This window comes from Phalacrocorax aristotelis, chromosome 1, assembly GCF_949628215.1.
Source record: "Phalacrocorax aristotelis chromosome 1, bGulAri2.1, whole genome shotgun sequence".
In the NCBI taxonomy this organism is placed as follows: Eukaryota; Metazoa; Chordata; class Aves; order Suliformes; family Phalacrocoracidae; genus Phalacrocorax; species Phalacrocorax aristotelis.
In genome coordinates this window covers 69,728,004-69,788,952 of record NC_134276.1, presented here as the reverse complement: position 1 = coordinate 69,788,952, position 60,949 = coordinate 69,728,004, and the positions used below count along the sequence as shown (strand labels likewise).

At 41.7% G+C, this 60,949-nt stretch overlaps 2 protein-coding genes across 3 annotated transcripts; one reads left to right on the top strand and one right to left on the bottom strand.

The window, feature by feature from the left end:
• Positions 1-1,204: 1,204 nt before the first annotated feature.
• On the top strand, positions 1,205-15,631 carry C1H2orf49 (chromosome 1 C2orf49 homolog). Its single transcript, XM_075092331.1, has 4 exons — positions 1,205-1,384; positions 3,187-3,353; positions 9,010-9,382; positions 12,295-15,631. Exons 1-4 carry the CDS (start codon positions 1,253-1,255, stop codon positions 12,349-12,351), a joined length of 729 nt encoding a protein of 242 aa, XP_074948432.1. The 5' UTR covers positions 1,205-1,252; the 3' UTR covers positions 12,352-15,631.
• On the bottom strand, positions 15,495-59,377 carry FHL2 (four and a half LIM domains 2). Of its 2 annotated transcripts, none has more exons than XM_075092318.1 (6): positions 59,265-59,377; positions 31,150-31,329; positions 23,056-23,230; positions 19,788-19,957; positions 17,886-18,072; positions 15,495-16,372 (listed from the first exon to the last, which is right to left on the bottom strand). In XM_075092318.1, the coding sequence occupies exons 2-6, from the start codon at positions 31,303-31,305 to the stop codon at positions 16,221-16,223; spliced, it is 840 nt and encodes a 279-aa protein (XP_074948419.1). In that variant the 5' UTR covers positions 31,306-31,329; positions 59,265-59,377; the 3' UTR covers positions 15,495-16,220. The 2 variants fall into 2 exon arrangements, with proteins under 2 accessions (XP_074948419.1, XP_074948411.1); XM_075092310.1 differs by lacking the exon at positions 59,265-59,377 and adding an exon at positions 42,719-43,169.
• Positions 59,378-60,949: the final 1,572 nt, after the last annotated feature.

Genomic DNA, 60,949 nt, shown 5'->3' with positions numbered 1-60,949 from the left:
GGAGAGGCGCGGCGAGCGTCAGGGATGGCGCCTAAGGTGTGCATCGACACGGCGGGGGAGCCGACGGCGAGCCGACCCGGCAGCGCGCGCCGGTCGCCAGCTGGGGGGGGCCGGAGAAACTCTCTGTAACCTCCACACGCACGCTGTAGTTCAGTCACAATTAGTAGCTACAGAGCAGGTCCTGCCCCGGCGTATTAAGGATAAAAGTTGGCAGGAAAAGCAGCTGTTCCAAGGCAAACCAAGCAATAGCAGTGGCGGCGGGTGGTTTGGGAGGAGGGCAAGGAAACAAGTTACCTCAACTGCCGGGTGACAAGATTTGAGGACACCGTGTGAAATATGAATTAAAGTTTGCTTGCTTGTACGCTTACGTGATTTTTAAATATTTTAAAATGTTAATTCATATTCTTAGAAGCGCTGCATATACATACCAATAATGTTGCACACAGTCACGTATGTGCGACTTGTGCTATGCGCATTTTGGTACTCGTGTTACATTACTCGTCGCCCATGCCGCTTAATTCTCTAAAATGCATGGAGTACTTCAAATAACATCGCAGTTTCACGTTGCAACGACAGGGTTAATACGCTGAGGTTCTTATTTGCAATTCCCGCTTTTAAACGTGTAAGCAGATGGCTAACTCAAAAGGAGCAGGCAGTTATTTGACTTTGGAATTACAAAGCAACCTTTGTCATTGCGGATGAAGAGGCGTTCGGGGGCAGTCGTTCCTTTTGCGGGCAGGATTTTAGATCTTCGGTTCGGTGGCAAAGCTCCTGCGCGTAGCGCCACAAACATTGTGCACTTTTGCGCGCTGACGGAGCTGTAATAAAGCACGATCTGCCTCCCCTGCCCGGCGGCATCGGCGCGGGGATGACCTCACCTTACCGGCAAGGCGGAACACTCCTCTCCGCCCGCCTGTCGGCGGAGCCGAGCCGAGCCGCCCCGGGAGGGCGCGCGCCCCCTATGCTGCCCCCAGTGAGGCTGCTCACGTCACACACCGCTTCCCGCTCTAGCACACGATACGGAAGCCGCGGTTGAAGCAGCGCGGCTGCCCGGAGAGCCCGTTCCCGGCCCCTCCGTGCCTGCCCGCCTGCGGCCCCTCCGTTCCCTGTCACGCATTTACCAACGGCGACACGAGGACAGCACCTCCCCGACGCGCCATGACGTCACGCGCCCCGCCTCACTCCCCGCGCCAGCCCCCGCCCCGCGCGCGGCATTGTGGGAGGCCGGAGCGGGGGTCGCTGGGGGGAGAAGATGGCGGCGCAGGGAAGGGGCCGGGCAGGCAGCGGCGGCGAGGAGACGCGGGGTTCGGGGCGGCCGGAGACGGAGCTGCTGCTGCACCCGGAGCTGCTGTCGGAGGAGTTCCTGCTGCTCACGCTGGAGCAGGTGCGCCCGGCCGCCGCCGGGGAGAGAGACGGCACCGCCGCGGCGGGCCCTGCGGCGGGGCGGGGCGGAGGGGGGGGCGCCTGCTGGGCCCGCGGCCCTGCTTGCGGTCCTGTCCTGCCGCCCCACCTCACACCCGCCCGGTTTGTTCCTCCACTTTGCTCTGCGGGGGAGCTCCGGCCCCCCGTCACCGAGCCGGGAAGCTCCCTCCATGCCCTCCTGCGGTGCCCAGTCTTTCTGCGGCCCTTAACGGGTGCGCAGGGAGCGTTAGGGTGGAAAAAGTCAACCCCCCAAAAAACCCCAAGTCGGTGCTGTGCAGGCTAGGCACTTGCTTAGAGGAGGCCTGTAGCGTCAGAGACGTCTCCGTGTTTGCAGAGGGTCTGTGTTTGAGCACTGCCGCTCTAGCTGCTGAAGAGTAATCTACCCAAATCAGCACCTCTGTGGGACAGTGCATACAGTGAAATCATCTGTGGAAAGATGATTTTTACTCAGTTATGTTGCCACATTCACACCCGGTGAATTAAGGAAATGCATCCTCCGTAATCAGTCAAGCTGGTGCTTAAGTATCAATAATGGAAAAAAAATTGAGTTTGCAAGTGGGTTATAAACACTTTTGGGCCGTATGAAGCATCAGTTGATGTGATTTGGAATATTTGTCACTGCCTTGCCTGGAAATTTTAGGTGCATGAAACAGTAGTAATCAAAGTTTTAGGTTTTTGTGTGAGCTCAGTGAAGTTTTGTATGCTCTTGTCCATGTAGTTTATGTGGACAAAAATGGACAGGTTTTAGGCATACATCATAAGTCATGAAGTGGTGCCAAAACTAGTAGTGGCAGAGACTTGAACTGCTTTCAGTGACCTCTAGTTTGTAGAAAATTAGTGGGGTTTTTTATTTTTTAGTAAATTTGGCAGGAGATACCAAGAAATTTTGTTCGCACAACCTTCTACATGATTAAAAAGCCTGGTGGTCTGTTATAATTGACACCTACCTGAGATCTCCCTTTGCAACTTACTGTTTGGGAACTGGGGAAGGAAGTGTAGCTCTATGTCTGCAAGTTTGAACTGTGTTATGTTCTAGTTGTCTTTATTTTTAGGAGCCTGAAGAAAAGCTCTGGTATTGTAGTTGGATTCAGGGAAGTGTGTTTTAGGGTGCATGAAAACATCAGTCATCAACAGTATGTCTGTAATAACTTTTTTTTTGGCACTCCCTGTTGGGAAAAATTACAGGGCTTTGAATAGGGAGGGGCTGCAGGGTTGATCTGTGTGGGCAAAAGTGATGAACTGCCCAGTACTGTTTGCAGCTGGATCCATCTGTCTGACAGTCATGAAAACAGCCCATCACACACCAAAATTTCAAGCAGAGCATCTCCTGGTGCCTGTGCTTAAATGCAGTTAGTGAAGAGTGGTAGCCACCAGGGGTAGGAGACACAAAAAGATACCCAGGAAGAGGCACTTGAGATATGTGAAGAGATGCCCTTGCAGGTAGTGGAAGAAGAAACCACTATGCACTGATCCAAACATCCCATAATTCCCGTTGCCTCACTGAAGGGAGGGACCAAGCATAATCCACGTGGAAAACGAGGGAAGTTGACTTTAGGAAGGCAGGAGACTAGGCTGTCTTTGGCACAGGACAGTCCATGGCCTCCCCACACTGATCACCCCTGCAGCTCCCTCACTTCTGAAACCCCGGCATTGATGCCCAATACAGTACCATAAAGTGGCTTTTGAAAAAAGAAATTATGCCAGTAAAATGCGCGTGATTTGAATTTGTCATAATAGTAACAACCTTTTCTCTGTTCCTCACAGAAGAACATACTAGTTGAAAATGCTGTAAAGATGGACAAAGATGGTCTCACTGATCTCTATATTCAACATGCCATTCCCCTCCCTCAGCGTGACTTACCAAAAAGTAGATGGGGGAAAACGATGGAAAAGAAAAGACAGCAAAATGAGTCAAAAAGTGAGAATAAAAGGTAATTTAGCTTCTATTGGGCTAGACTTGGAGAATTTAGGACAATGGATTTAGTTTAATCTTTGTTTGCCTGATTAATGAAACTTGTGCAGCTCTTGGACATTGTTACAGTTTACAGAGAATGCTGTGTCAGGTCTCCTGTGTCAGAAGTGTTAGGTTCTACTACTGCAATAACAGGAAAAAAGGGAAGATAACATTTGCATGACAAAAAAAAGGTTATTAGTGGTATCTAGCTTACAGTGCTTCTTTTCATAGAATCACAGAATGGTTTGGGTTGGAAGGGACCTTTAGAGCTCATCTAGTCCAACCCCCCTGCAGTGAGCAGGGACATCCTCAACTCGACCAGGTTGCTCAGAGCCCCGTCCAGCCTGGCCTTGAATGTTTCCAGGGATGGGGCATCTACCGCCTCTCTGGGCAACCTGTGCCAGTGTTTCACCACCCTCATTGTAAAACATTTTTTCCTTATATCCAGTCTGAATCTACCCTCCTTTAGCTTAAAGCCATTACCTCTGGTCCTGTCACAACAGGCCGTGCTAAAGAGAATCCCCCCATCCTTCCTATAGTCCCCCTTTAAGTACTGAAAGGCCGCAATAAGGTCTCCCCGCAGCCTTCTCTTCTCCAGGCTGAACAGCCCCTACTCTCTCAGCCTGTCCTTGTAGGAGAGAGGCTCCAGCCCTCGGATCGTTTTTGTGGCCTCCTCTGGACCTGCTCCAACAATTCCATGGCCACCTTGTGCCGAGGGCTCCAGAGCTGGATGCAGCACTCCACGTGGGGTCTGACCAGAGCAGAGTAGAGTGGCAGAATCACCTCCCCCAACCTGCTGGCCGTGCTGCTTTTGATGCAGCCCAGGATACGGTTGGCTTTCTGGGCTGCGAGCGCACGTTGCTGGCTCATGTCCAGCTTTTCACCCACTAGTACTGTTATGTCCTTCTTAGCATGGCTGCTCTCAATCCCTTCATCCTCCAGCCTCCATTATTAGTACATTTAAAAATACTTCATAATGAAGAAAAAGTAATTATTTTTTGTTTCACCCTGTAATTGTTAAATAATAATAATAATATTTATAGTGTTTAAGAAAAGGACCAAAAGCATGTTTAATTATGCTTGCTCCCTGGACAGGCTTGGTCTACTCTAGAGTCAGGGCGTATGCTGCAGCAGTTTTGTGTGTCCAATTCAAAACAGCCATCTACTTTGTGAAAGAAACATTCTGCCTTGTTTTTAGAACCTGTTTGTATTTGATTGGAAAGCAAAATCTTCCTCAGGAGTTTATTTTACTGCATCTCTTCTCCTGACCTTCCCCCTGCCCGAGGCTTTGACTTTGACATGTGATGTGCATGGGTGGCATTCTGGTTTAGCTTCAGCAGTAAATATTAAAGGAAAGGTGGATGGAAATTCTAATTTTGCAGTATTACAGCATGTTGATTTCATGAGTCTGTTTTAACTTTACTGAGGTTTCTAACTGGGAAGAGCTAAACAAATTTATCAAGTGATTTTTTTATTTTATTTTGAGAAATTTTTAGTGGCTAGAACGCTGAGTTATCTTGTTATGTCAGGATTTTTTTTTTCCGTGTACGTAATAGCTCATGGTACCTCGATTTGTTTGTAACTTGCAACTTGAAGATGAAAGCATGAGGTTAGTGTTTGAATAATGAGAAACTGTTGGTGTGCTGGAATAGGGAAAAAGGGATTTTTTTATCAAAGAAATAAAGATAGCAGGCTGGATGTTTTTGAGAGAAGGAGGCAATGTTAATTTTTAGATGGGAGAATGACTTGATCGAGAGTTTACATGTAGAATAAGTTTAGGTACTCATATTTTGGTACACTAAAATTCAGTAATGGTTAAAGCTATGTAGTATTTGCTGGGAGAATAGTAAGTAAAAGGAGATATGTTTAATCTACCACTCTGCTTTTCTTTACCAGTTGCTTTCAGTACTTAACATCTAGCATGCTAGGCTTAGTGTTTTGCTCTGTTGTTAGATAGTGTTAAAGTTTTCCAGCATTTACTGTTATTGCTTGTATTACATCTTCCATACTTAACAAATAATGCTGTCTAGAGAAAATAGTGTCTAGAAGAGTTAATCTTTTACTGCTAGTGTTACTAATGACAGTGAAATGGGAGAAATAGACTTTCAGCACTTTCATTAAGTAAAAGTTGCCCAGAGAAAACGTGAGTTTTAGTATATTCACAGAAAGAATCAAGGAAGTTTGATCATCTTTTTGAATGTTGAAATATTACACTTTTCCTCATAGTTGTGTGCACCACTTAAGGAAAACAGGCATGATGCCATTGTGCAGAGGAGGATGTACTACTTGGCATTCTTGTTTTTACAAACAAAAAATTCCTAGGTGTTGTGAGGCTATAAGTTATGTGCAAGTCAGAGATGGGAGCTAAGTGGTGCTGTTAGTTCGGTTTAGAAGTCAGATAAACTGATGATCGTATGAACAACAGGAGTTTTCTGATGAGGTCCTCTGTGGAAAGCACAGCTTTACAACATGTGCTGGAATTAATACGAGGCTTGGAGCCTTGATCAGCACAGCTCAGTGTGTGTTTGCCTGTCTCTGGTAGTTGCAGATAGGAGATAAAAACACACCGAAATTTAAAAGTCAGTGTTGAATATTGTGTTTAATTTTACTGCTGGTGATTGATGGCACGTCCTGAAAGACTTGTGAGCTGCAGTAACATGTTATACCTCAATAATGCAATCAAATATCAGAGGTCACAGATGATGGTTTATACATGTTATTACTGAATATTTGAGCTTGCAGACAGTCATACCAAATAAAAACAAATGCAGTCTATTCAACTTCAGTCACTTCAGAAAGTATTTGTGTTCGGGGGCAGTTAATTTTGTAGATCTGTAAGATCATCTTGCCTGCTGGAAGAAAGGGGATGGTATGAATCTCAAAATGTATGTATAGTTTCTGAAGTGCCATTGAGTCTGAAGACTCTCACCTGCAAACTCTCGGTCTCCAGGAGCACTGTGGCTGTCCATGATCAGAGCTGTGGCCTTGGTAGAGCTATTCATTTCTCCTTAATCACCTGAGAGGCCGCTTCAGCATCCTCTGAGAACTGCTAATGTGCTGCTAATATTCAGTTCAGTGTGAAACATGGTACTTCTCACCAGTTTCAGACATTCAGAGAAGAGGTGATCACCTGCCTGTTTTGGTAACAGGTGAATATTTAGGATAATGAGGGGGTGGGAGCTAAAACCTACACTCTTCTCCATTTTTAGGGTGCTACCTTAAGTACCAAGGAGCATTTTTCATTAAATTGTCGTCATAATCAGGAGTTGCTCAGACGCCATCCTGACTATATGAGTAATTGTGTGAAACAGTGGAAACCAGATTGCTCATGTAGAGAAGCTTTTGCTTCCTCTAGTAAATCTTGTATTTGTTACCATGTGCTACAAAGTAAACAGCAGGTTTAGAGCACACCTTCCATCCAGCCCAGCCTAAAGCGTGGCTAGAACATTCCTCTGGGATGTAGGAGATGCGCACTGAGATCTAGGTTTCCCAGAGAGTGTCCTGCAGGAGGGGACACGATCCCAAAATGGTTCATTCCAGCTGTTAGCTAGCATCAGTGTCCTCCCTCAGAAGAGTGCTGGCTAACCTGAGTCCTGTTCTGAAGCTTTTAGGCTGCCTTTACTTTATATAAAGAAAGTGAATGTCACACCCAAGGTTCTGTGTTCTTCTGTGAGCCATGTATCTAAAAATTAAATGTGACAGTTCTTGATGGTACGGCATCCAAGTTTCTTTTGGAACTTTCCCAAAGTGTTTCACTGGGAACATTACTGCATTATATTGTGTGGTCATTTGTACAAATGCTACAGTTCTAAAATTCAGTTTAGAGTACATAACAGTCCTCGTAGAATTGCAGTTATTTCCTGACTTACCAGTACTAACCAAGATGAATTAAAAAAAAGAAAAAAATCTCCATAGGAAAAACAGATTTCTTATGTTAAGGAAGGTGACTGAAAAAAGGTATAAAATTTTTTCTTTCACATAGTTTGTAAACTGTCTTTTCAAAAAGGCTGCTGGGGAATGTGTTCCTTTTCAGGAGTGTTGAATAAACTCTCAGACAAAGCCAAAATGAGCAAAAAATATCATGTGTTATTTCTGAAGTGTGTGTCAGCTTTTTAGACTTATCAAGTGAAATTATACCCCTTAGTTTAAAGGATGTGTTAAATACTGCTGTTGTTTCAGTAGTATTTAACTGAAACAACATGCCTGTGTGAATATTGCTGGTCTTGGAAGCTAATCTCATTTTGTAGAAGCTCTCCTAGGAACGGCAGCTACTGTAGAAATATGCCAAAGAGTTGTGTCTGATCTCTTGACAAACAAGTCCCAAATGAATTGAAGGTCTTTCATTGTCTCTGTTAGTTCCGGGAACCCAATGAACAGAAAAAGAGGAGGATTAAGTGATACGCGTTGTTGTGAGCAGATAGTAATGTAGAAGCAAATCTGAACAGGAGCTGAACCTTCTCTTGCTCTATGAGCTCTTAAATTCTGACTCTTTTTTTTTTTTTTTAAAGAAACACATAGTCTGGACAGAAATTGTGCAAGTGCTATGTAATTTCTTAATATGTGAGATTTATCAGCAGTTACTAATCTAATGTTGTTCCAAGTCAAACAAATGGAGTCTCTGCTTGTGGCCTATTTTGAAGTCTGTTGAGATACTTATCATCAATATTGTAAAATCCATTAATTACAAATTAATTAATATATTTCATTGTTGAAAACACTATAGTTGAACTTTTAATCATCTGTTTAATATGAAATGATTAAGCAGTGTGGACTGAAGATTGAAGTTTCTAAACAGGAATATTATATAACTTGATGGTGGTTTGGTTTTTCTATTGGCTAAATCTGTGCTTTCCAAACACTTTCTCTTTGTCATTCTTGAGCAATGCTTTTTTAAAACTCTAAATGTAGAGTAAATTATGATAACTTTGTGCTTTATTTTTTGGCAATCAGGATGTTTTCTGATACTACTGTTTTGATATTAGCTTGATAGTATTCCTTTTTGATAAATGAGTTGCTACTAAATTGTCCAGCCCTGACTACACGTGGGCTTAAAGGCACAAACTATTAAAAACAATAGTCATTAAATCAGCTTAGGATTCCTGTTCAAAGAAAGCTTATTTGAAAAACAGGCTAAATGTTTTCATTCCTTGTCTTACAGTCTTTTGGACTATCTTAACATGATTTTGAGTAAGAGGGGTAACAGGGAGGTTTAGAAGCATCAGAATATTAGATGCTGTCTAGTAGGTAAGGTGGCACATGTTTTCAAAAGGTAAATATTTGAGAAATATTTAGCAGCTATTATCTCTTTAGTTGCTCTGGAAGAGCCACAGTGGTATAAGCGCACAGTCTTTGGTTGTACAGCTTTAGTTGTCTGCCTAGAAAGTTCCTCACACAACCTTCTTTCCTGAGGAACACTGTTCCTCACACAGTCCCCTGCCCCCTTCCCCCCTTTATACTTTGGAGGCAATTTCTGTTGTCTATGTTGGGAGCAGCTAAGAGCTTAAGGTTAGTATTTTGGGATATATTTTTACTTTAGGCAAGACTAAATTAATTTTTACTACTCATGTCTTGGATACGCTATTTTTGGACCACCTAGCTTGTGTTTCTGAGAATTTTACAATTTGTATTTTCAGTGTTACAACGGTGGAAGGTTTACGGAAGCGGCCATTAATTGTATTTGATGGCAATTCAACAAGCACAAGCATAAAGGTGAGGAAGACAGAGAACGGAGCTGCCGATCGCCTAAAACCTCCTCCAGCTGGAAGCACCACCAACACTGTTAGAAGATTATCAGTTCCTTCAAATGCCTCCACATACATTTCAGCCTCCAGTTTATCAGAGGACGCTAAGCTGGGAATGAGGAATAATGAGGCTAAGCAGAACAATATTTCAAAGACTAACAGCAGTGTGTTGGATAGTCTCAAGGTGTACCCTTTGTCTCCGGTAGCAGGAACTACTGTTGTGAAGTTAAAGAGGGCTGTTCCAAAAGAAGAATCTGATTTGCCGGTATGTACGTTCAGTATCTTGTTTTGCAGCTGGTGTGTTTTTTAATTGAAACTTGCAGGAGCCAAAGGTAGGCCCTTGTAAGAGTTTTCAGGATTATTTTATTTTGGAGTAATAGAGTCTTTTTTTTAGAAGCAGGCAAAAGAGTAGCTGGTTTAGGAAAGATTAGAAGGAAAGAAATCAAGTACTTCATGCTCGTCCATGGGAAACTTATGTGTGAGAGAGGCAGCTTTGCAGAAAACATGTATGTGATTTTAAAATGAATAAGTAGGTAGTGCTTAACGTGGTGCTGGTAGCAGTCAAATAAAATACAAACAAAATAATCCTACTGGTAGGTCTGAGAGAAAGAACAGGTATTACAGAACAACATGAACAGCCTTAAAGGGAGGACAAGTGGTCTGTTTTCTGTAGTAGGGAAGAAAAAAATGGTAACATTTGTAACAATTACACTTGAATGGTTGAGCAGGTCAAGCTTTCGTTTGTCAAAGTGAAGGAAGAGATATTACGGGAACTGAAGTGGGATGCTGAGAGCTGTAGAATATATCCTTAGTGGAAGAACGCCATCTGGTTTAAATCTCACATAGGAATTGGCAAGCTAGAGGAAGGAACTGGATGTCAGAATCTGTAGAGCTGCCTAGCTGGTGGGTCTGAATGAAAAGCCATAACAACAAACCATACTAGTTGAAGTGAGAGGCCAAAGGTTGAGTGCTCATTTTGAGCCATGGTGATCCTAATTGGGTACCTAGGCTTCTATATGATGCTGAGAAAGACATGCTGAGATCTTGAACAGAAGGGTGCTGCTCTCAAGTAGAAGACTGATGACTGAGCTGCTAACCATAAAGGTATGTAGTTATCTTCTACATACAGTTAGATTCAGCTGCAAACAAATTTTCTGTAGAGAAAAGAACTATACTACAGATGGGGGCAGAACGAGGCTGACGAGCTGAAGTGATGAGAGAAGAGCTAAGGCAGGATATATGAATCTAGGAGGGCGTATCTTTGAAGCATAGGTAATGGTGCTGAATGTAGCTGCCAGCTGGGGAGATAGATAGAACAGTGGTTATTTTTGACAAAGGTGTGACTAATCTTTAAGGGCTTGTCAGTGAGCGAGGAGCAATGGGTCATCTCCTTTATAAAATGTGCTGTGACGTAAGGATGAGTCTTACATTTGTGTTGTATTCCTGCATAATACAAATCAAGGAAACTTCACATTGCCACTGGAATACAGGAATATCTGGATTAAGTCTGGGCTTCAAAGGAAGAAATAGAAATATCTGCCTTCAGTTGAACTGCAGGGGGAACTTTAGATATGCAGTGTGCAATTACATTGACTACCATTTTCCCAGCACACTAGACCTAACTTCTGTTTTCTAAATATTGCTTCATGAAATGCTTTCTGTTTGTTTCTTTTTTAAAAAATCCTTTCATGAAAGAATGCAGGTAATATCCTTGCTGCATGGATTGGTAGGTTCCGTCAGACTTCTATTAAACGTGTGCACCTATATGTGTGGGTGTTCCGAAAGACAGCTTTGGCACCTTTTCTGAGAATCATGGCTGAGGCCCTGAAGCAGATTTATGGTGGAGATGTGTGTTTCCTACTACCAGTATCACTGATTTATTTTAGTATTTAGAACTCTTCTAAGTACTGGTCAGATCTGAACCTACAGAGCTTTTGAAACTTGCTTAGCATACACCTCACAGCTTCTTTATATAGAATTTAAATGTTCTGTAGACATGATGATGAACACTTAAGTGACGCTGTGTAACCGACACTTGGAATCTATGACTTCTGACGCTTGACTTTCTATCTTAGCCACAATTTACATTGTTCAAGTTAACACCAGTAAGTACAGTCACGCCTTGGTTGATGTTGGTCAGACACATTTGAAGTTAGGCAGGTGTGTTGTATGTATGTTACTTCATGGTCTGAAATTAAAGAACGTGGTATTGAATAATACGTGTTGCAGCCAGGAAGAATCATTACGCTTGGCAGATGGCTGTAGAGTGTAAAGCCTGATGGATTTTCAGTATGACAGTAATGACAGTTTCAAGCAAGTGATTGGTCTTTGCCTTTCAAGAAAAGCTGATCTTTGGGCCTAATACCCTTCAGCCTTTCAGTGGTTGCAATCCACAGGATTGCTGTAAAGAAACTAACATTTAAACTCTTAGGGAAAGAGAGATCTTTGGATTGTGTTCCCCAGGCCAGTGAGTTGCACGATGTTCTCGAGAATTCATATACCTGTCTTTACTCTGCTTGTGTAAACTGTTAAAGCTCTAATTTCTCAGATTTTTTTCTTATTTTAGATGGTGAAAAGTAATTATTTCACTGCTTCAATGTCTGTTGTTTGACTTGGGGCTTTCTTGATTATTTCTTGGGGCAGGGCTTGAAAGATGAGTTCATCTGAGGCTTTGGCAATTATTTAGCTTTTTTTTATACAGGTCATTACAAAGGAAGACCTACTTTTCCTTCTTCATCTAACGTTTTTACTATTTGACAAAAATAAATTGGTTTCCTAGTTATATGTTTATTTTTTCTTACACAATCCCACTTTAACAAGTGTTTTAAGAAGGAAATGTGAAATAACTTTAGAAGCATCTTTTGAAATTTCAGTATGTACCTGTTTCTAAGCTGCATAATTGAAAGATATTTTTTGCATAACTAGCTGTAGGATTAAGAAAAAACAAAAGACATATATGATTTGCAAGTAGTTAAATTCAGTGGCTGTATTTTTATCTTCTCTAGAGAAGTTCTGTCATATTTCGTTTTCTCCACAAGGTGGCAATATAAAGCTGTTGTAGTAACATATAGCTGAGAACAGCAATAGTCGGTACTAGATTTGAACATGGCAGGTTAATTACTAACTTGTACTTGTGCAGTGTATCTAAGAATACTTATATATTTGCTTGTATTTCAGAGTGACCTAAAGCCTACGGAAGCAAAGAAGAAAATCCAGCATGTTACATGGCCATGAAGTAGCTAATGGTGCTTGAAACATACATGTAACTTCCATATTTTCAAACAGATAAGTCATATTTAAACAGTTTAAGTACAGTTCTTTTTAAATCTTACAGGGATTCAGATTGCTGTGAAGTTTTAACAAGTTTAAAAGTTCCCTATTGTAAAGCTGGAGTCATTATCACCAGTCACCTTAAGAGTGTCTACTCTCGTCCACCAAGTAGTTCATTACTTCTTTAAAAGGTGGTAATATTACAATGTACCAACCCCTCCACTTTTAGTTTTCAAGATTATTATAGTTCATCTCCTGCATGTGACTACGATTCACACATACAAATATTTATTTCAGTAAGATTCAGTTTTGTTCTGTTTCTGGTTAAATAGTTAAAATAGCTATTGAGATTCATAGTGATCCCAAGAGCCTTCTTGGCTTCCAAAAGATAATTTGTTTAGATGAGAAAACTGACCATTTTGCTGATAAGATAGTCTGAGACAAATTTTTTTTTTTCCTTTTTGTTGCATGGAACAGGAGCGTAGAATTTACAGTGAAGTTCGGTTGGTAATAAGAGATGAACTATTGAACAGCATTACTTCAAATTGAAGTTTCTCTTATTGACATAAGACAAGAAATGCACAGATGGAAGTATGTTTAGTTAGACTGTTTGATATGAATCTTTGAGAGGAAGTAGTGAATGAATTAGTGCCATGTTCTCTTAAATACACAGGCATATTTTATACGTGCATAAGTGTAAAAATGTGCCAATGTAGCAAATTTGCTTCTTTTCCTCATTACAGTCAGGCTTATAAAATATGGGCAAAACCTGTGGAATGCAGGTCAGTTCTTTGTCAACTTAGTAACAGCTGGAGGGGGACAGGGATAGGAAGACAAAGAATTCCCTTGAGAGCACTAGCATATATAGTTGTACTCAAAAAAACCCCAACGCCCAACCTGTTTTCCCTTCCTTTGACAATTTAAGATAGATGTTGGTTTTCTGTAAAACTTGGTGTTTCCTCTGGATTATTGGTAGTGCCTTAGAAGGCAGAAATCCAGTTAAGTTGATGGAAACATTTTTACTGAATCTCAGTGGCTCAGGGTGAAGCCAGTTTAGATCCATTTTAGATATGGATGGTAAATAATAATGCTCCCAGACTTAGTAAAACAGAAACAAACAAATCAACTTCTGAATCCACTTAGTTAACCCTCTAAAAGAAGCTGTCAGTAGTGATCTGAAAGCTTGTTTACATTTTTAACATTCGTTAATATTGAAACCAAAACTGTAACTTAATTCATTACTGACAGAAGTTCTCCATTCACTGCTATGATATAAAAGGCACTTCTTGAATGCTGTAAAATGGTAAGAATGTGCGTGTTTTGAAATATTGTGTGCTGTTTCCCTTTTACTAAACACTTGTGCAGTTTTTGTACCTGAGTACAGCAAACTTTAACGTAACGTACATTTTGTATGTAAAAAGTTGTCTTTTAAGTAGCCTTATCCTATTTAAATAAATACAATTAAAAGCAAACAAAGTAGTGCTGACTTGTTTTTGTGATGTAATTAAGCTTGTTCTTGTTATACAGTTATATTTCAGTGGACTTGAAGTGATTAGAGCTTAAGAAGAAGCTTAGAGGGTAAAAGGCTCAGTAGCTGCTTTGGAGTTTTAGCAGCAGTTAGTATCATGTGAAGTGCTGGTCCTTGCACTAGTGTAACAGTCTGGTAGGAATTCTGTTTTGTGGGTGGCTTCTTGGCAGTGGTTTAGAGTCTAGGCTATATTTTGTTGTAGTTCCAGTTGCTAGGAGCACGTGTGTTTGGTACACGTTAAGGAGTGATTTGCAGAATTCTACTGGAATAATAGCGTGATGCTACTATTGCGTGGTAACAGTCTTGTTTTCAGGCTGGTGTGCTCCAGCCTTGCCATGTTTCACCTACCTTTCCCTAAAGCTGGGACCGTTTTGCTTTCTGTTGTAGGACTTCGGGGGGGGGGGGGGGGGGGGCGCAAGGTGCAAACCATGCTGCTCTTGGTACCTTCCACTACCCCCTGAGCTAATAGTAATCCTTCTTCTCTCAGCAAAGTATTAGAGCAGAGCTGCAGTGTGCTAGGTGATTGCCAGACCCCAGAGGAGAGAGTAAGTGAGGTGCTTCCACTCCTTTGGGAGATGTGGATATAAGAAGGATTTTCATGGCTCTTCTTTACTATAGCCTTCATCATAGAATGAAGTCACCAAAGGATAGAATTTAGTTGTTCAGTGATACCAGATTAGGGCAGTGTGCACTTCAGAAATGTCAGCCAGCCAAGTTCTTCAAATGGTGTACAGTAAACCAAATCTAATCTGATGCATCTACTGAGCTTGTTGAACTATTGAGAGGAATGACCTGTGAGCACTTTAAACCTGGTACAAAAAGGGACAAATTCAGGAGTGGTGGCAGGAAGTAGGAATGAACCTTCCCTACACAGGTACACACAGAGTAAGTATATTCCTAATTCTTTCCCTCTCTGAAGGTTCCTGTTGTAAGGGTGACATATTACTTTCCTCCTTTTGCTGGATACAAATGAATTCCATCTGGAAGGTGTGCCAGGATCATACATTGCATAACATGGCCATATTTCCTGAAGTTTGCTTCGGGAAGAGAGCTATCTTCCTCTGGATTGTTTCCTCCTGATTTTATTGTCCTGCCAGCATGCTGTTGCTAACAGTTGCCTTTGCAGCATACATGGAGCAGAAATGATGCTAGAGCAAAGGGTATTACGTGTTGCAATACAGAACAAAATAAAGGCATGCCCTAGTATAGAAGTTAAACTTCTGACTTTTGCAGAGATTCAAAGTCTTTTGAGTTGTTTTGACCCCCTTGCTTGCTGGGAACAATAATATTTTGGTTTTGAGTTTAGATCTTATGAACACATTTTTATCAGCTGCAGTTGATTCGGTATTTTCATGCAGCTGTTCAGTTTTGCTGATAATTTTCCCACTGATCTCAGTTAGTAGAAGACTCTGTTGTATCAGCAGGGCCCCTGTGAGGATTGTCCAAACTCCACAGTTTCGTAATGACTGGGTGCAAAAAGGGTTCTGTTTGTATGGCTCTTACATGGAGTTTCTTCGGGCTGTGAAAGCATTTTATTAGTAAATATCTGAGATGTAATACAATTAAAGCACAGTCACAATTTTGTTTTAAACGATTTTATTTTGAAAAATACAATGTGCAGTGTAATGTCAACTAACTGTAATACTGACACTGTCAATCAGAACTTGTACTTCACACAACGATCAGCTAGTCATGCAATAAAAGATGTACCTGTTATGAAGCGCTCCCACTTCAACTCTTTTATCATTATCTCTTTATAGCACGGCACAAATCCTCGTACACTGAAACACCCTCTACGTTCGCAGTCTTTCTACATGCTTGACAGCACACACTTGTCGCATAGCTCAGGAACACTGAGGCGAGACCACAGCCTTATTGAAATTGAATGGTGTTTGCCATTGATTTCGGTGGGCTGAGGGTTTCACCCTGAATGAATTCCATCTATGAATGTATTATGCGTGGCCACTGTAATCCTTGAACTATAACACTTGCTTGTAACTGGAATATTTAGTGGAAGGAAAAAGTAAAAACCAAAAAAGAGTATGTTATGTCAGTAACACCCAAATGGTTTTATATTTCAGGTTTTGCATTAGTTATCATTAGCTGTAGGAATCTTAAAACACCAACACTGCTACTAGAGATTTTGTTTTTCCCTCCAGATTTGGAGAGTTTGAAGAAAAAGATTAGGTAATGTTAATAGTACAGCGAAACAGAGTGGCAAAGCTAGTTCCGAACATCTGTGTATTTCAGACTGTATATTGCAAGCACGGCTTCACCCCTCTCTCCCCACCTCTTAATTTGAGCTTTAAATATCCTTCCCACATTCAGGGCAAAGGATGTCATCCCTTTCCGTGAGGAAGCCGCGACCCACTAACGAGAGAGAGCACTTCTTACAGTTAAAGCAATCATTATGCCACTGCCGTTCTTCAAAGGAGATGTACTTGGTTCCTCCGAGTCCTGTTTGAAAACCAAAAGCATTTTGTTACAAGAAAAGAATAGCACATCAGCCATCAAGTGATTCAGGCTATTTCAGATTCCCCTCATGGATTGCTATGGAGATCGGACATGTAGTAGTGAAAAAATGCCATTGTAACAAATCTGTTTGTTGCTGTGCTGACTTTGCTGCCGACATTCAGTAGCAAGTAATATTTTCATCCTCAAATAGTTATGTTGCTTTTCAGCTAAGTTAGTGAACTAGACTTGTATCACTGGTGATAGACGAGGGCAGAAATGAACTTTCAAGGGAAGGCACTACGATACACAGCAGAAGAAAAGGAAAGCAACTGCCCCTGAACAAAAGTCTGATAGTTCTTTATAGAATGTTTTATGGCATCTGAGTAAATTAATTTTGTTTTGTAAAAATATTGATTCTTAGCTTTGAAAGAGGAGTGCCTTAAGAAAAGAAGCAGGTTAGTAAACGACAAAAAACATTCAAGAGTTTGAGGGTATGGAGGTTATCGTAAGGGGCGTTGAAGTTGTACAGGAAAAAAGAGAAAAGGGACAAATGTCTCTTAGTACTAATTACCTCTTGCTTAACCTCAGAAATGACAAACAATTTAGATATGATGCATTGGAATGACTAGCTGGCAGTTAGTGAAAAGATTTAGTTGGGCATATCTCTTACCTGATGAGAGGGGGGTTTTGTTTTGTTTTGCCTTCAGTAGCAACATTTTGAAAAAACAGTATATGATAGAAAGGACTGTGATACTCAAAAGAGAAATACCTCTTTCACACAGACAGAAAACAGTGCCAGTGGTGTTATGCACTGACTTTTCCAGGAGCTATGCAATCAAGCACGTGTTAGTGAGGGGCAGGAGCAAGGTCAGAGCAATAACAAGAGAGAAAATGGTGCAGATATAATTCAGATTTGCAGTCTTGGACTGTATGGACCATGCTGTTAAATGCTGGTTATTTCATAGAGGACGTTATATTTTTATGCTATGTGTTTTATAGTAAAGCTCTAGGCAGTTGCTCTTTTAAGTACTTTTGTACTTAAAGCAGTATCTAAAAGCCTTGTCATTTCTAAGTTGCTGTCCTGAAAAGTCAGGGAAGAAAGGCGCCATGCTACAGCCCAAGGTGCAGGCCAGTGAGACGCTTTCTGCTGGCAGAGGGACCGTTGCTGAGGTCAGCGATGCCTCTAACGAGTGCAAGCGGAATGACGTACGGAGCATGCAAATCCCGCTACGTGCGTAGGTCTGTTACTGCGTGTCCACCATGTTCCGTGAAAATCAGATGGGACGGAGGAAACTTCAGTTTAAGGACCTCTTCCATTTCTTTTTGTTAGGCACTTGAAAGGCATCATTAGTATTTAATTTTCACACATCTTGAATTCTGTAATGTCTTGAGTCTCCCAAGTTATTTGGAATGAATACTGAACCATTTTTAATGTTAGAAGCATTTCACTAAAGAAAAAAAAAAAAACAACCAAACCCCCCCTGAAATTTAAAGGCACTGGCCATGAGAGACCTACCGCTGATTGGGTTTGTGCATCCAGCACACTTCTTGGCGTAGAGGTTGCAGAAGCAGCTCAGGCAATATGCGAACTCATCCCTGGAGGTAAAGCGTTGTCCAGACAACTGCTTCTTGCATCCAGTACAAACGAAGCACTCCTTATGCCACGGCTGCTCCCGGTAAGTAACGCCTCCTGTAGTGATAGCCTGTTTTACGGAAAGTAGGACAGAAGGTGATTTCTTGAGGATGGCAGGTTTGTATCTTGATTTAGTAGAGAGGAAGTGCGGTGAGTTTTTTGTGTGTGTGGTAGGCGGGAAAGAAGGCTTAACAGCAGCAAAATCATCATTTCGGCTGGAGTTGACCTTGAGAAAAGCATGCAAGTGTTTTATTATAATTTCCTAATTTGTACAAAGAAGCCCCATACTAAAAGTACTTTATTCTCCGTATATTATATAATCTCACTCTGAATTCTCCTCTCTGTTTTTAAAGCTAGTCTCTGTATGTCGCTTTTCATATGCATGTGCCTATTCCTCTCATCTCTGTTCCTGCACCTGTCCCATTCTTCATGGTGAAGGAGCTACCTTATGGGTTTCAACTTCCCTGTTACTTTCCTTGACAAAGACTGTTTTATTTCAAATTTTAGCTGAAGTCTTTGCTTTTTGCTTCTCTGGACTTTGTCTAGGGTTTTTCTCTTATAACAAGTTGTTGCCTACAAACACAGCTCCCCTGATGTTAGGCAAACTGAACTTTTTTTGATCCTTTGAGTATTCCTAAGAAGGCTGTGAAATTGGACAGTGTAATTTCTCTTCCTTTCTTCCCTGGGAATCAGGCTTGTATTTGATCATGCTACCTAGTATGTATAGTCATCCATGTCTTTGCCTCTTTCTCAAGTATTTTTGAGCCTGTTCTCAAATGTACTTGAAATTGGGCACTGTACAGAGATTTTAAGAGCTCCTAGAATCTTCAGAAAATTGGCGGATGGATAGGAGGTAGTAAAGGCCATTAGGTATACTTCAGGTCAAAGGCTGAAAGAAAAGATTAGCCTTTACCTATTTTGTTTTGCCTGTGCAGCAGCAAAGATGCAGTCGTTTCTGGCCAGCCATACGTCTGACCAGGCTGCAGCTTTGCTTGGCTGGAAGGGCGAATAAGCAGGTAGCACACACAGAAGAAAGTCTGGGTATGGTGGGCACGAGTGGTGGCTGGAAGTAAGAGGGTAAAAGGGAGACAAAGAGGAAGCAGTGCCAGTGGGAAAGGGAATTTACTGTGGATATAGCCCTAGTTTTGGTTGTCTTTGCCCAGGCGTATATCCACAGGAAGCTGGGATTTGTTAGTTCCATAAGCGGTGAGATGATTCTTTTCAGGAAAGAATTCTAAAATTCTTATCAGTTTCTGTGTATAGAATTTAGGAAATTCACAAATAAAAGCCTAGAAAGTTGTACTCCTGAGCATATTGAGTTTACGAGTGTTTATTTCAGGAACAGCATTTGCTCTGTGTAAGGCTTATCTTTCTGTCTTGAACTTCATTAGAATATTAAAAAATGGTCAGCGTTCTCTTCCTTCCAGTTGAAATGTTTAGGTATATGCTATATGATGGGTTGTATTGGAATGAGGTTGTTGCACTGCAGAGTTTTAATTTTATTTTGGTTTGTTTGTTTAGGGTTTTTTTTTGGTTTTGTTTCTTTGTTTTTAAATGCATTCTCTGTACGCTTTCTATTCAAAGGGATCTTTGACACGGAGTGAGAGAATTCTCATTGTAGTAAATGCTGTGCCTGGTGCAGGATGGGAACTGAAATTATCTCTTAAAATCGGATGATTCTGAATCTTTTAACACACAGAAGAATAAAACATTCTAGCTACTTGGACGTGAAATGGGATGGACTTCAATCCCTTAGGTTTTAGGTAAGTAAAATAAGAGCACTACCTTCTTGCACTGGACGCACTGCATGGCAAACTGCTTTTCATAGCAGGGTACGCAAAAGTTTTGATTGTCCTTAGGGATGAAACTCTTTGTCCCAATGGGCTGTTGGCAGCGGTAGCAGATAAAGCAGGTCTCGTGCCAGCTGTTGCCCTTGTATTCCATCTTCCGGGTACCTGTAATGAGACCAGAGCATGAACCGAACAACTTCTGGCTGAGACAGATGCAGTTTGTAGCTCTCGTTTGCCTGACGGCCGGCTGTCAGGCAATAAGCAGTGCAGCTATAGAAATAGCTAGAGGCTACTTCATGTTCCTACCAGCTTTGCATGGTATTGGGAACCATTCTAATTTTTTGGAGAGTGAGTGGTGGCTCTCCTCCTATAAAGAAGAGAAACATTTACTGCTAATAATGAAGGCATAGGACACCTTTTCGTGGTATTATTAGAGTTATTCTAACGCACAGAGAGGTTCTGGGGCATTAGCAAGACACCTATAAAAGCTGCTGTTACTGCTAAGTGAAGGTAAGGCCATTCCTCATCAAAGTTTGACTTCGTTCATTCCAAGTCCCTTTTGTTTCTTTTGCAGACAGCTGCAAGGTACCTGGTTAATTCCTGGCAAGCTTCTTGCCTCCTTTCCCAATGAAGTATAGTCGCTGTCTGAGACAAAGGATTAATTAATATCTGTTCTGGGGCCTTGTTCCTGTCCTTGTTGAGGTCCACTATAAATTTGCCATAGTTTCCGGCCCTGAAACAGCTATCCTAAAAGTTTTCCTGTCTCTTGAAACTTTCAGTAAGAAAAAAATTTTCTCTGTCTTCAGTTGTATTTAATCCATAGTTGCAATATGAAAGGAAGAAAAAAATCTTTAAATAATCTTTTACTGAAAAGCAGAAAAGTGCTGTAGTAGTTAGGAGCTAAATGTACTTGTCTAGAGTGAAGTTTTAGGGTACAGATACTGTACTTTGCAGATTCAGTCCATTGTATGACAGCGCTTCCAGGAAATTGGAGATGCCCTATTACATGGACAAATTTCTTTACACACTATATCATTTCCTATGTATCAGCTTGAGTCAAAATATTTGATACGGGCCAGAAGGGAAAACAAACAAATGATGCACCTACAGTTCTGCATTACTCTTGAGGCCTGTAGCAACAAACATGATGTCAAGTGCTTGGAAGAGTGACAAGCGGATCGTGTTGGCTAATGATGAAGAGCCACACTAACTCCTTTGATGCCAACTCTCCCCACCCCCGTTGCTGCAGGGTGGAGTTCTATCATTTTTCCCTTCTCAAGCATTAATTTATCTTTGTTTACGAGGTGTGTATTTTTCTTCTTTTTCTTTTTTGGTCTCATTAAATTCTGCCCTGAGGCATACTTCAGGATTTTTTTTTTTAAGAATTGACTTGCAGGAGTGTAGTAAGTGAACTGTTAATTATCTTTCTCGCCGATGCTTACACGCTTGAATATTTGTGATCCATTTTATTAATGGACACCTTTTAAGAATTATGCCCTCTCAGTGCTGAAAACTTTCTATAGTATACCAAGGAGCAAATAAATCAGTCCCTGAAGGAACAATATTCTGGAAAATGGATATGTGGATAATTTTTTAAAATAGTCTATAATTTCATTTTCACATTTTTAGCTGTTCTCTCTTTGGAATTGTGTTGTGAGTGAAACTCAAGGCAGGGGGAGCACTATTTGTTAGCTGCTAGACTGAAGTGACTGGGAGTTTAGTTTGCAGGAGGACTGAAGGATCAAGCTTGTAATTACTTTAGTATTGGGCATGTCGTGATAATGCTTTATTAAATCTAAATTGTACATTTAGTGGAGCAAAGCAAAGGGCAAGTGTAGCGTTAACAGTCTCTATAAAGGCTGTCCGACCACTTGCTGGTTCTTTCAAAATGAATTATGCTTCACTTGGTGATCATAGTGCTCTGGTGTAGCTCCTGTGCTAACATCGTGTGCTGTGTAAGTAAAAAATACATGCTGGATGTACTGCTCTCCGAACGTGGTGACATCGTGGCTATCTTGAGTAAGACCAGTTGATGGTTGTAAAGCTTCATAAAAATTGATTTCTTCTGTTTCAGATTATAAGAGAAGAAAGGATTCTCTGGGTCACTAAATCCAGCCTCCATTACTACTTTTCAAACTGTAGCTGGCATAATCCGCAAAAAGAGATCCATTTGGTAAATAAGCTCACTGATCATGGGGGTGAATTTGATGAACAGTCTTAAAAATATATATGTGCTATATACATATATGTAGTTCCAGCTTTAAAACCAGCACTGGCTGTTCCCAAACATGTCAGTTGTTGGTGCTGTATCGGTAAAAACAGGTGCGCATGGAATAATAGAAGGAGATGCCTGAACTCAGTCATGAATGGATAGGGGCATCTGCTTTTAAATATCTTTATTGTTTCTACTTATACATCCTGTTTCATCATCAAGCCCTCGTTTTTACACTTTAGGTGCACAATGTTGTGGTTTTCAGCTTTTGTCTAAGATGATTGATGTCAGAGCCAGCCAAGGAAAAATTTTACTGGAAAAAGTAACTAGTAATCATTATGGAGCATGTATGTGGATTCTTCAAATTGCCTTTTAATATTTTATTTCTGGACCAATATTCCTTCCACTTTAAGCCCTCAAATCATCACAGAATGCTATAGGATTGACATGAGCAGATGAGGTTTTAGCAATCTATTACTGTAAGCTCATGTTTCATGTTGAAAAAGAAAACAGAGCTTTCCTGTTTCTTCATATCTTTCTGCTCAGGAAAGACCTTAGAAGCACTGGGACCAATTCTTAATTTTTATGGGAGAAGCTAAATTTACAGTAATTACATAAAAAGCTAAATAATTAATTAAGCAAGCTGTTAAATACACAAGCTGCTTCTGATCTTCAAGCAGTGGAAACCAATCAAGATAGTACAAAGTTGGGATTGGACAGAAAGATCAATTTTAGTTATCCAGTCATCAGAAGGCTTTTAATCAATACTGCTGTACAAAATTATAAATTCCATTAATGAAAATACTAAATGAAATGCTAATTTTCAAGGGTAATCTGCTTCATGTGAATAAGAGTTCTATCATGATCCATTATGAAAATTACATGTTCTGGTCATGGAAATGACTTGGAATGCACCATCAACTGTATTTTACAAATTTCACCATCACTTAGCAGAGATAGTGAAGGAAAGACATTTGTCACAAATGTTGCTGAGTTTGGGCTTGCTATTTAGCCTAATCTTTTCTTAGTCCAAAAAAGTGAGCATCCTAACCTGGCATAATAGTCTTCTTGCATTCATTACATTTGGAAGAGTATTCGTTGGAGTAGCAATCAGTACAAAGTAGGTGCTCCTCTTTTGCAGCAAATGGTTTGTCCACCAATGAATTCTTGCACTGAAAGCAGTGGAAGCAGGTTTCATGCCAGTGGCGGTCCTTGTAAGACAGATCCTGTAGAAATCCAAAACCACAGAGTAAGCAGAATGAATAGTTTATACAACTGGAAGCTCAGAGAATGCAAACACATCCAAATCTGAACCACAGCCAGGAGCTGAGGCTAATTTGCACAGCTCAAGAAAACGTTCTGGTGAAGGTGAACTTATTTTGCTCTGATAACCAAGGACAGCTCGTGACAACTATCGACCCTTTTGCAGTTCGAGGTAACCTTCATTTTTTGTATGTGGCAGAGGAACAACTATTTTCATTCAGGTATTTCCTCTGAGATTAAAGCCCCATTTCTGAGTCAGATTAAAACTTGTTAACCTTATAGGTAGGGTAGATTTCCCCTATTTGTCTCAGCTATTGCTGATTTTTAGGTCATTTCATAGCTGTTCATTGCTGGACAGAAATCCTTTTCCCAATTACTTGCTAGTATTTATTCAGTTCAACAGATTTACACCAAAGGTGGAATTGGTCTCATCTCTGGGGTTTGTTTGTTTGTTTGTTTTTCACTGCAACTAATTTTTACCAACTCTTGTGTTTTGGTTTACCTATGTTTTAAATGTGGATCAGACCGAAAGATGAGAGATCACATCATACCTGCAGCCAGTCATCCAGAACACTCTGGCCAAGGGGTTAGCATGGACACCTAAGTATTTAAAAAACTCCTTGCAGTGGTACTTCTATTATTTAAAACAAAAGTCCTTCTAAAAATTGTGACCTAAAGGGATGGATTGTGCCATTGAAAATTTAAATTAAGGTGGACGAATCATGTAACACTTGAACAGTGTCTTTGGACTTCAAACAAAATGAAGCTTAGCTCATTACAAGAAAGGGCTTCTACCCCCAAATATATAGGCTTCAGTTCAAGGTAGGAGTGTGAGAGGCTAGTATTGTCATGAATGGGGGTTATAAAAGTTTAGCAGAAATAACTTCTAGGTTCTAGCTCAAGATTCACTATGTATTAATTACAAGCACTGAATTAATCTGGTTAACTGAAGGAAAAGAATGAGTTGTAGAATATCAGATTTTTTGACTGTGTAAATGGAAGCATCACAGTGTGTTCAAACATAATCTGGCCTAAGCTGCTCTGTGTCAGTCAGCACAGTCACAGGTAACTCCAAAAGTGCAATCTTAGCCCAGAGAAAACAAAAGATTCTGTGGATTTAGGTTAACCTAAAATAACCACGTTATGTCTGCAGGAGCCTTGTTCTCATAAATAGCTAACAGAAAACATCGGAAATAATTTTGCTGAGCTCAGCTGATGTGTGGTAGCTTGTTAAACTACACTAACTTCAGTCAGAATTTGATGATCCAATAAAGACTTTGTTTGGACAACTGTGCTGCTCACCTAAATTTCTTAAATCTCTGTGAGTAACAAATGGTACCCAATGTGTCTTTCATCTCAGAGGTTGCACTCTGCAGCAGAATATCTAAGCCTCCTACTTTGCAGCTTTCAGACAGTTGTTTTTGCAGCTTGTCTATTCATTTCAGCTAACTTCTTTTGAAACAACCCAGATTTCTGACTGTAAGATTTTAATCTTTTCTAATAGCAAAATGAAAAACTTATTTGGGATTTATTTACATTTGCTTGCTCTTTAAATGAAGCTGAATAGCCTGAATGCGATCTCAGAGGGGAATAATATTTTCAACAGAAAAACACAACATACAGCCAACAGAGTTTTCCAAAATGTGAAATTTGCCTGCTAGAAAACAGAATCACAACAGATCTGTTTTTCTTTCTCTTGTCTCTTTCCCACTTGATGCCTTTCTCCATTCTGCAAGCTATTTTTTATCTGCAAAATTCATATGCTGTTGTCTGCTTTGGTTTTGCCTTGTTTTATTAATAAAACTATACCTTGGAGAAGGTGTGTGCCTTTTAGTAGAGGAGTAATGAAGACAAGGATTAGGTGTCAATGGTTAGGTGTCAAACTGACTCAAGGTTTGGTCCCTGAGTCAGTTATGACAGCAGCTTGTACAGACACTAGCTGGGTAGGTGAAAGTAGCTGATATTTCATCGTGGCAAAGCAGTGAAGCGCAACTACAACCCAAAGCACCCAAGATACAGACTGACTTGAATAATCTTTAGCTACCTTGGATGATTATAACAGATATTGTCATCGAATGTAGAGGGAGTCTAAGATGTCTGGCTTTGACATGCCTGCAGCAGAATAGTAGACTGATGAAATGGGTATTGCTTTCTCTCGCTGAATCTGTCACATCCAAAGCAAGGAAGTCGAAGGTACTGATGAAACCGTTCCTGCATCATGATTGTTCTTAGGTCAGTGTAACAAAGTCACCAGAAATCAGGTTTGGCCTACTGTATCTGTATCTAGCTGGAGCCCTTGGCTCATACATGAGCTGTGGATGTCTTGGTCTGGAACAGATTCTACACTGGAGAAGTTGCATGTGCAAAACTGTTCCAGCTCGTCTGATTGTTAGGCTGGTCCTCAGTTAAGCTGAAAGAGCATTAGGTTTACTCGAGGCGTGTGAGCTCTAGGTTACGCTAGCTGACTGTAACCCAAATAAATCTGTTCCAGCAGAAGGTACAAGTGATATACAACTAATTCCTGTTTATTGCATGGATTTCCAGGAAGAACTAATAAAGAAAATTATTATTGTGGACTCAGACCTGGAGTATATCCTTAAAATATTGATGAGCATGACTTCTCAGCCGCTTTATGCAGCCTGAGGGAATTGAGTCCCTGGTGCGTGCTACATATTTTAACTGTAGTTTTAAATACAGCTTCCTATGTTGTCTAAAAGAAATATGGCAAATGACCCTTTTTGCGGTCGATCTGTGCGTCTATGAAAATTGACAGCCACGTGTTCTTGTTAGATAAAGCACACAGGAACACAGAGAAGAGACTGAAGAATTGCCATAGATTGAAATTTGAGAAGTGGAACAGTGTTTACATATACAGAGACACAAGCACACAGTTGCTCATGGACATGGTCTGTCCTGTACAAGTGTTTTGTAGCTGAAGCGCAGAGAGCACCAGACCAGTTCCAGATGTGCTACTAGTGAGAAGAGAAGGGGAGGAGGGCAATGCCTGTCTCTGCAGAGCAGTGATAAATCCTGCAGAAAAATTTGCAGGGAGAGATATTTAATGTTTCATTCAGTTACATTTCTTTTGAACATGAAGAATAATCCTTCCCTTGTCTGGTTTCATTTGAAGATAAAAAGTAACCAGATTAACAAAACCTGAAGCTACTCAGATTTGAACAGGTGCTTTTCTCAGCCTGATCTGAGCATCAGCCTCAGCTGAAAGTTTCAGCTCAGTGTTCCTTGGAACAACCAAATGAATGGTGGATGTTTCTCAAACAGATGTCAGAGTGTGGGCCAAGTGGAGGTCCTTTGTACACGTATTCAGATGACTATAAGAATACGATGTAAGCAAAACTTAATGCAGATCCTATTTCTATCCAAAAATTTACAGTCATCCCCAAACCCAAATGGGTTTGAAACTTATGTTTTTGAAAAGCCAGTGCTTTTTAAACAATTTTATTTTCACTTATTTTCATGATGTCATCCCCAAAGAAAACTTTGTAAAGAAAACTGTTTTCAACATTGGCAAAATCACATTTTATAGCTCCTCAGTCGTTCTGTGCAGTTTTGATCCAGCATGGTTTACTTGGCCTCTAGGATGGGGCTGCTCGTGACGACTTTTGTTTTTCAAGTAGAAGAGCCCCAAGACTAGAGTTACCAGGTAAGTGGGTTAAGCATAGGCTCCTCATATCCTGCAACTGTATTGTCTTCTACTCTGGCTTTATATGTCTAAGTAAACTTAAGCCATTATGTATTACTTTTTCTCCTGAACTGGCTTTCAACAGGGACCCAACAGGAAGAGGGAGATTAGAGAGATTACCAGAAGAGTAACTGCATATTTTTGCTCATGAATGAAGACTACATTGGACTTTTTTGCTTGCCACAATGCTCTTTTCAGAAGGTTGAGCAGAGTAAATGGGGTATGACAACAAAATGCTGTACAGATTTTAGCCATGTATACCCTGTAGCAAAAAAAAAAAAACAAACCCAAAAAAGTTAGCCTGGCACTTCCCTATTAAAAGCATGTTTAGAAAAGGTAAAAATAAATGATATGCCGAACCCAGCACCTTAAGGGTATGAGAAGAAATGAAGGTACCTGCCTCTTCTACCATTCCACTTCACAACACCTAGTCTGATGTTCAGCAATGCACTGAAAATATGTTGCAACTTGGTATAAAGTTTAAACTTCAGAAATTTGAAAACCAAATATTTTCTTCTTTTCCTGACCCACGTTACTAGAGGCCTTATTTTTGTTTTGTTTAGTTTGAGTGTAAGACCGACCCTTTTGATTAATTTTTGGTCCGCGTGCTTGCACAGTAGCTTTATCTCACAATCCGCTTTTTATTTCATTCTCACATTTTGCGGAGAGTTTTCACCCCCTCCTGCCTGCCAAGGCCAACTTGTGGGCTGCGTTAAACACTGGATTACGGTAGGTATTTCCTGTATTTATGATGGTTTCTGTGCCATAGGCCCCGCAAGGAAACTATGAAAAAAGCCAAAATCAGCCAAAAGTCACACTTCAGCAGTTAAGTAAATGAGAACATGATGGATGGATTTCCAGAAAGAAAAGTGAAACTGTAGGTGTGGTGAGCGTTCACCAGGGATGTAGGTGATGAAATGCCAGTTCTTTTTAGAAAGAGTAAATTTCTATTAGAACCCGTTGGCATATGGATAATGTGTAGTAGCTGCGAGAGAAACATAATCATGTTTTTCCACTGCCTGCCAGTGCCTCCTACTTCTCAGTATATGACGCTTTTAATCTGTCCGTGAAAGTTTCATAAACATCAGCTAGAATTGCTTACAGCTGACAAAATGGCCTAAGTCCAGGGGTGTCATTCAGATACATGTTGTCATTCAGGGTGGTTTTTTAACGCAAAAAAAAGTGTTTAAAATAAAGAACAAATTAGCTGTTACTCAGTTACGTTCACAGTTACCCATAAATTGCCATAGGAAGATTGAAAGATAGTGAAGCAAATTCTCTCCTGATCTGAATTCAGAGAAAGCTTGTCTTCAGGATAGTTGTCTTATGGGGTCTCTGTGCCATAGCTAAAACACAAGGTGAAAATCTGGCATCGGTTTGGCCCTCTCAGAGCCCAGTGCTGTCAACGTTGGAGTATTACTAGTGTCTAAGCAGGCTTAAGTTCAGCTCAGGTGAAACAATGCTATGCACCAGTGCTGATACAGTAGTGTCAGAGGCAGAGAGCTGGCTGTGCCCTTGTCAACACCTCCTTTACTCTGGTGTACTTTGTTTGTTTTTGTACAGTAATTTTCACCCAGAAAAATAAGCATTTAAGATGCCATCAAAGCTAATTCTTGCTTTGCACTCTTAAGGAATTAGGGGCTCCAAATCTCAATCCTAGTCTTTAGTTTCATGCTTTGCAAGTCGTAAGAAACATCCATAGACTAACTACATAGCCGTCCTCAGGAAGGAAGTTCTTCGCAGGGTGAAAACAGGAACATCTCAACTGCATTTGGGTTTTCAGTTCAGCATTTCTCTGTGTAGAGAAACAGCAGTGGCCAAGAAGCGACTTGCAAAGGAGGATCTGAAGTGAAAACTACATGGAGTTTTTCAGGTTGTAATGTGGATGTGAGTGAGGGTGGGTGCCCCTGCTGGATACAGAGGCCTGGTTGTGACCCTTTCTGATAACACCGTCACTCCATTAAGTTTTAGTTCCAAATTTTACAGCTGTATAAAGGCTATGTCGGAACACACAAATAAACACGGGGTCCATTTTGTACATGCAGTAAACATACTGGTTTTATTCCCAAACACAGTACATTTTATCTTCTTTCCTCAGGGGAAAATGCAAATGCAATGTGTGAAAAGATACCTATAAAAATACACACATATATGTCTTGTGTTTGCATATATGTGTGTATTCCTTATGTGTTTATATATCTATGTATATGTACAGTTTAATGAGGAGCAGAAGCATGAGTTTTTGTGGCTTTGTGTTTCATGGCTGAGTTATGCTCAGTCAGAGTGCACAAGCTTCAGCTGAAACTTATCTTGTGGCTGAGGCACTTATAAGGGCTCTCTGAAATATGTTCTCTAGCATCTATTACTGTCATTGAAAAACCTACTCTAGTTTTCCTCTCAGTGGGAACATTAATAGGATCTCTTTTTCTAACCAACCACATGCTTTTTTTTCAGAAAACTTGCAGGAATTTAAGTTTGCAACCTTTTTTCCATCTGTCAGAATTTGGTTAAAATTGGTCAATAGGTTCAGAAGCTGCAGCATAAAGCACGGACAGGCACAAACAACAGTCACAGAAACAAAAAAAGGCCACATTTGTTTCTGGTGGACTTTATAGCTCTTTAAGAAATCTTTATTTACTATCTTATAGTTGTGTTTTCCACATATAGTTCTGGTTCTTTACGTACATAAAATATTGTTATATTGCAGACAATTAGGGGCTTTTTTTTCTTCTGTCTGCTATTAGAGTGTCTCTTGCTTAAAAGTACAGAAGAGCAGTATATCGGATTACACCCACACTCCCTAAATCCATAAATCTGGGTTGAAAAGTTCAGCCTGATTAATTTCTGAATACTTTGTCGGAGATTTGTTGAAGCCGGTCCAAGTTTTTAAATTCTTGAACATCAACACATGGAAATATCTTCTCAAGGGCTTAGAAAGAGACCTTAAAACAAAAGCACATTCTGGAATGGGGCAGAAATATTTTGCTTTTTCAGGTCAGGCCAGCTGTATCTCTTCTCTAATCTGAATATTTATGAGCTGGAGGAAAGCTGGCAGTTTTATACCCTCTTACAGATTACTGCCAGTTCCCTGTCATGACAGTAAAACATTCTCACCTTTTTAAGGCTTCTGAAAGGGACTTTCCTACTGGTTTGGTTGGGATAGATCAGTTTGGAAGAGATGAGATTTATTTTTCCCAATCTGAGTAGGCATATATTTTTATATCTCTGAACTAGTGATAGAGTGGTAGTATCAGTAATAGGGACTAATAGGTGCTTCTAGAGGTATGGACCAGCAATATAGGAAATCAAACATCAGATGTCCTCGTACCAGTCAAGAATCCCATGGCCATGCAATGCAAATTGCTGTTCTAGTGCAAACTCACTCTGTCAGTGAAACTCTTGGCCAACTTTGAACAGGTCAATTTTGTGCAAGGAGGATGTATATTGGGTGAAGTCTGTCTGTAGCAGTCCAACAGACACCTCACTGGATGACTCAAATATCATCTGTCTTCATTCAGTCAGAGTAAAACTGGCATAAACTCCAGTTGTTTTGGTTAATTTAAAAGAAATGCAGGTGGTCATGCCTTATTTGTACCAGGTAGGTGTTTCCAGGTGATGCAGCAGTGCACAGCTCAAGCAAGGCCTCTGCTCTGTGCTTTCCAGTCTTCAGTTGTCTCCACTGTCATAATTCTCTATTTAAAAGGTTAATTATTCTGTGTTCTGACTGACTTATTACTTGGGTCAGCATTGGCCGGATTCTTGTGGTCCATGAGTTGGCAAAATTGTGGTCACTGCAAAGCCAGCAGTAGCTTAGCTCCCTGTGACCCAAAGGTAGCAAAATCAGCTTCTGCCACCTTTCCAGATCCCAGCTGGCCCCAAAGACTGTTGGAGTCTCCTAATGAGTTAGAGATGCTTTCTAACATCAGATCATCAGATCATCCTATGCCTTACAGGAAGAAAGGGGTGTTCTTCCATTTCTATTAACATGCCTGGTAAAGAAGGGTTTGCCAAGCAAAGTGGTGAAAAGCAGATACAGGGGTCCAGAAAGCATGCTCTCCCACCAAAAGAAGCTCCTAGGTAGCTGTTAAGCTGGATCCTTCCAGGTGATAGCACCATGACTGAGAGCTATGTATACAGGCTACTCTGTCAAGATTTCTGTAACAAGACTCAAATCTGGCATACCTTGCAGTCAGCGCCAATAGGTTTTTTGCATTCCTCGCAGGTGTTGGAATAAAGGTTTTCGTAGCATTTCACGCAGTAGGGGCTGTCCTCCCTCAAGATGTACTTCTTGCCAAACAGGGACTCCTTGCAGTAGTGGCAGTCAAAGCGTTCAGTCATGGTGGTGTCTGGGGTCCAACTATCCTGTTGCAAAGACAGAAATAGGCACTGGTCAGACTGAGCTACACGTGACCCAATCCCCCAAGAAAGGTTTACCAATTCCGGTTTATCACATTGTACCTCAATTTTAATTCAACTTTCAGTCAGATAAATGAACACAATAGGAAGAAACCGCACCATAAATTTTGCAGTACTGGGTAATAACAATAACACATCTACTTCAGCTTTCCACTGAACCATCTTTGACCAGAGCCAGTGTTAGAGATGAGAGAGAGGAATAAAACCCAAGTTTGTAAATTTGTGAATGGGATTTGACCAACAGGTCCAAAGCAAGAAGCTATCTCTGTAGGGGATGGAGGGAGCCAAGTACATTAAGAGGATGAGCCAGCTAATCTTCAGAAGGAGCAACATCTTCTCCATAAGGCAAGACAAAGGTTTGCATTGCTGGTAGACTTTAGTCATGCACAGGCTATTGGACACCACTGTTCCGTGCTTCTGCTCCTTCCTTCCCTACACTCTGGCGGTCATTGCCTTGCAGTGAGACACCAACCCTCCTTCTCTGCTCATGCATGGGACTATGGGCACAGTTAACAGCAGGAGATGTGTGGTCAGTGATTGTATATCTGATTCTCCTCTGATGCAGCTGAATGACTTCTTCAACAGCTGTAGCGTACGGGGACTCAAATGGGAGCTAGCTGCCCTGGTTCAGACAAATGTCAAACAATGATTGCAGAAGGGGACAAGCAAGTAGAAGAAACTGCAAATGAGGTACCAGCTTGTCTGAATTAGGGACAACTGCTGTTTGCTCCTCAGGTCTTGTTATGTCTCCAGCGTTTTCTGGATGCACACAGAATCAACGATGACACAAATGCCTTTGATTACTTGCATGAATGTTCATTATTGGCTGGGACAATTTATTTGGGGTTTCATTGGGTTCCTCAGCTTCTTTCTTAACCTGAGGCTTGCAGTGTGTGTGGCACCTGAAATGTGTTTGGAGGTTACAGCCGGAGCAGGGCATAGCTGCCTGCTTAGGAAGGGGAATTTCCCAGGCAGAAAGCACATTCCACCTGGACTGCACAATCTTCACTGCCTGCCAGGCCTCATCTCCTCTTTAAGCCACATTTGATCTATAAAACCTTAAATGTTTTGGGTACTAATGGCTTAAGTGGCTACCTCTGTCTTTCACACACAGGTGACATTTACAGCTGCAGTCCTTTCGCCAACTTCAGCTCTCAGTTTTAAACAAAACGTTGTTACTTGCTTAGTGTTCTTGGCACAAGGTTGCTCAATTCTGGAGTCTGTCCTCTCCTTCTGGCAGTGGGAGTCACCCTTAGGGCATTCTGAAATCCTGAGTTCTCCTCCAGGATTTCAGTTATTATTATCTTTTATTCCCCATAGCTGGGGTTTGATTAAGGTTTTAGGGCAGTCTGAATGGGCAAAGTTTGTTTTGAAGTCAGGAAAGCTTTTTATTTTTTTAAATGCTTGGTCAACTGCTGAATTGTGTGGTGACCAGTGCAGACTAAGGGGTGAGCACTTTTATATGTGTGAAGTATGTAATTGATGGCTCAGCTGCTCAGAAGTCTTTTGAACTCCAAGTAACTACTAAAGCAGGAAGAGAGACAAACAATGAAACCCCAAAGTGTGCTTGGAATTAAAATCCTGACAGCTGGTCGTCCGTGCTACTGACAGCCCAGAAGGAGTACCAGTCCAACTGCTCTGACCCTACAGCTGCTCTAGGAACTAATTAACTTTCTTATCCCAAAGGCGAGCTAGGAGTATGTTAGGTGCTCTTCACCCTTAAGGAGTAGAGAGGATCACAGGGACTGCTAACAAAAAGACGGAAAGTAAGGAGACTTATGCTGGAGAGAGAAGTGCAATGACTACCCAAGGTTCCCCTCCAGCCCGTCCCCAGCAGCAGTGGCTAGCAATCAGCGTGTAAGGGAAGAGAACAAGGTCGGTACAGAGCGACCTTTCCGTAATAACTGCTTCCAGCAAGTTACTCTCTTCTTGAAGCAGTCGCAGTCTTCATCACAACATTTAAAAGGTGATGGTGGATTTATTTTCCCCTCCTTTTTGAGCCTGTTTACACCCCCAGCTGACATAACACATTTGTACTTCCCCATTAAAAAACTCGAGAGGACTTAATTTCCTTCAGGGAGTAATTTCAGCAAAATCAATGGAGTCAGAGCAGTATAAACTGGTGTGTGTATGTATGACTGAATCTGAGAGGAGTGATAGTTTTGTCCAAACAGTCTGTATTTAGGGCAGAAATTTGTACTTTTTACCAGACTTTATTAGATTTTATTTCCAAATGATAGGATTTGGTGCACAGTTAATTTGCATTATTACTAAGTTAAAGTGTGAGCAGAAACCATTTATGAACTTGCATTTTTCACCTTTCTTCAGAATTAGTTCTTTCTAGCCCTGAATTAGAAGTAGATGTGTGAAACTGAAGAGTGAAAAAATTTCTCTGCAGTCAAGCTGTGTAAAAGTGAAAAACATAAAGTGTGATTCCCCTACAGGTTTATATCATTTCTGTCCTTCACCCAAAGCTGCTAAATGTAAAATATGGAAGTGCTTTGTGATTGGAAGAAGGTCTCAGAGGTGAGTGTTCCCGTCTCTTGATCACAGGAGGTTTCTTCTTGAGTGCTGTATTATTTTCTGGGTGCTTTTCACAGGAGCAGATGCAAACATTATTTAATAGAATAGTCACTGCCACTGTTTTAGGAAATACCTGGGCATTTTCCTCCCTATCCTGAAAGGGATCTAGTTTTGTTAAATGTGCTTTAAGATTGTCACAGCGGATTGCCCCTCTTGCCCTGAGCAGGGAGAGGTAGACCTGGTTTCTATGTCCCAAACAGATTTAGGGGTGAACTCTGCTCTGTGAAGACACTGAAGGGGCAGCTCTGGATGGGTTCAAAGCACAACTCCAGAGATCTGAGAAATTAAAAGACAAGAAAGGAAAGTTTCCAAGATATGGATTTTGGGTTTAGTTGTATTAATCTCTTAATGGATCTGGCACTAATTTCAGATCCAATATCTCTTAAAGTTAGGAATTCAGGTTCATGTGGTTTCATTCAGAAAGCTGCAATTCAGGGTGAAGCATCCCAGATTCCAGGCTGTTTAGATCTGGGCCTTGGATTGGATCTCACGATCTACTCTGTGATGTCCTGAGGATATTTGACAGTTTTTTTCTTCTCTGGAGAAAAGAAATTAAATGCAAAGTAATCACAGGACCCATCTACTTAAGAATTAGCAGGAATGTCAAACAAATAATTTCATTGTTGTCTTACAAATAAGAAACGCGAAATCATACTGAACAATGTTTTTGCCTGTCACTTGATGTACACGGTCCTCTACATCACCAGTCTGTCAGTTCCTGTCATATACAAAAATCATGCTTAGCTTAGCGCAGGTTTTATGCACTGCTTTGGGCTGTAAGAAAAAAGACCAAAAGACTTTTACAGTTGTGGATGGACAAAAATTGCAATTCAACCTCCTTGCCATTGATCTATTTCTTCCTCTTGTGTTTGATACTTATTGACTGTAAAGCTTTGTGGGCCAGAAACTCATGTTTATTTTACCTCTTTGCAGTACAACAAGGTCTTCAGATTTTATCGCGGTAGTCATTTTATACTTATGCTTTTTCAGATTGCTCTCAATATTATCATGAAGGAGAAATTGATTCTTCTGCCATACAGTCTCCCTCCTACAACATTAGACATAACAAGTACATCTCCAAAAGGAAAAGAGCTTTCCACTGCATACCCAGAAGAGAAGTTGCAGCGTATGCCAAATGTTAGCACTACCCACGTTGTGTCTTCCAGGAAGTAAGAACTGGCATGAAAATTACCAGAAAGTTAGTAGGATGACTTAAAAACTATGCTTCTATCCTCTTCTTCCCCCGTTTTCTGAGTCTTATTCTACTAGGAATAATTGACGAAGTTATCATATTACCTCATAAAAATTAGGGCTCATAATGTCATAAAGAAATTCCCTGGTGTTCCCCCGTCCTATGACACTGTTGACTACTGGAAAAGGGGACAAGCTGCCCCAGACCTTGCCTGCTTTTTCAACTATATCTGCAAGCCTAATAAGAGATGCTTTGTGCATCTCTTATTTCAACCCGTCTTAGGGAGTGTTGAACACTGGGAGGTGCAGATGCACACACACGAGAGAGAAAGAAGCCAAGGGAAACTGTCTGAGAAATGTAGGAGTTGTTTAGGTTATTCACTGAAGTGAAGCTCTGATCTCTTGTTGTAACAGTATCTGGAGACACAGAATTAAGTCCCTGTAGAAGCTGAAGGGGGACGTGCTATTGACCTCAGTTAGGTCAATAAGGCTGGGGCTCTACCTGTGCCCCTGGAGCAGGATGTTCTGTTAACCGCCTGTGCAGGAAATAAAAGGTCTTCGAAGACACCCATCTTCCTCCAAGATGTACACACATTTCTCCCACCTGACTTTTTTTCCAAAAGAACTATGCACACAGAGAATTTTCTGTTTATTTTTGTTCCCCTGAGAAAGGAAGATTTGTGTCTGGCAACTCTAGTGACATAAGCCATGCAGGTCTAGAGCATTTGGAAACAATTTATGTTAGTGTTCCAAAGGCTAAAATGCAAAGATTTATGATAACCTTTGCAACTATGAACTAGCAGTTCAAACTATGCTGGTCTTTCTGGCAAGAGGAGATTATTTCCCTGTAACTTAGCAGCAATTGCCACATTCGTTATCTATCATCTCGTTGCAGCAACTGCAAGCCACTCTTTTAAGAGCTAATCATTTTCCCAAACCAGGCCATAATGCCGTGCAAGTGGTGAGGGGGAGAAAGCTAATTTTATTTCTTTTAAATTTACTTTAGGAAAAGCAGAAACAACCATTGGCCAGTAGAACCGACAAAAAGAAAAAAGAAGTAACATACCATCAGAGTCCACCTGAACTTCGGAAGTTCCTGGAGTAGATGTGCAAGTAGATGTGCACCACACACACCCAAAGCATACACCCTGTGTGTTTAGATTTACTAAAACACATTAAGAGGCAGTAGCCCGCTTTCTTTGTCTGGGCATGTATAGCTTATATTTTTCTTCATGGGATGAGTGCCCACAGATACCATGACAGAGCAGAGGGAAAGCAAAGGGAGCCTGAGTGCTTGGAGGTCTAGCTGACCGTAAGGCAGGTGTTGCTTGGATCCCTGACCCTCCAGCAGTGGGCTCCTGGCCATGGGGAGCCAAGCCAGCTGATGCAGAACAGCCAATTCTCCCTCCAAGGGCCACGGAAGGACATTTGCTTCCTTACGCTAAAGATGGCCAATGCAAAAGCTAACCAGGTGCTGAGAGGTAGGCGATGCACAGTTCACCCTGCAGGAGCTTCAGCCAACCATGCTTCTTCTTCCATAGGCCCTCTGTCCCTGACAGTGGCTACTGGGTTACTGCTGCGTGAAGGTGCATTTCTTGATTAAAGAGAAGAAAAGGAAAATAATTTTGCAAGGTTACTGAGACACTGAAGCTTATTACTGTGACTGTTGTTCATAACATCATCTTTGTGTAGGTCCTTAAAAAGAGGAGTCACGATTACTGTAGGGAACAAGTTGCTGCGTATCCCTGTATCCCATGATCTGGGGGTTTATGCTAAGCTTGTAAATAAGACAAGGATGCTTAGGCAGATGTGGTTGTCTAAGCTGTAATCTTTTAAGCTGAGAAGAAAGTGGAAGCCTTTTTCTCTTGCTGCTGTCATGGAAGAACAATCCTGTAGTAAGCCCGTCAAAAGAATTCGGCACCCTGTCTTCAAGAAATCAAAGCCTTATAACATAATATGTCATTGTTATCTCAGAACAGCCCTGTTAACGAGCCCAGACTGCTTTGCCAGTGTCGGCATTAAGGTTATGATGTTAGAAGTATCTAATTACAGAGGTGTTCATTGCTGCTTCTGAAGGTTTTAGGCACAGAGTAAATATTCACAAGTCTCCTAGAAGTTCCCCAACAAAAGCCAGGAAAGTTTGGTTTGATATTTGAACATAATATTACTAATAGAAAACAATAAAAATCAAACCCAAGTAAAGAAACCTCTTCCTAAATATCCTACTCAGGCCTTTCTATATACATGCTAAATATTAAAAGCTATTAAAAATGTTTAATTTTTAATGGAATTTTTAAAGTGACGTTAAAACATTCTTCAGAATCACAGTTTTTCCAGCAACTCAGCTTCCTTGTACATGGCTGAGTTATTTTGCCTATGGTATAACATTCCAATGTCTCTTTTTAAATACTTTAGAGCAATTTTCTGAGCAGACAGACTGCATTAACGTGTGCAGATAACCAAAGCATACCTGGTTCCTGTCTGGATTGCACAGTCAGCCTATCATGAATTGGAAAGTGGATAGCCTGCTTTTTAAAATTGTTTTCCTTAACATAATAGTAATAATAATTAAAAAACCCCAGAAAATGTTTCTCCTGTGGTAAGGTTCCTCATGTGCCTGGCTAAAGTAATCCCAGTTATAGCAGTGGAGAGGGAACACTCCAGTTGTGGTTTCTGTGTGGTTTGTTGTGTTTGGCAATCAATAAGGATCTGCTCCAGTTTAGAGCCACTCCAGTGGTGGTAGAGCAAGCACCAGCGGTAGTAACGACAGAGGCCACAGAAGAACTGAGCGCTGACACTTTGAAAGTGTACCCCACTATATTTACACTATGATTAGCTGAGGTTGATATTGAAATGACTGGAGGATGTACGGTCTTACCAACATTCCTGAATACATTTCAATTACAAAAGGATCCTATTGCAATAACATGGAGCATGACTCTTAAACCTACCATAGCAAGGAAGAGCACAGTTCAAGCAGAAAGGCTTGCTCTATTTTCTGTTTTAAAGCCTTTTGAAACTGCTGTCTTCCTCCTTTCTCTTGCAGAATAAGCAAAGGCTTACTCAAAGAGAAAAATCAAATACTTGGTATTACTTAAGCATAGAAATTCAGATTTCTAATAAAAGCATTTAAGTGGATAACAGAAAATGACAGAGGAGGAAAATAGTAGAAGATTAATAAAACCAATTGTTATCTCTGGCCCTACCCTACGGAAATAATGTATAAGCTAAATGATTGCAGACACTAAACTCCAATGGAGGCTTGTTTTGCCAGAAGAAAATTGCTTTCTCTTATTGACAGGAACACTGGTAATCCCAGAGAAATTAGACCCTAAAATAAAAACAACCAGAAAATACCACGTGCAACAATGCAATGACATTTCTGAATTCTCCTATATTTTTGAAATCCTGCATAATACAACCCAGGGCACAAAACCAGAACAATGTCCCAGATATTCTGTTTCCTTCTTTCTAGAAAGAAGCAAAACTGGGAGGACCCTGTGAAGGAAGAATGCTTTGTTATTTGTCCTGGCATCTAGCAGAACAGCTCTGGGTCTCTCTGTGTGGTTCTGTTTACAGAGGCAAGACCACAAAGCCCCTTTCTGTCTAAGATAATTGGCATGTGTGGTGATTTGGAGGATCAGTTAATGTACGTCTTTCAGCTACCGTATAAAACTACTGCAGCAGTGAATGCCTCGGGGCTGTGAGGCATCCATACTTCTCCGCTCAGCTGCTGTGCCGTTTGCTTTCCAAAACATGGCAAAGGAGGCTATGTAAACCTTAGAGGTACCCATTCAGCTGGGCATATCTTAGCAAAATAGATTGATCACACCTGGGTGAAACCAGTTGGTTTCAATTTGTTTGCTGGGGTTTGGTGCTTGAGACTGGACATGGAGAGCAAAGAGATCAGCTGCTAATGATAAGTCAGAGTACCTGTGGTGCATGAGAGACGCAGGGGCAAGCACAGAAAGATACAGAGATCCTGGGGACATGGACATAGGCAGTCTCTTTGTGGGTGAGATATTTTCTAACTGAAGAAGGAAGATGTTGGGTCTACCATGAAGAGGTGCATGGCATAGTATGGAGGAGGAGGAATTAATCAGAGGTGGGGTTCTGGTCGTTGAAGATACTTTTGGTCTAAATCTCAAGAATGCTTCAGAGCAATGACAAAACAGGGGTAGGGAAATGCTTACAGAGATTTTACAGTTTTATGCAATCCGCTACTTTTATGATGCAAGATGAAATAAAGAGTAGTGGGTTTTGAGCCCTTGTGCCTGTGCTTGCCAAGGGTCTAGAACTACTTCCCACCACCAAAAGTGCAACCTTAGGGCGTGCTCTGCTGTGGTTGATTTGCAAGTTGAAAATTTGCTATGAAAGGGAGAGGTGAATATTCTTATATCAGTGTTACGCTTACCTACATTCCTCTTACAGCGTATTGCTATATGTACAGTGGGCAATTAGCATCCTCGTTAATATTATCCAATTTAATACAGATGGGTATGTGAAAAGGAACAAAATGAGGACTGTAACTTTTTCACCTGGCATGAGTGCTATGGTGTTCAGCCTTAAAAGAAGCCTCTAGTGGTTTTTAATCAAACTGTCTCTCTATATATAACTAATTTGTATTGTTGAAATGTTAATGCTTCAGTGGCTGTCAGTGTATCCAAGATTTATTTCCATGAAACCTGTCATTACCCTGCCATTTCACACTCTCACTTGGGGTGAATCTGCATCACAAATAACTGTGCATATGTAAATGAAACATTAAAATTACACAATTAGAATTAATTAGTCTAAAAACGCAAATTATGAGATCCCCAATCTCTGAAGCAGTACCCAAGTGAGGGAAGGTACCTGCCTACAACGCTACACCATCCAGAGTTTCTCTGAAGATGCTCAGGACGAATTTATCCATCAGAGAAGCATGAACGAGCCTCAGACCTGCTTGTAACTAGTCTGTGGGGACCTTAAAAGAGTGGCAGTGTGCTGGCCAGCAGCAACAGGCACTATTTCAGCTTTCAGCCTGATTTTCATGGAGAAGAAGCCATTTCCTCTGGGTGATGGTGTTAACGTTTATCTGACCCTCCCTTAATTCTGAATGTCCCAACCCCTGTGAGGCAAGGCAAGAAAGGAGGTGAGGACAACAGCAGGTAAGACTTGGCTCTTGGGCTCAGGGCTCAATGCCCTGGACAACTGAGCCAGGAATCATTCATGTGAATATAGGTCTTTACAGCCCTCCTCATCCCTTTCTTTTGAGGTGAAAGCTTGAATTTGCAGTGCACTGCAGCAGAAACTCTTGCCAGCAGGAGCTGTACTTTGTCACCACGCTTTTTGGCTTTTTTGGCTCCTGATGTTTATTTAAGCCATGATGGGATCCTGTAGGACTGTGTTGTGTGCGATTGAAGGAGTTGTCTAATTTTTTTTTCTGATGCAAAGTGTGCCACCTGGGAATCCTGATATCTGTCTGTATGGATAGGAGAGATGTGATTTCAGGGAAAGGGCTTTGCTAGACTTCCTTAAGAAACTGTGTAATCATAGGTAGGAAACAGGGCCTTACCTGTATCCTAGTACTTTAGCTGGGAATCACCATTACGTGCTTTTCATGGCAGGAGTTTGCATATATAAACAATGTCTGACACAGCATAGAAACTATTGTGTGATAACAGTGATCTCACAAAAATTAGTAATATTTTTCTATAAAACCCAACCACCTGGAAGTGACTACTTGGTGTTCACATGTGTAGCCCTGCTGATTCCCTTGGGAGCACATTCAGCAGAATGGTGGGCCAAAAAATAAGTATATTCTACCCCAGAACTTCTGCCATCTTGGGATCCTCTAAGGTTTCTCAAAAGACCTCAAGAACTGGTCCACCCCCCAGCCTCAGGCCTGCTAGTCAGATGGAGATGTCAGGTGCGAACCCAAGGTAACTTTCACAAATATGATTTCTCAGCAACAGTGGTTTGTGTCCTTTCAGCTGCCCTGCTCATCTCAACCACGTGTTGGCTCAGAAGCCAAAGATCATTATCCATGTTATAGCTAGGGTAAAAGACAGTTTTATTGGTGCTCTGGTCAGATTTTGGGTACAGTAGTGGCACTATGGCAGTATTTGGAACAGAGTTTTCAACAAATATAGTACCTCATATAAGTTTTTTTCATTTTGTCCAAATGTGGTCAAGAATATACGTAAGCTCTATTAACAGAGCAGCCTTTGAAGTGTATCCTTTCCAAGTTATATGCACAGGAGCAGAAACCAATCAGAAATTTTTATGAAAAACAAAACAAAACAAAACAACCAAACTGTTTTTCTCCCGTCCACAGCCACATGCCTAAAGCAATCATTTTCAAAGTTTACCATCTGGCTGATAAAAGGCATAGAAGATTTTAGCCAGAAAGCAGGGAGTCCCATAAATGTATGAACTGATGAAAATAGGGTTTGTAACAGAAACCGAATGGCAGCCTTAGTTATAGCGTTCCTTCACATTCAGACGCATGTGAGTATCTAACAACACATACCCTTCTGTTGGTCCCTTCTGGGACAATTCCTATTTAAGACAGCATACAAATATGTACAGCCAACAATAAATGTTATAGCTACTGACCGTGGTGATCTCAGTGTCAATCAGCCATTTGAGTTAATATACCTCTAGATAGGAGTCAGGGGAGCAAAAATAACAGACTTACTGCTGCTGGTATATAGATTTTATAAGGTTTGCTTTCTTGTGACTATGTGAGTGTCTCTGTACACAGCAAAGCTGAAATATGCAGGTACCCGGTGAACTAAATAAAAGCCATATCCCTTTAGGGAAGCAGAAAGTTTAGAGCAGTCATTAATGCAGGCGATGAAAGTTAGTATTTCCTTTATTATGTACACAGAGAAATCCATGATAGACGGCATACATTAAGGACCTGAGTTATTGTGGCTGCACATACATGCATGCAGAGAGAAGCATGGAAGGAAGAAATTCAGAGCTATTAATTGGGATTTGCATTTTAATTTATTCTCTCCACATAAAAAGAAGAAATACGATGCTGATGGCTCCCCATTTTTCCCATACACAATCTGCTACAGAGTTTGCCTGCAAAGAGGAAAGGCTACCTTTGTTTCATGTGCATCTGCTCTTGCTACAGTGCAAAAATGCTCCTTTGTTGAGCTCGGCAGCAGGAGTGTGCACAGAGGTGTAAGGAATCTAAGATCTCAGCTTCTACTTTTTATCACCTCCCCAGTGGATTACACACGCAGCACAATACAGTCATTAAAAATAGTTGCACATGAAATGACCCAGCATCTCATCAGCTCGCTGATGTGTCACTATATGGACGGACATGCAGCAGTAATTGCTCTGATAAGAGATTTGTCTTTTCTCCTCTTCACACCCCTCGCCGTGTGCTCAGGAGAAGGGGGGACTGGCAATCTCTGTCCTCGCAGTCTTACCCAACAACCCACTGGGGCATTAAACAACCCTTTCGTCCTCTCTGCACCCTTTGTTTAAAGCGACACCTTCAAAGATATAGTCTGTGGGTAGTGGGGAGGGAGGGGGGAAAAAAGGGATATTTACTTACAGAGCAGTAGCGGGCAGTTAATGTCACCTCCTGGACCAGGGACAGGGGGTCACATCCATTAACAAATGTGTAAAGAGCACACCGGCCTGCTTGCAGAGGAGAGCTGCACAGCTAGCCGGGGCTTTCTACTGCCTGCGAAGAGTGGCTCTTCCGATTTCAGCTCTGCAGTCAGTGTTGTGTGGAAAGAGGCTGCTGCCTTCCCCAGCCTAGTGAAACCCCTCTCTATCATTTTACCATATAAGGAGACAAAAGCATCGGAGACACTCATTCTTTTAGGCTCTCTGCAGCTGGCATTCGACACTTTCTCTATTCCAAGGGTGTCGATACTTCCCCCTCCTAAAGATCTTGTCTTTCTTGGCCCCCTTCCTAAAATAAGGCTCCCCTTCCCCTCCTCCACCCTTTGTTTCTCTAAACCCCTGATGCTTATTAATAACGTAGCTTTGCTAAATCCAAGGGATCGCGCTGTACAGGAGGAAAGGTTTTACAGCAACTCAACCCCAAACAATTGTAAGGCTCTTCACCTGGGTGAAAGAATAAAGCATTTGGTTAAAATTGGTATGAGGCTTTATTTGCTTTGGCTGTTTTGCCTGCTGTGACTTAGTGCTTTGCCCAGAGAAGAGTGAAACAAGCTGTTTCTCATCTCCTTCGTGGAGAGGTGCACATTTTTCTGAGGAGCAAGTGTGCAGGCATTTCTTTATGAGCATTCAGAGCCCATTCTTGTTTCTCTCCACCCTTCTTTCTTTCCAAGTTCCCCCATAGTGAGAAGGAAAAAGAAGAAAAGCAGGGGAAATTACTGAAACCAAAAAAACCCCTTGTGTAACAGAAAGCCAAAGGAACAGATTGTCTCAGCACATGCTCAGGACCCAGCGGAGAGCCCTGCCAGTGGGCAAATGTTAAGGTGAGGGGGAACCATTAATCCTCCTATAACCAGGAACTAATTTTTTTGCTACAAAATCCAATTTCATCTATCAAGCATTCTAGCAGAAACACATTCTGTTAATCAAAACAGTGAGGGTCCTGGGAAACCTCCCAGAGGGAAGAATTTGGATCAGAAGCACACGGGAGATGTCTGCTCTCTGCCATTTGAGGGGCAGGGTTGGGAGGCAATTCAGGGTAACACTTCAGTAATGACTGGTGCTTGCCGAAGGGAGGTGCTTTAATCGGAATGCTTTCAACCTTAAGAGAAACCAGAAGGATGAAAATGTAAAGCCAATTAGCCCTGGACAGAATAGCTAGTGTTTTGCATTGAGATGACGCAAGGTAGTCAGTCCAATGTCCTTTTGCGTTGGACACTGGGGTGGTGGTGTTTGGGCGGTGGTGCAGGTGTGCATCTTGGCTAAGTGTTTCTTCTGCAAAACAAACTTATGCCAGAACCCTGACCTGTACTTACTGTCCTCTTGTGCACCCAAATGGTAGTCATATTTGGAATGGGAATGAAATGTCAGGCTCAGCTCTACTCAAAATCTACAAAAGCACAGACAGAATAAAATGGTGGGAAAGGGCCATTCCTAGTTCTTTTAAAAGGAGCAAAACCTTCTTTACAGATGTGAGTTATTTTGATGACCAGCAATGCCCATGGGTTGATCTGTCTCTTACTTCAGCCTTTGCAGTTGCGTTTTCAAAACACAGGCGTTGTGCCCTGGAGGACTGGCCATGGACGTATGGGATTAAGGAGTTTGACTCTATGGCAATTAAAGCTTATTTAAATCAAAGCTGTTACACTCCTCAGCCACATGTCCCTGGCTCCTTCCTTGCACTTGGACTGGCACTGGAAGATGAGTTAAACCAGACGTAAGCAATTTTCAGTGAGCCCTTGAGCTACCATGGAATATGTCCCTATGTCTTGGGACAGCTGCTCATTGGGTTTCCTGCCCCATCACTGGCTTGCTGGATGCCCTTGGACAAGACATTACATCCTTCTGTTCTTTAGTTTCACTGTCTGTAAATATAGAGCTCAGGACAGCCAAACTCTTGTGTGAGCTGTTAGCAAATTTACAAATGACTAATTAGTGCAGAATAATAACAATAGCAACAACAACAACATAATAATAATGATTCTTTCTTTGAGATTAAACTATTTCACGGGACAACAATAATCATTAGTTTCCATCTTAGTTGCAGTTCTTTGATCAGCTCTGATTTAGAAGTGCATGTAAAGAAAAAAAATGGGCCCTGAAGCTGATTAGATTTGGGCTGAGTCAGCTTATTTCCAAACCTTTCTAAAACAAATTAAATATTCCAAATGTGCTATTTGATTTTTTCAATTTCCATTATATTTTCATTTCCCTATCTATCCATTGACAGCCACTGCAGCAACTCTGCCAGAGATCTTCTGATGTGACCTGCTGGAATACAAGTGTTTTCCACAATTACAAGTTAAAATACACACTGGCTCCAGCTGAAATGGTTTAGTTTAACTGTTGCAGGACATGGGTTGACTTTAGGAAGGTGAGATAATTTTTGTCTGATTTAACCTAACATCTCTGAGTCCTTGAAGGCAGAAGAGCCTCTGCCAATTTAAAACCCAAGGATCTGTGGGTTCCCTATGGGACTTGACACTCTGCAGCCACATCAAGACTGCATGAGGCTGCGAAGGGGATGAGGGAGAGCTACCAGGCAGCTCCTTCCCTCATCCTGTGATGTGGTGTATGCACTCCATCAAACACTACTAGGCATGGCATGGGCAACCTCTGACCACTTATCCTTCTTCAGTTGGTCCACCCCTGCTCACTTCACCTCTTTATCTGACAAGTAAATATTCATCAGTAATTGGCAAAACCCCCCTGCACCCTCTTTCCCACCAGCATCAAATACAGTGAGGGGAATAAAAACAATTTTCCTTAATGATAATTAAGGAAAGGGCGATAGAGAGGAAGGAGCAAGGACTTTTTCACTAGCAAATGTAAAGTTAAAGTGACCCAATTTTTTTTTCATTGATAATCTGATTAGCCCAGCACAGACGAGCCATCTTCAAGGCTTCAGAGGAGACAATGCAATGAAAACAGGGGCAATCTTTCTAATAGGGTGCCTACATTTAAGGTTGAAAATGCAAGCACCATTCAGTGCCATCCTGTGATTCAGAAACATACCCTATGGGTTATATATTTCTTACCTATGTAGTATTTATGTAGCATATATTCCTTGTTCTTCAGTGGCCTGTGTGCTTTAACAGGTTTAATTTTAATGTGGAGAAGGGCACACCTCACATATGGGAAACAAGATGGAAAAAGTATCATTTTCATAGCAGGACTTCTCAATGATTTTAATAATCCTTCAGAAATCTCACTTCAGCTACTGGGTTGATGCTGGAATAACTACCATTTCAGCACTTATCTCCTTCTCTGTATGACAAGAATGAACAAAGAGAAACAGTGGAAAGAGACAGATGGAAGTGGAATATTTCTATTTCCCCCAGTTTGAGTCACAGAGAAATCTAGTCTCTGAGAGGGCAGGGGAGGTAGAAAGCTACACTTTAAGGTTTGAAAATGGCTAAGATACTGACTGATTCCTTCCACCACTATTTTACCCTGGAAACTGTTTGGTTACTTTATCAGAATTCAGCATTTCTGATGCTAGAACCTGTATAGTACAAGCTTCCATTGAATATGAGAGGCTGCATTTAGGAGAACTGCTATTTTTGGCACTACTGCTTAGGAAGTAGCATAGACTCATGCAGATGTTGCATTTTAGTTCCTTAAACCTAAAATAACAGCCAGGCAATACGAAATTTTTCTGAAATTTCATCCTTATAAGATGTTCTCAGATATGTAGTTTTTACCGAGCGTATGAGGAATATGCAAAAGGTAAACAGATTTTTTTTAGTGTCTGTTTTCTCTCCCCATTCTGTCTCCCAGTCACAAGGCTTTTTGCAACATTCTGATCTTCCTTTCTTCCCCTAGGTGTCTGGGTCCTCAAGTAGAAATACTTATCAAGTAAGAAGTATCAGAGTTTCACAGACTTTGATGAAGAAATTACAGATATCTTTGGACAATCCATTAAAACCCCTGCAGCCAAGGCAGATAGGGAACTTTATATGAAATGAAAGCCCGTCTTGCTCTGGGTTGATGCAAGACTTACATCTTTTGTTTCTGGGAGGGTGTTTAGCCTAAATCAATGTGAAAAGCTTAGTGTTTCAGAAACTTTAATCTAATCTGGAAAAATTGTTTCCATGTTTGCTTTCTTAACATGTTTGAATAGTTTTCATATACAGCCTTAAACTATTTTCTTCAGTGAATTTAGAGAAAGGTGCCATGGCTCAGTTGCACTGAATAACTTCTGGTTTTGTTTAGGAAAAGTTATCTTTAGAAGGATAAGACAGATGATACTGACTCAAATTCAAGGCTGTTTCTGCAATAGCATGATCTGGGATGGAGCTGAAAGCAGTTTAGACCCTTATGGTCAGTTTGGACAATGATTTTGTTCGGGTTTTAGAGTTAGTCAGGACCTCCTTTCTAGCCAGTTAGCCCCAGTTTCACTCAGAGAAATCTACCTCCTGAAAAAGATGTCTCAAAGGGAATGTGGCAGTGAGACACTGGTCAACATGTGGTCTGCCACTGTCTATGTAATTGCACCTATGCCCCTTCCTCCGTGGACAATTGAGATGTTGAGATGGTTTGAAATGGATGACCCAGGCAGAAAGACAGCTGTGTCCCTGCCCCTCCTGCTTTCCTCTATCTCAGCTCTGCTGCCAAACAGCTCTTGATGCTGCTGAGGGGTGGGACACGAATTGAGGGGATCACAGGGGAGAAGAGTAGCGGTTCTTGAGGAAGGAGGGGACAGAGCACACCAGAGGAAGTTCTGAGGAGCAAGCCAGGGTTTTAAGGAACTGGTATCTGCTAAGGAGAATCCCTCTTGGTAATGGCTGAGTTTTCAACAGCTTGGAAAGCTGAGGCACTGCATTACAGGACTGACAGGTCCTTCACTGGCCAAGTAGCATTGTCAGAAGAGACATCCCAGGTCCTCATGGATAAAAAGAAGCCATAAAAGCCATCACAGGATAAAGGAAGCCAGTTAAACATTTCCTCAAGCAGCAGGTGTCTGTGCCATGTGGGCCAGCCACCCTGGAGAGAACTCACCAGCCTGCTGACCGAGTGAAGAAGAAATCATGAAGAGTTGTAATGAAGCGAGTGGAAAGCAACAGTTCTTGTTGTTGAATATTGTCTTCTCCTTCCCTACTTTCCCAACCGTTCTTTCTCTTTCTTTCCTCCACTAGAGAACAGATAGTGCCTCTACTTTTAAGGAAACCGAAGTGAAACACTATCATCTGTCCCATCCTCATACCTCTTTGGACACCAAGCTTTCCCTAAACCCCTCGGCTCCACAGTTTGTTCATCTGTGAACAGGAATAGGGAGCCTGGTGGCATGTCTTTGGAAGTGCTTTTGGCCCCAGAGACAATCTCTGACAAGAGGTGAGTGGTCTTAGGAAACAGTGACTCTAAATGATGGCAGTGCAGAGACCTATGTGGAGGAGCTGTTGCTTCTTTCCTTTCCTCTGGATTCAACTTGATTGCCATGTGGGGCCCTGAGTATGACAGATGGGAAGAGGCTTTTGCGTTTCTTACCCCTGTGGGTGGAACCTGGGATGTCAAATTACTACAGAGTTTGCAGTAATTGCTGGTCTTCTGAACTGGCAAATACTACCCCTTAATTTAGGATTTATTCATTTTAGTATAATCATGATTTACGGTTCCCTGTTTCAAACACATGAAACAAGCATACTGTGATTGTTCCAAAAACCTAATCGCTCTGTGTTTTTGATAGCACAAGAGACATGCAATTCTGTACAAAATAGCTGACATGCCTATTATTCCCTGCAGTGTTCCCAGCGCACTCCAGTGCTTTTGAGTATTCCCCTTTCCAGAATCCTCCCCCTCCCACTGCTCCACTGCTCATGGTTTCTTCTCTAAAACCATGCTTCCGTGTGAATAATTTCCTTCTGCTCCCCTTAACGCTTTTTCTGCCTGCATCCCTGACATCTTTTATGAATCTCTAGAAATAGTCAACAACAATATTTGTAACTGCCATTTCCCCTTACCAGCCAACCAGAGGCCCAGGGAGCTTCTGAGCAAAGAGACGTTTGTAAAATTGAGCAGTTGGCAGAAACCTCAGGAACATATCTCACTCATTTCCAAGGCAGGAATGACAACATCTAACTTGTTCCTGGCAGATCTTTGTCTACTCTACCCTTAAGGATTAACATTAGGACTCCACAACCTCTAAAGTCAAATGAGCATAAGTTTTGTCAGTCCAACACAAATGGCAGAAAGAAAAAGACATTCAGACTAGAGTTTTCACTCTAACATGAGTGCTTGTAAATGATGACTAGTGTCAGGCAGAACCTGTAATTTGTAGGTATTCAGATCATGCCATAGCAATACGAGAATCATTGAGCAGAAGGGCTCCTCCAGTTTGTTACCGTCTTCTAGGGGTCTAAGAAGAGACTTGGGAAGAAAATGAAAATAATCTGTAGTGATACCTCCTCATAAAACTCTCCCAGACTCCAACAACTTCTGGCTTTACCTGAGGCTTTTCAAACTGGAGACAGTATCCATACTGAATATCACTTCCGGAAACTTGCACAGTTCCCTCTTGATCCCATGAAAGGAAAGTCACAGTTTCCTGTAACAGGTAGCTCTATTTTCTGTTGTTGAAGAACCATCTCCTTGTGTTCATTTTGAACATATTACCCACTAGCTTCATCTGATACCTCCTAGGTCTTGCACTTGGAGAAATAATGAGCAACTGACCTTTATTCACGTTACATGTGTTTGTCAACCTTTATCATAGCTCCCCTCAGCCATCTCTCTCCCAGACTGGAGAGTTTAAGCCTATCTATTCACTCTGTATGAAAGTTACTCCCCATGTTTTATCATCCTTCCTCAAACTTTTTCCAATATGACAATTTACTTTTTCAGATCAAGTGGGCAGAACTTTAACATTCAATATGCTTTTTGGCTGCTTTTGAGCACTGAGCAGGTTTTTGGTGTTGGGTTTTTTTGGTGGTTTTGTTTTTTTTATTTGTAAACCTATACAACCCCCAAATTTCACACCCAGGTGGTCAGCTCAGAACTGTTACTTTAAAGCCGAAGTTATATTTTTCCCCATGTGCACTGCTTTATGCTCATCTATATTCAGTTTAAGATGCTGTTCTAGTGCCCACTCCTCCTGTTGCCAAAGAGCTTTCTGTTTCTTAGTCTTAGTAGAATTTCTGCTATTAATCTCCTATTAATCTCCTTCTACTGCAAGAGCTGCCTGTTTATCTTTCAACCAATTTTATGCAATCCATGCAAAGATCTTCCCTCTTATCCTGTGGCTGCTTTCATGTTTTCAAGGGTGTTTAGTCAGGACCCCTGTTGAATAAATAGGCAGATGCTGCCAACCAAAGATCTCCCATACCTGTGTGCTTCTTATCATCTTACAGGAACCCAACAGATTTGTAGAGCATGATTTTCCTTTACAAAGCTGTATTGAATTTCTCCCAGTGTAATGTATTTATCCATCTTCTCTACCCTGCATAGCAATTTCTACTACATTTATCAAGCTTACTAGGCTCTAATTCCCAAAGTTTCTCTTGGAACTATTTAAAAAAGGCTGGCACCATATTAGCTACTTTCAGGTGCTCAGTTCTAAGCCTGTTTTAAATAAAAGGCCATGCACTACTGTTATTTCAGCTAATTCATCCCCGAGTCCCTTTAGATTTCTTGGGTGAACACCATCTGGTTCTAATATTTTCTTCCTATTCATTTTGTTTATTTGTTCCATAGCTCTTCTACAGACACTTCAGCTTGAAATAGATCCTCTGACAATCCCCATAAGGAAGTGTTTTGCTGTAGGAAGCTCTCCAAGTTCCTCACAGTGAACACAGGAGCAAAAAAATAATTCATTTATTTTTTTTCTGTTACAGCCATCTCTTCCCTGAGGACTGCTTTTGTATGCTGGTTATGTATTGGCCCTATCGTTCCCCAAACCATTCAAATTGCCTTGAATTCAAAAGAAACATACAGTTGCAAATCACTTTCCAGATTATTCAGACTCCTAATATTTTGATGTAAGTGGAAATAGTCACCCTCTCTGATCTGAATATGTTTGGGGACATCCTGTGTTGCAGAAAGATCCTTCTGTATGGCCACAGTTATTTTTCTGCTCAACCACTGTTCGTATATACTACATATAAACTGAGAGGGTCTGAGACATAGGCTCAGACATATATTATGATTGAAAATATGAGCTTAGATTGTGCACTTTGAAGTAGAGTCCTTGCTGTTGATCCTTTTAGGTCTGTGCTTACTTTGAACACTGTAAGTGCTCAGGCCCTTTAAATAATAGGATTAAACCAATCTTTTAGCTGCTGATGTGAATTTCATGTCTAACACTTCACATAGCGCTGAAAAAATATACCATCTATTGTCAGCCTGATAGACATATAGATTCTGTTTGTTCCTGCTAAGTTTATATTCACATGGCTGTCTAGTGGACTTGCTGTCTTAATGTGAATGAAATTAAAATGTTGTGAGTAAAAGGAAATAAAGGCTTGTAACAATAGCTTGTCTTGAAGGTAATGTGTCTCGTGCTGGAAGATAAGTAATTTTTTTTTAATCATTAGAGGGGAGTCAGAAATCACATTATAAAGCATTGGTAGTCCTTTCATTTATCCCTAATGGCTAACCATAAAGTCTAGTGAGTCCTTGCTGGATTGCTACAATACAAATGCCTTACATGACTGAGCACTGCCTGCCTGGTTGGCTGCTCCCCAAAGAGCACCTGATCCACAGTGACACTGGCTTTTCCTTATATCCAGAAGGATTTTCAGGAATCCAGCCCCCTCATTTGCAAGGAAGAGTTCCTAACACTTGGATGTCCAGAAAAACATGCGGAGAAGGGGCTGGCTTGTCTGGCAGCGGACACAGCACCGGCAGGCAGCAGAAACCTGACCTTCAGGACAGAGCAGAGGATGACCTGGGAGAAAGCAGGCTGCTCTGCTTGGGTGCCCACAGGTGATCTACAGCCGTGCTCACGCTGCTTCTCCTGCCGACTTTCCATGTGAGCATGCCTCAGACCCAGAGCTGTTTCCTTCAGTAAGCTGCGTAGCCACCTGACATTTGTGTTTCTAAGGACAGGGGGAAAAGGCAGAAAGGAAGCACATATCTGTAGGTACTTAGACAGGAATCCAGGCCAAGAGTCTGGTCACAAATCCCAGCAACTGGCACAACCACCTGCGTAAAAAAATCCCAACCTGTTCCAGGCATGATGAGTTGGATGTGCACGTGCCCTTCATGCGCTAGGTCTCTGCTAACTCAGCCACTCTCATTCAACAAATGAGGAAACCATTACCAAAAGCAGGCAACTGGGAGGAGTGGCAGACTCCAGCAGGAAGCAATGATAATGGGGTGGGGGGTGGGGAATGGTTAAGACAAAGGGAAGACCATGCATGGACCCAAATGATCCCCAGCACGCAAGCTGGGTGCACCTGATCATTGTGGTGGGAGAGAGTGGCCCAGTCACGCCTCCTCTGTGTGTGCATTTTGCCACTGGAAGCAAAGCGAGGGCTGCTGAGCAGAAAAGGATGGATAAACAGATTGCCCTCGCATACTGCAACCTCCTTGCGACCTCCTTGTGCCAATGACAGGGAGATCTTCTCAGGGTGATAGCATCGCCCATTCCTCTGGCCCTGCTACCTTCCCCGCCTGCGTCTATACCAGTAGCTTATGTTGGCCCAAACACAGCAGAGGATGGTCCACACTGTTTAAATATAAGTACATCCCCTGGTCCAGTTGAGCCCAAAGTCCCCGTCGCTCTCCCAAGGGGTGTCTGGCACAGCCCAAAGGCTGGCCTGCCCAGAGGACTGCTCTTAACAGGAAGGTGGACGCGTCTATCTCATTTTGCCTGGTGAGACAGTATAACTGTATGGACACCAGCTGTGCCATGCTAGGTGGCCTCAGGGCCAATATTTTGTTATAAACCAAAATGTTTCTAACTGAGACAAAACTAGCTAAAAGAGAAACATGACAGTAAATCAGATCCACCTATTTTCCACAAGGATGTCCTTACGAAACCAGCTCCTGAGATTTCTGTGGTTTGGTTGATGTAGTCTGTTCCTCTATCTCATGCACCATTTGCTCTGCAGGGTCACAAGCCCACTTCAGTCCTTCTTTCTTGAATTCTTTGCTGCTTGTAGTTCTGTGGTCCCTTCGTCTTTAGACCTGGAGGAGCGTGGATGTAAGACCCTTGAAACAGACAATTTTGCTGGTTGTTTTTCAAGTGTGTGCTGGGGTGCCAACATCTGCAACCGCTATCTCCCTCACTTCTGTCTGCCTAAAGATTTTCTTAAGCAGAACAATACGTCTTTTTACTGTGCACATCATATATTATGTTCGTGTAATCAAGCCCATATAATTATACCTTCTGCTTAGCCACCAGTATTCCACAGCAACAAATAATTGTATCCTAAGACACTAATTGCACTAATAAATCTAGATCCTCCTTAGGTTATGAATCTGCAAGTTACTGAACTGCAAGACTTAAGTAAGATAACAGTACAAATAATATCATGGCTTTATTTAAGGTTGTGGTCTACAAAGAAATGTGAATATTATTACCATTTATGAATGTTTCTGCAGCCAGTCTTGGAAGCCTCAGAGTAAAACTCTTACTGAATTTGACGAGATGATGGGTGAAGCAGTTTACAAATGAATGACCTTATCAGTCCTGATAAGAAGTTCCAACTGTATTTTCTAATAGGTTATTTATAATGATTGAATATTTTCCCATTGATTGCCTGGCTAACAAACTTACATAAGCACTTTCCACTATTAGAAAAAATTCTGTTCTGTTTCTTATTTTAAATGGTCAGTCTAAAAAGAGAGACAAGCTGTGTCCTAGCTTGCTGACTGTCATTGTTACCACAGTCACAATGTTTTTCAGCAGCAGGAATTAGGAATACAAGTCTAACTCATAGCATCAGATCAGGAAAGTGCCAATCTCATGCAAAAGCTCTTCTTTCCATTCAAGGTTTATACAGAAGACTGTTAACGTTTCCATTACAATTTCTAATTTTTCAGAGATGTTCAACTTTCGACAAAAAAGGTACGTTGGATCGAAACTTCCTCAGATAATGCTGGCTGAAAAGACTATTGCCACTACCAATTTTTTAATAGGTTTGTGTCATTTTCTCCCTGCAGATGAGAATGGGTGGTTTAGAAAATCATCACCGTTCAGTCCCTCCTCCTAAGTTTCTACACTCTTTCATAACCCTTCACTTCTGAATAAACTCTCTCACACCCTTTTGTTTGAGAGGCAAAGTCATTCTGTAGACTATTGCTGTCTCTTACAGCCCCACCAAGAAAGGAAAAATTCATAACACAATATTTCCACTTCCTATATATGTTCTTCTTTCCACCAGAAGCACTTTCCCTTCATCTGATGCGCTCCTTTGGTGCTCTGGGTCCCAATTTGCTCCTGGAAGCAGAGTTCAAGAGTTCCTACCTCACCAGGATAGCCTCCAAAGAATGCCCCAGAACACATCAATACACAGGAAAACCAATACAAAAGGTAAAAATGATAAAGGAGAAGATGAGAAGTAAGCACGACCCTGTTCTTATTACAAAGAGTCTACATTACTAAAGCATCCTGGTTCATAAAAATAGGAAGGAGGGGAGAGTTTGCAGGTAGTAGTCAGGGACTTGTGATAACAGCCTGTTCCTTGAGCAACAAAACGTTCTGTGTAGTCTTTGCAGATAACCTATAGTGGCATCCATCTCACCTTGTTTTAACTGACCAAATGTTAGCTGACCCAAACAAGCTACCCACAATCCCGCTACAGTGCATGGAGAAAGAGAGGTGCTTGCAAGGGGTGATTTGTTAAACACCTATTGAGGATTAAATGAATTGCACTATAGATGTGCTTGTCTTTCTGCATTGAATCTAGAAGGAATCCAGCTGTCTAGTTCAGACAGAGACCTGACCTTGGATACATAAAGTGCAGCAGATACGCCCAGGCAGAATTCACACACCTGCATTCAGCCACTATATTCCCGTGTTTAATTGAGCAGAACTGGACACAACGTTGCTTATGTTGGCTAGAGGATTTTTAAGGCAGATGAAAGGAAGAGAAGGAACGCTCTCTCTCCAAGACTTATTTCTTGGGAACCCTGGGTCACTGCAGCCCTGAGCTGGATCTCACAGCCGGCCAATCCTTACCGCACGTCAATACTTGAGTCTGCCCTCACATCTGGCTTCTCCTTGCTTCTCCTTTCTGGATTAGGAAAAAGTGCTACTTTTCTTCCCTAAAAGGATGTTGAGAGAAGAAATACTCAACAATATGAAACATGGGCCATGCAAGTATGTAACACACAATATGTTTAACCTGTGCTCGTGCAAATTCCTGAGCTGGGGCTTACACCCAGAAGTTGAAAACTACAACAAATAGAGTTTATTCTGATAGCTTCTTCTCTTTTACTGTTCTGTACCAGGAGTGCCATGGAATACAGCGTTGGCACATCTCTCTCTTTGTATTATAATCCATGTCCTAACCCCTTGGGTGTCCTGCTGCCTTCTGCACCCACAGAGGCTGTGGGCGTGTAGCAGTCAATGGACTTCATGCATAGGAAATTAGGATACTCAGCATTTGAAAAACAGGATAAATGACAGAATAATGGGCTTCTCTGGTGGTATCTGTGGACTGTAGGTATTCCTGGTTTTGTATGGTAATCTCTAGGCATGCAGGGCTTTGCTCCCCTAGCTGCAGACTACTAAAAAGGAGCAGTAGTCAATGTTACCTACTTCCCTCCAACAGAAAGCATGTAAATTTCTAGTGAGACTGGTGAAAATCCGTTAAGCTTTACAGGGAATAGGCTGATCTGAAAGCCCACTGGCTTTGTTTATGAAGTGTGTGAAACAATTTCTGTCCCCACTTCTCTGCCCATTCCCATGACAATGTGATTTGAGAGTGTACTTATTTTCCTTTTTTAAAGGAGAGTTTTGTTCCCAATTGTTGCGATATGAAGGTTTCACAGGGGCAGCAGGAGAAACTATTATAAAAGAGAACCTGTACAACCAGCTTCACACAAAATGTTACTGAAAATATGAAGTGAAATTGGGTGAAAATACATTTTTTTCCTAGCTCTTCCAGTTTCACTAATTCTTGGTGGCATGGTAACGGTAGCCAGTTAATAAACTTGCAGCAGAAACGTTCTGAGTTTTATGAAGTTGATGGATCCCTTTAAAATGTGTATGGCAGTGCTCCTTCCATTTTTGTGTCAGTGAGCTGAGCAAAATCAGGCCGAATTGCTCCAACGGCTTTCAGAAAGACTAGGACTTTGTGTAATATGACCCACGCTTCTCAAAGCTAATCAGCATTAGATGATGAACGTTGTTGAAACAGCCTGAGATTTATCAGCATGAAACTGTACTCACTGTGATAGAAAGCCAAAGATAAAATACTGCAGCCAGTAATAATTTATTTCACTGAAAAACAACTGTGCCGTAGCGCCTGTGCTCTGGTTAGACAATACACAGCTACGGAACAGGAAAACTGGTAAGGAAAAATGTGAAAATGCACTTTGGTGTGCAAATCTACACAAGTTTGGCACTATTAAAATGAGAAAGAAAAAGAGGAGATCTGAGCTTTGCTAAAATCAGTGGATGTTTCCGAGAAAACTCCCATTGATTTCAGTAAGGCCAGGTTCTCACCCCCAAGTCAGTATTCACATTCCCTTCCTTCTCTGGTTTTCTTCCTTGTAAAATGGCCTTTTACATTTTCTGTATTAAAGAAGTGTTTGAATGAGTCTGCCCCCTCCCAGCCTCCTGCCAGCTGCAATCAAAGGTCTGCCTTGTTCTGGTGGCTTGCTGTTTGGAAGGGAAAAAGTAAAGTTATTCATGCACTAATCATATTTTCAAATGCTAGGTAAGAACAAAGTACTATTGTTGGAAAGACTGCCTTTGGAATGGGTTCACTTTGGGAACCGTCTTTGGGTCTTTTTGTTTCATTTCCGTTTTAAATTCAAATCCAGTGAAAAATCACTGCATTAGTATGTATGTTGCTGATTTGTTTCAAGCTAAAGATCTTTGCTCAGCGCATGATTGGAATGCTGCTTCTGCTGCTTGTTTTTAAGAGGGAATACTGTCAATACACCAGTGGTGAAACTTTAACACTAAGTGTCCAACCAGAGCAATTTTGTTATTTTTATTGCTTTAGCCTGAGGCTTGGATGATAGACAAAGAATTTGAGGACATGAGAAAATTTCTAGTACGGGAGAAGTGGACTACTCTATAAAAAAACATCAGTTTTGTACACGATTTCTTTATTGCACAATTTACTGCGGAGGCACATTAGTTTAGCTTAATAGCAAGATGTTGGAAAAAACAGATCAAGTGGAGTGGCTGGTCCAACTAAGGCAGCTGCCAGCTTCTGCTGGTGGCCCGCTAAGAGTCAAGGCTGTGCTTTCTCGTGGGACGACTACCTTTGGGCTCCAGCCAACTTACAAAACTCATCTCACCGGTGCTGGGGAGCAGAAGATCGGAGCTCTGTGCAGATCTGAACAGAGCTGATGGTGGTCTAGAGGTGAGACTGTTACTGCTGGAGAAAAGAGAGATACACAGAGTTGCTGGCTGTGGTGTCTGAAGACATTAAGCCTTCCAAGACATCTGTGTGGGAACAGTAAACCTAGAGATACGATAGGCTACGTGCAGACAATTTCGTATTTTACAAACCTTTTTTCTTCCACTTAAGTTATGTGCTGGTCTTTACATGAAAGGTGGAGCAAGCTTGTTCCTAAGTGTGCTGTCAGTGCTATCTACTCCGATGGTCACAGCCCTCACCAGCATCAGCCTGTAGAGCTCAGCCAGACAAGACATGTTAACTGAGGATGTCCACCATGGCAGTGGGTCCCCCATTGCGGGTGAGGTTGGACACGTGGAGGGACCCTCAGAGGCCACGTCTGTACTCATAAATTGAACAGGACCACAGGATGCTCCCAGGCACTGAGACTCAATCAACTATGCTGGTCAGTCATCCAGATGCTGGCTAGAGCTCTCCTGCCTGGGCATGGCTTGGGAGCAAATCCTGTCCCTAGGGCACGTTTTGGATGTGGCCAGTTGGCTTCAGGGGCCAGGAGTGTGTAATGGCCCAGGCATGGCCCCAGGGCCGAATCTCCCATGGGAGCATTGCCGGGCATATTCCATGCCAGACGTGGAATATGGGCTCTGCCATGACAGAGCCCGAGACACAGCCTGGGGACCAGACCCAACTTCTCCATGTCCACCAGCCCAGTCAGCACCTGATGGAAACATCCACCTCTCAGCTGAAGTCGGTGGTTCTCCAGCAGCTTTGGACCAACCTAAGGACCTACCTTTTTGCCTTTGAAATCCTCGCTTAGAGACTGAGCCCAATCCCAAACACTTTGAAGTGGGCTGACCTTTCCTACGAGCCTTGGCTTTGGGTCAGGTCTAAGGAGTCTTGCTCCCCAGGGGTGCCAGGGACCTGTGATCCTGTCAAAGCCTGTGGAGCAATGGCCATTCAGCATTTTGAAAAAAAGCCTTCTTTAATTTAATTTCCTAAATAATGGAACAGTAAAGAAACTCTGGCGCAAAATGTGATAGCTTTAGTTCTCATGCTAAAAGTAAATTAATATTTCTTACCTTTGTGTCATGCTTTGTGATATTTGGATTAAAATACGTTTCATTATAAGAATGTTTATATTAAAAATGTATGTGTAAATGCATCCAAACAAATGTACACACATGCACAAACAATCTTATTTTTCCAAAGAGGTCTTCTTTTATTGGCTTTGTTTGAAAAGTAATGCTCTCATGAGATGAGGTTAAAAGTAATTTAATCTAACAATAGCCTGATAATTGGCATTTGGCAGTTATTGCTAATACTATTTTACAGGCTATTTCTGACAAATTCCTGCTTTGACACCCAGTTATGTTTCTGTGCCTCGCGTTCTTTTCCCTTTTCACACAGCTGCTGCAATCCATAACAAGTGATTGTTTAAACATGAAATCAGCAAGCATCACCTGTAATTTGCCTTTCTTTCTTTCATGGCCATTAGGAAATGGTCTGAAAGAGGGGAAAGAAGTAAAATGTCCCTTCTGTCCTCTTTTTTTTTCAGTACCTATTCATTTTCCAAATATTCATCATAAAGAAGAAAATGCTGATTGAGAAAAAAAAAACAACACCCTAATCAAAAGCTTTCTGCCTGAAGTCATTCAGTTTGCTATTCAAACCAGGAAAGTGTCTATAGTTAGACGTGGTTGTGTTCCTGGAGAACATGAAAACATGACAGCGTATTATTAGTGCAGAAACTAAAGAGCAGCTGTTAGTTAGCACCTGGTTCCCAACAGCAGATTGAAAATACAAAGACAGACGCTCTGTGTGTGCTCTGGCAGCAAGAAGGGAACAAATATCTTAAAATCCACTCTTCCTGTAAGAAAGCAGTGCTACCCTCATAATGTCTACACAGAGCCCTGAGAAATTATTGCAAAGGGAGGGTGAAAAGGAGAAAAGGGCCCAAAGGACAGTGAAAACCAAAATAAGTCACTGTCTTACCTTGCTGCAGCTTGGTGCTGCCTCTGTTTGTGAGTCTGCGAACGAGAGAGGATGGGGACAGACTTGCTGCTTTATTGGATTGCCCAAACTATGTGTTTAGTAATTAGTCAGTTAGGCGTTTGTGCTTCAGACAAGCTATAAATATAATATCTCCAAAGTACCAGCCATCCACAGGAGATAAGGACTGCAGCACCTCTGTGCTGCCAGCCTTTTAAGGCTTCATAGCTAAAGCGGCATGAGGCCACTGATCGAAACGGCTGCTGTGCTCCTGAGCAGCCCTGGCCCTTCGCTCTGCTCCACTTGGAAGTGCCTGACCTTAAAATACATTCACCTGCTGTAGGGAGATCCTGTGAGGGACCACAAGGAGCCGGCATTATTTCAGGGTGTGATTGTTTGGCTGAGCTATAAGCAATTTTAATTTCTCAATCAGATTATCTGCCAGGCCTCCAGGATTGACAGAAACACCCTAGGAAATGTCGACCGCTCTGAGGATGTAACCAACTCCAACTCCCCTTTGTCTGTCTGTCTGCCTGTCCATTCCAGGTGCGCAGCCTTGTTGCAGAGGAGTCTGTGCCTCACGTCATGCCTCATTTTATACCTGCACCACCTCGTGTTGGGGCAAGTAGTGCCAGTGGTACCGTTTCACAGCAAAAAAGACAGCAACTTTAGAGACTAGCCTCAGGTCACGACATAAATCCGCGTGGGCAGTGGGGCCATAGCTCAGAAGTGAGCTCTCTGCTTGGGGCTCCCTTCCGGCTGCAACGCAGGTGTGATGCTGGGTGAAGGGGACACTAACAGATGTGAGGATCGAGAGATTAGAGGTGGAAAAAAGCTCTTCTGGGCAGTGCCTTGCTGGCTTTGAGGGAAAACCTGCCCAAGCAAGGCTCAGTGCAAAGGTGGGGTTACAACCTCTCCAACTCATTGCCAGCGCTGGGCTCAGCTCTGCATTTCAGTGTACTTCTGCAGAGAAAGTTGCAGCAGAGACATGGCCCTTGACCCAAAGCTGAACTACTTTAAGGTGTTTTTTTAAGGGGAGGAAAAGGAAAACCTCACTTTAAGATGGGGAGGTGAAGCAATAGCATAGGGCAGCCTCCACGTGTAGGCAAATTACTCTCTCCATTACACAGCAGCATACTTCTCTGAAGAAGTGCTGTGCTGTTAAACTGAGATTGCCTGTTGTTCCTCCTCCTGGCAGAAACAGGTGGAATTCAATTTCTTTGATGGATTTATTTATTACTTCCACAGTCCCGAAGAGCCCCCATTTCCTTCATCTCCCTCTTTCTCCTCTTTTCAGAGTGCTGGTCAAGTAATAGTCTAGAAGATAGTGTCACCTCTGAGCTTGTCTCCGAGAATTTTGTTTGGATAGCAAGCATGGGTCAAGCTGTGGGACTGGATACTAACACAAACTGTGTGCCAGGCTTTCTGACATGACAAAATGATTTATAGCTTGACATGGAGCCCAGTCAGGTTTTATGGTTTTAACTCCAAACCAATGAGAAGTTGGCATCTGCAGGGTTCATCCCAACATAAAAAAGCTCGTAACAGCATGTCCTCAGCCCCTGCCAAGCAATATGATTTGAAAGCCTGAGTCAAGTCTCCTGGAAAAAATGACTTTCACCCATCTCCTTATGTCCATGAAGAAATGCCCAGCTTCCAAGGGCTGTGGGCCAGGAGTGTGGCCTAGA

Coding starts and splice junctions, on each gene's coding strand:
- C1H2orf49 (XM_075092331.1), top strand. CDS start 1,253: ATGGCGGCGCAGGGAAGGGGCCGGGCAGGCAGCGGCGGCGAGGAGACG. Junction 3,354..9,009: donor TCAAAAAGTGAGAATAAAAG/GTAATTTAGCTT, acceptor TTGTATTTTCAG/TGTTACAACGGTGGAAGGTT. Junction 9,383..12,294: donor AAGAAGAATCTGATTTGCCG/GTATGTACGTTC, acceptor CTTGTATTTCAG/AGTGACCTAAAGCCTACGGA.
- FHL2 (XM_075092318.1), bottom strand. CDS start 31,305: ATGACTGAACGCTTTGACTGCCACTACTGCAAGGAGTCCCTGTTTGGC. Junction 18,073..19,787: donor AGTGCGTCCAGTGCAAGAAG/GTAGTGCTCTTA, acceptor TCCGTAAAACAG/GCTATCACTACAGGAGGCGT. Junction 16,373..17,885: donor ATGCACAAACCCAATCAGCG/GTAGGTCTCTCA, acceptor GTTTTCAAACAG/GACTCGGAGGAACCAAGTAC.